General features: G+C 44.5%; 5 protein-coding genes across 6 annotated transcripts; 2 read left to right on the top strand and 3 right to left on the bottom strand.

Moving 5' to 3' along the window:
• Positions 1–4,736: 4,736 nt before the first annotated feature.
• On the bottom strand, positions 4,737–12,628 carry MIIP (migration and invasion inhibitory protein). The gene is made up of 11 exons (XM_058039377.1): positions 12,549–12,628; positions 11,017–11,169; positions 10,730–10,901; positions 9,730–10,191; positions 8,998–9,100; positions 8,460–8,571; positions 8,212–8,270; positions 7,659–7,788; positions 6,796–6,892; positions 5,949–6,056; positions 4,737–4,971 (listed from the first exon to the last, which is right to left on the bottom strand). Exons 3-11 carry the CDS (start codon positions 10,898–10,900, stop codon positions 4,900–4,902), a joined length of 1,314 nt encoding a protein of 437 aa, XP_057895360.1. The 5' UTR covers position 10,901; positions 11,017–11,169; positions 12,549–12,628; the 3' UTR covers positions 4,737–4,899.
• Positions 12,629–13,891: 1,263 nt separating this feature from the next.
• MFN2 (mitofusin 2) lies at positions 13,892–26,400 on the bottom strand. Of its 2 annotated transcripts, none has more exons than XM_058039352.1 (19): positions 26,343–26,400; positions 25,093–25,247; positions 24,417–24,595; positions 23,631–23,766; positions 23,135–23,297; positions 22,506–22,630; positions 22,102–22,210; positions 21,903–22,010; positions 21,397–21,550; positions 21,095–21,162; positions 20,832–20,953; positions 20,373–20,499; positions 20,098–20,202; positions 19,583–19,685; positions 18,689–18,909; positions 18,402–18,551; positions 17,976–18,172; positions 17,496–17,630; positions 13,892–16,842 (listed from the first exon to the last, which is right to left on the bottom strand). In XM_058039352.1, the coding sequence occupies exons 3-19, from the start codon at positions 24,589–24,591 to the stop codon at positions 16,773–16,775; spliced, it is 2,268 nt and encodes a 755-aa protein (XP_057895335.1). In that variant the 5' UTR covers positions 24,592–24,595; positions 25,093–25,247; positions 26,343–26,400; the 3' UTR covers positions 13,892–16,772. The 2 variants fall into 2 exon arrangements, with proteins under 2 accessions (XP_057895335.1, XP_057895336.1); XM_058039353.1 differs by lacking the exon at positions 26,343–26,400 and adding an exon at positions 26,225–26,246.
• Positions 26,401–27,051: 651 nt separating this feature from the next.
• On the bottom strand, positions 27,052–46,740 carry PLOD1 (procollagen-lysine,2-oxoglutarate 5-dioxygenase 1). Its single transcript, XM_058039332.1, has 19 exons — positions 46,641–46,740; positions 41,703–41,794; positions 40,243–40,379; positions 39,434–39,597; positions 39,116–39,228; positions 37,789–37,852; positions 36,619–36,716; positions 36,174–36,275; positions 35,939–36,070; positions 35,536–35,657; positions 34,778–34,882; positions 34,210–34,335; positions 33,247–33,388; positions 32,289–32,402; positions 31,954–32,019; positions 31,543–31,647; positions 31,018–31,164; positions 30,020–30,145; positions 27,052–28,858 (listed from the first exon to the last, which is right to left on the bottom strand). Exons 1-19 carry the CDS (start codon positions 46,723–46,725, stop codon positions 28,703–28,705), a joined length of 2,196 nt encoding a protein of 731 aa, XP_057895315.1. The 5' UTR covers positions 46,726–46,740; the 3' UTR covers positions 27,052–28,702.
• Positions 46,741–51,092: 4,352 nt separating this feature from the next.
• KIAA2013 (KIAA2013 ortholog) lies at positions 51,093–56,342 on the top strand. Its single transcript, XM_058039290.1, has 2 exons — positions 51,093–52,088; positions 53,069–56,342. The coding sequence occupies exons 1-2, from the start codon at positions 51,122–51,124 to the stop codon at positions 53,926–53,928; spliced, it is 1,827 nt and encodes a 608-aa protein (XP_057895273.1). The 5' UTR covers positions 51,093–51,121; the 3' UTR covers positions 53,929–56,342.
• Positions 56,343–59,222: 2,880 nt separating this feature from the next.
• Positions 59,223–65,575, top strand: LOC131092608 (chymotrypsin-like elastase family member 2A). Its single transcript, XM_058039392.1, has 8 exons — positions 59,223–59,265; positions 59,482–59,570; positions 60,504–60,601; positions 61,502–61,630; positions 62,820–62,956; positions 63,641–63,786; positions 64,699–64,851; positions 65,549–65,575. Exons 1-8 carry the CDS (start codon positions 59,223–59,225, stop codon positions 65,564–65,566), a joined length of 813 nt encoding a protein of 270 aa, XP_057895375.1. The 3' UTR covers positions 65,567–65,575.
• Positions 65,576–69,595: the final 4,020 nt, after the last annotated feature.

Below are 69,595 nucleotides of genomic sequence, written 5' to 3'. Positions count from 1 at the left end.
ATATCTAGAAAATATCTGTATTATATCTATAATATATAAAAATATAAGAATATATAATATATAATGTATTATATATTATATAGTATATAGTATATAGTATATAGTATATATATTATTTTAAATTTTTTTTAATACACAATACTGAAATTCTCAGTAAATCTTTCCACAGCCACAGAGGACAGAAGGAGGGAGAGCGGCACTGGTGCAATGAGATCTCACCAAGATCCATCACACAGCCACTCACTGGGGTTTGAACTGGCTGTAGCTGACACAGTATTTGAAATTGCACATGGAAGAAACAGAACCTCATTTATGCCACAGGTTGACAAAATTCTGTCCCTCTCTACCACTCTGGTACTGATATTTATTTGGTGACCCATGCAATTCTCATTCTTAGTATTAAATATTTGTCAATCCATTCAATTATGTGACTTTAATAGATTAAATACACTGCAGGTACTCTTGAGAATATGATCTGAGAGCTGTCTTGGTTAAGCAATGGCTTAAAAAAGGGTACCCTCAGGGAAAAAAAAGGTTACCATATTAATAATAAAGATAACAAGTCTTGATTTCCACTTACACTCCTTTACATGTCATTTAGATAACTTTTATGTGGACAAAAAAATCTTAAACCTTTGTTTTCATTATCTGAACTAGTACTACTGCCTTACATAAAGGGACAAAATAACTAATGTAACAACAAAAAATCTGTATAAAATATCTTTTACTGCCCCATAGTAGCCTCAAAACTAAAGTACATTTTGAGTCAGACTGAAAAATGAGAAGAGCTGACAGAGAATTCAGTTCTCTTAAGAAAGCAGGGGCTTCCATGAAAGAAACCAAAATCATATCACAGAATTACTGTCCACAGGCTGAGAGAGACAGAGAGGGAGAGGGAGGGAGAGAGAAATGACCTCAGATGAGAGATCACACCATGTCTGTACTTTCAGTAATTCTGCCTGCAGCTTCTGGAATGGTGGTACAGTTACACATGGTCACTCTCCATAGCAAAAGCTCTTGGAAGAATAATTTGGAAAAGCACCAAGAGCTCCAATTCTGTGCATTTTAATCCCAAATGAAAAATAAAAAAGTCTGGGGAAAACTCACCAGGGGGTTAAAACAGAGAAGTTGGACTCATCAGTTCCCCACAGTGCCACAGACCTTTTGGGTAGCTCATATCCTTTCTTGGTACTCTGCTTCTCCTCATCTAAACGCTGAGTTTTAAAGTTTACCTAATAACAGAAACCAGATGAACTTTCCTTTGTGTACACAAACAAAAGACACTTGGGAAATTTAAATATTTTCTGCAAAAGTATCAAATGGGAAGATTTTCAGGATGTAGTTTTTCCAAATACTGTAAAACTTCTTTTCTTTGACTTATTGAGCATCTCAGCCCTAAAAATTTAGGGTGTTGTTTTCCTCTTCCTGGCAGTTTTGCTCTGGAAGGGAGAAAACCAAATCCTTAGTTTTGGTCAGCCCTACTGCAGGGAGCTGGTGAAATTGAGGGGTTTGACTCCAAAGAGAAAGGGCAGAACTTCTCTTGTGTTTTCAAATTTAAGACACTCTGAAAACAAACCCTTATGGGCTTTGAAAAGACAAGTTCCAAAGAGATGAAAGCCCCCAAAAATCAAAGTTTGCAAATGATTCAAAAAGCAAGTTCAAGCCACCTGCAGCTGTTTCACCTGGGAGTTCTAGGGAGAGTCACTGCTTGATGTGCTGATAACAAAACAGAACACATAAATCAGAAAACTCTTGATATTAATTCTTACTGGCAGCAAGAAACACCTGATCCTGAGACATCACAAAAATTATCTTAGTAGGAGAAGGCAAACAAACACTAAAGACCATCTAACACTGGTAGTGACAAGTAGGTGGGACCTGTATTTTAACAGCTGAACTACATTACTCTGTTAAAGCAATCACAAACACATCATTTACTGCATCTTATTTGTCTAATTGAGCAAAGCTGGATTTCCCATCTCATGAATCAGTGTCATATATCTGAAACACAATCAGAAAGGGGAACTAAACCACCAGCTTTACTACCAAAACATCAGGCAGAAGAGAACTGACACACAGAGCCAGCCATTAACAGAATACACAGCTGCCCAGAATAAATCAGCATGTTCCTAAGTGCTAAATATGGGAAAAAATATAAATCCAGGTCAAGGCTACCTCCAGGAACAGCAGACAAGCTATCCCGTACTTCTGTGCCTACACAATCAAGTCCAGTTTTGTATTATTTTGAGGCTTAGGAAACTCCTGGCCTCAAAACAATTCAGTAATCCTGAACCCCACAATCTCAACAAACCCCACACATGCTCCCCACTCTCTCTTCTCCCTGGAAATGCAGATCAAACACAGAGTCACTGTCCAAGTGCAGAAGCTGCTTTAACACTGGCTGAAATCAAGTTTCCAAGCAGTAAGCAGATGTTTTCCTTTACAGTGTACCCCCAGGTGCCATCTCAGTCCCCTCCCCTGCATGGAAGGTTCTGCTCTCCAGGATTGTGTAACCTGCTGCAGGACAAAGGCACTGTGCAAACCTCATTACTGCAGAACAAAACATTCCTGTACCCACACTTGTTCCAGATTGCAAGGCAAGATTTATTCTATTGCCATCTGTATGGCAGTTGTCTTTTGTCAAGTGAGCAGCTTTCCTTATCTCTTCCACAATCACTCCTCCCTCAGGGGAGACACCTGCTGATAACAGACTATTAAATGTCACTGCATGACTGATAAGACATCTGCTGATAACAGCTGTTGAATGTCCCTGCATGGCTGATAAGAACTGCAGCATCCCATTGGGAGATGTGAGCCCAGAGGGAGGAGCCAAGCATTCCTACCTGGATATAATCTGGAGATTCTGGAACACCAGCACAGCTTCTCCACTGGATTTCCCAGAGGAACAGCAGCTGCCTCTGCCCCTGGATCTTCAGAGGAAGAGACTGCACCTTTCTCCAGGATCCCTGCTCCAGCAGAGCCACCCCTGACACTGCAGGAGGGCTGAGCCACAATTCCAATGGGACTGCTGCCAACAGCCTGACCCACAGGGTGTCAGGCTGGGTTCTGACTGTCACTGTTGGTTTAGTTTACTGCATTGTGTCTTTTATCCTTTTATTTTCTTCCCTATTAAAGAATTGTTATTCCTGCTCCCATATTTTTTGCCTTAGAGCCCCTTAATTTCAAATTTATAGCAATTCAGAAGAGTTTACATTTTCCATTTCAGGGGAGGCTCCTGCCTTCCTTAGCAGACTTTCCAACACTCCAACTGCCCCTCACAGCAAGTTCACCTGTGCAGGTCTGTCCTTACACCACTCCAGATGCCATGCAGTGGAGATGGGGGGAGAGGACATGAATTAAAAAAAAAAAAAAACTCCACAAACAGGAGCATTTTCAGGCTGTTTGAGCTTGGAAATGAAGGCAGGGTCACACAGACCAGAACCAACAGAGACAAACATCAGTGAGCATGGGCAGCATCACCAACTTCTTTCATCTGTTTCTAATGGAGGGTCTTAATCACACCTCCAACACTCCCACAGGTGTGAAAGACTGAATGTATTCCCATCTATCAAGAGACATTTTGAATTCAGCATTGGTTCCAACCTGCATCCAACAGAGAGATCTAACATAGGTTACTCAATCTACAGCATTACCTTTTCTCTGTTTATATTGTGGATCAGGCTTGCTGTAATTTATTTCAGGATAAATTAAGGAAACGTTTATGATGTCTTGAGTTTGAAGGCAAGGTAGCAAAAATGTTGAATTTGCCCTATTTGGTATAAAATTTAGCACTTAGTGTTCTATAGTCACTGGATTAGTTTATTTTTAAATTAGAATTCTCAATAATGGAAATTATGTGACCAATTCCATTCAGTTGACCCTACAGATACATAAACCAAAGTTAGGCCATGTTAAGTCATGCTTGCAATACTCCTCTCCTTGTTTAAAAAAGCATTTTCATGCATTTGATTTAATAAATAATGTATTTCATATAAAAGTAAGTGAATGCCAAGAAGCTGCACAAATCAATTTCATTCTCTCAAGTTAGCTCCCTAAAATACATCTGAGGCAGGAATTTCTGTTTCAGAAAATTCAAAGCAAAATAAAACATCAGTTTTATTGTTTTCAGACATGGAAAGTAAGATCAGTCTATAAAGTTCAAACAAATCACACTATGTGAAGTAGTTTTGGTACAATTTAAAAATTTTTAAATGGTTTTTTGGTTTATCTCCAGAAAACTTGGAAAAGTGGAGGTAAGCAGAATATGCAACTATTTTAAGGCATTATCTAGCTCATTAATGAATAAAATCTCAATTTAACTTTTTTTTCCACATTCAAAGTTACTCTGATGTACTACACTCTGTAGCTACACACACTTCACTGAGAATAAACTGAATTTTAAAAATTTTTACAAATCATTGAGGAGCTCAAGTTTAGCACACTAGAAAACTGTGTGTCATGTTTCAAATATTTGGAAATAAACATATTTGTGTCACTCCACTGAGCCAGGCCAATTCCTCACCCTGGCATTCAGAGTTAGTGCTATGCTGCTGGTGACTCAGTTGAGGATGCACCAATGATCCAATGATGCACACATGACTTTATCCAGCCCTGGCTGGGACACTTCATGCAGCTCTCAGCAGCTGTAAAAGGCAAAAAATGCAAAGTGAACACAGTGACTGTGCAAACTCAGATCTATGTATTGGCTGCTCACATAAGCACATGACTATGAAAACTGGGGAAAATCTGTCCAAAGATTTATTTTTATCCAAACTGCTTTGTTTCTGAGTTGTTTCCACGTGCTGTGCTCATCCCTTCCACAGGCAGTCATGATCCAGAGTGTTGAGGGGATCTGAGCTGAGGGCTGCTGCCTGCTGTCCTGGTTTGCTCTGCTAAACCTCAGGTGTGCCAAGTGAGGCAGTGCAGGACCTTGTCAGTTCTGGCTTCTCCTGACAATCTGGACACTGGATCCTGAAATCCAAATAAAGAGGATATTAATCAAAGAATGCCAAAGTGACTTTCCCCATTTTGATGAAGACTGGTGAGCTGAACAGGCTTTTGCCTGTTACTGAGCTCCATTTGCATTTTGTCTCTGTGCACACCAGTCAGCAGAAGAAAAACTTTTCCCAGTAGTGATAAGGAGATACTCTTCCAGGCATTTTTGTTTGCTCAGCCCTCAATAATCACACCCTTTAGAGATGGGGCTGCAATTTCCATTTGTGCAACTCCCAACTGTCACCACCGTATTTTCTGAAAAATCCCTTTTTGTATAATTAAATAAATAAATAATTAAAATAAAAAGAAACTGTGTTGAGCTGTCTGGGAAAACTCAGGAGGTTCTTCTGTGTTCAGCCTTGGCTGTGAACTCTGCCCATCTTCAGGATCTGTTCTTCAGCTCAGTCTACAGCCAACATCTGGTGTCACCATTTGTGGTATTTTCAGGGTTCCTCGTGGCAGGAAGGAAATTATGAATCTGACTCCATGTTCTTAAAAGGCTAATTTATTATTATATTATATTATATTATATTATATTATATTATATTATATTATATTATATTATATTATATTATATTATATTATATTATATTATATTATATTATGGAATGCTATACTAAATTATACTAAAGAATAGAGAAAGGATACTGAAGGCTTAATAAGATAATGATGAAAACTCATGACTCGCCAGAGTCCCAACACAGCTGGACTGTGATTGGTCATTAAGTAAAAACAATTCACATGAAACCAATGAAACAATCACATGTTGGATAAACAATCTCCAAACCACATTCCAAAGCAGCAAAACACAGGAGAAGCAATCAGATAATTATTGTTTTCATTTTTCTCTGAGGCTTCTCAGCTTCCCAGGAGAAGAATCCTGGCAAAAGGATTTTTCAGAAAATATGATGGTGACACCCAGCATCTCCTGGGACTCTGGAGGCTGTGCTTACCAGGTGAGGGTAGGGAGAAGGTTTCTCTTCCAGTGAGGCTCTCAGATCCAAACTGCTGAGTAGGGTGCTGCTGGAAGGAACCATGTTTTCCCAGCCAGCCAGGCAATGCTGTGAAAAAAAGTGGGAATTTTTTTCCCTTTTTTATCTATTGTGGCCTGTTATTGCTTAGAAGTAGCTTCTGCATAACTGAGTAATTAATCTATTGTTTTTATATGACTACAGGAAATAAATGAAATCTTAAACAAAAGAGAATTAAACAGTTCTCTTCCACTTTTCTAAACTGATCTTTCACTCTGAGAACTCAAGCACCTGACCCCTCTGAACCTGTCTCAGCTGACTCATCCAGTTCCCTAAACCACAAAACTGAGCTTCCTCCCACCTCTTCCCTGGAAATCTCCAGGCCAGGGTTAGGTTAAACTAACAACACTGCCCGCAGCATTGACTGGAATGGAACACAGGACCAGCAACACAACAGCAGTTTTAAATCCACCCTTGCCACTACTGATTTTGTGAATACTTTATGTAGACACTTGCCTTGCAGACTTATTAATGTCTGTGGAAACAAACACAGGTACTCTTAGCTATGTTGAGAGGTAAGTGCCTGAAACAAGTCAGCCAAATCTCCACATGGCATTTCCTTTTGTGCAGTGTAAAGCACTGGAAATATGTCATACACCAAGGCATTAACTCAGAACACCCCAAAGGATGTTCTGGCTATCTCACTGATGCTTATCAAAAATTTTAATGGAAACTCTGCCAAGGGAATAAATCCCAGATTCTCTTTCCTTCTTGCTATAAAGCAAGGACCAGCTGGGGTTGTGCCTTCAGCAGGGAGGCAGTGACTTACCGAGGACAGTGCAAAGTCATCTGCTGGCTGGAAGCTCCTCCTGCGATGGGCTCGGTACCTGTGGGCTGGCAAAAGGGCCCCCCTGGGAATGCTCACCCTGGAACCACACAAGGGAATCACAGAATCACAGAATCATGAGGTTGGAAGAGATCTTTAAGATCATCGAGTCCAACCCATGCTCCAACACCTCACCTAGACTCTAGCACCAAGTGCCATGTCCAGGCTTTGTTTAAGCACATCCAGAGATGGTGATTCTACCCCTCCCTGGGAAGAGCATTCCAGAACTTTATTATTCTTTTGGTGAAAAATTTCTTCCTAATATCAAACCTGTACCTTCCCTGGTGTAGCTTGAGACTGTGTCCTCTGTCAGAGACCAACCCCACCTGTCCCCAACCTCCCTTCAGGAGAGCAATAAGGTCACCTCTGAGCCTCCTCTTCTCCAGGCTAAAACAGCTCCAGCTCCTTCAAACATTCCTCACAGGGCTTGTGTTCCAAGGAAGTAGGAAGTTGTAGGAAGTAACTGCCCACACCTCTGGCCCAGGGAATCTGCATGCCTTCCCACTCAGAATCCAAGGGTCTAACCCCAAAGTGAACCAAGTGAACCATTTTGGATTAGGGCAGTAGACACTTTACATGTACATTCAGATTCTGGATCAAATTCAGACAAAACATGCATTTCTCATTGATTTCAAGACTTATAGGAAAGATCAGTAAGGAGTTTCTAAGCAAGAGATCTCTGCCTTGAAAACAGCAACCTTCTACAGAACTGTTGGGATGCTCTTTTCTCCTACACCTGATCAGATTTTCTTCCCTATATTTTTTTCTTGATTTGTGCACATTACAAAGCAGGAATTCTTATTTACCTGACATGGGTTGGCTCCTTCAGAGTCCCTGGGGGCTGGTGGCTACGTGGGATCTTACACACAGGGCAGGCAGCTTCTGAATCCACAGGGATGGTGAAGAGACGCTCGTTCAATCCATAGCAGTAAACACCTGCACAGAGCAACAAACTTTCATCAGGTTTCTTGTTTGTCACAAGGTCCCTGAACCCAGCCAAAAAAGCTGTGTTCTATCACAGCACCACATCTGCATTCTATAAAAAGAGCTGCTTTTCCTGAAATATCTTATACATTTCCTGTCCCCAAGTAAGTTCCTAAAAAGCAAAACCAAAACTTCAACCTCTTCAATTTAGAAACAGAACATCAGCCAATTACAAGAAACCCCAACAAATTAAAATGACACTGAGAGTGGATCCCTAGAAGACTCAATTATCTTTGGTATCTTTGATTCTGGTTGAAAAGCTGTAGCTGAAAATAACACATTCTTGCTGGTCTTGCATGACGTGGTGCTCTCTCAGGTACAGACTGCTTAGTTCTTTATTCACAGAAATTGCATTAGGAAGAAATATGATCTTACACTTATGAGAACCAATTATCAAATCCAGTTCTTGTTCAGGACCTGTGTAATCCTCGGGCCTACAGAAACACACAAGAAAATCAGTCAGTGACAGAGGGCTGGCCCTCTGAACAGCACTGCACACATGACTGAGAGGTAAATAAAGACCCTCACAATGTCCTGCTCCAATCAGATTATGCTTATCATTACTACAGGGATTACTAAGGGATTGAACATTGCTGTTTCAGCCCTTCCCCATCCCCACTTACTCCAGGTGCTGCTGGTGAATGCAGGTTTCTCTGTTGGACTGTCGGAACTCCTGCAGCTCAGCAAAGTATTGCTCAGATTTTTCTGTTACTGGAGACTTTGTATCAAGAAGCCCTGAGAATACCAAGGAAAGAGAATGATTTAATGATTTTCAATGATTTACAAAATTTGGGAAAGTACCAAAGCAAGCCTCACAAGATACTGTCCAAACAAAATAATAACAATGAGAAGGGCAGAGCATGTCAAGCCAGAGATTTACTGTATGGTTTGGGTCCTTATTGCATTAATTCATTCCAGGTATTTGCTATCCCTTCTGACCTCACCAGGCTTTGCCATTTGCTGCCTGAATTCCCACATCACTGCCACCTCACCTCTAGTCTGGAGAGGGGCCTCAGACAAAGCTGCAGCCCCTCTGCTGGGACCTGCTCCATTGGCCCTAGGACAGCAGTTCCATCACACCCCAAAGGGATCACAAACTGTGTTTTAACTCTGAATATCACCACACCACTCTGAAAGCTCTGCTTCAGAGTTAGGATTCACCTGCAATCCAGTCATAGCCCAGGAAAGGATGGGCAGACCAGCTGCTGACAGGTATGGCATCTTCTTCATGGTCAGGCTGGAAAGTCACACGGCGAGTTTCCTTCTGAAAGAAAACAATTAATAACAACTTCTAATCACCTGACAGGACATTCAAAAGCACAGCTGAGGAAACAACCAGAAGCTGTTCAGATGGGACAGCTGTGGCTGAGTTTGAGACTGGATTCCATCTATGCCCCTCCCAGTAATTTGCTCACCAGCTCTTTGCCTTGTCAATAAATAAAACAGAAAGAGGAGACAGGGACTTGCCAAATAAAGCAGGATTTTTCAAAGCTTTAAACAAAATGCTGAGCTGCATCACACATCACCAAAGAGAAGGCAACCTGTGCTGCCATGGAGGATGATCACAGCCAGGGCCTGCCCTTCATGCCTAAGGAGACAAACTGTGGAACAGCAGCACTGCAGCTGCCTGCTCTCCCTCAGCATGGGGATGGCATCTGCACAAGCCAGACAACACTTCCCAGTGAAATGTTACAGATTTCTGGTCTTTCAGTTCACTGGCTCAGGAAAGCAGGGCCTGAACAAACTGCCAACAGCTGCTACAGCTGGGAACAGCTCTGACCCCAAATTTCCAACTCATACAGTGGGAACAGGGGAGGTAACATCCACCCAGCCCTTCCTCCTCATCATTCTGCTGACTCAGGAAAATAAGAATAGCATTGGTTTAACATTTACCTTCAAGTCTTTGGACTGAGGCATCAGCAAGACTGATTTAGGGCCGTGGGGCTCTCTGATGACCATGTGCTGCTCACCAGTCTCTTTATTTTGCACTCTGCTCAGCGATAGCCCTGGATGACACTTCTCATGGAAACCATGCAGCAGAGCAGACTGTTTTCTGTTCTCTCCATGCCCCAGGAAGGAGGATTCTTTCTCTGGACTTCCTTGAGCACCACCATCCCCATCCACTCTGGAATCTTCTCTGCCACACATGACTGCAGACATTGGCATAACATTCTTCTCTTTCCCAGGGAAGTTGGAATCAAGACCTGCTCCTTCCTGTGCCTTCACTTGTTGTTGCTGCACCCCTCTGGCACTGCTGCTGTGTTCAGGAGATGAACTGAGGGCTGGGCCAGCTCTGGGCTCCACAGACACCTTTATTCCAGGCTCAGATTTTACTGCATCAGCCTGATTTTCCTCCTGTAAGGACAGACTCTCTTAACACATTATCACCAGTCAGACTACAAACACCTTTTGTAAGAACATTTCACTCACTAAATCAATCTCTCTTTCTAGTCTGTTCACTCCTTTAAATTCCTGCAGGGGAAAAAGAAAAATCCTTATGTTCTGGAGAGTGTAAGAAAGAGATCCAGTGGAAGAGATCCACTTCCAATGGAAGCTTTTCCCTAAATGTAGCTCTTCCCAATTTCAGGAACCATTGAACTTTCAGCCCTTGTGCTTAGAAGAAACAGAAGGATTTTGTTCCACAATGCTCATTCCTATTTTAGAAAAAGAAACTTGCCTTTCTTAGGCAGGAACTAATCTCCAAACCCAGGAGAACAGATTGAGACCACAGAGTAAACAACAACCAAGAGACTTTTCTAACAGACTCCATATTCCACATACCACTTTCTAAGAACTCTTCCATGTCCATATGTCTCCTTGAGCACACCAAACCACAGGCAGAGCTGCTGTCTGTCATAGAGGCCCATCTGCTCCCTGAATTTCTAGCACATACCACTCTCCTGGACAAGGGGATCAATCTCTCAGCAGATGCAATGCCATGATGAGATGCTGGAAGGAGATGCTTTCTGGGAAGTTCTTTTCTCATCTTCTCCTGCTTCATTCTCAGCCTCTGCAGAAGGTCCTGGCTGGCCTGGCGCAGCCTCATCATGAGCTCTACGTCCATCCTACAAAAATATTTTAATGTAAAGCCAGAAGGAGAGTGAACTACATGAATTCACTACATTAAGTGAAGCAGCAGACACACTTTTTTCAGGGGACTTTTCCTAAAAAAATACTTACAGCTGTTGAAATGTTGATTCTTGCTCCTGAGAAATCAGCCAGTCTCAAAACTCCTTATGCTCAGAACCAGCACCACAAGATGCCTCTCTCCCCTTGGATAAACTGCCAAATATTTTCCACTCAGAAACTGGGAACTGACTAAACGAGGAAACACTGACAGAGGAAACAGCAAACATGAAAAATTCACATTAAAAAGCTCAATAAGAGACATTTCGTTTAGAGGCTGTTATTTAGGACATACTTATGCAATTCTGCTGTAATGTTCTTTCGAAGCATTGAAATTTATATTGTGATAATACCAGGATGCTTGTAAATTCGAAGTGTAACTAATTAACATGAATATATCTGCTACATCCAAAAGAAATACAGAGTCAAAGCTGTCCTCCATGTTCCCTGGCTAGGAAGGCTCCAAAAGGCTCAGCTGTGACACAGGACTACAGTTCAGGCAATTCCAATCCCACAAATTAATTAAATTAAATCCCACAAATGGATGCCCTTTTATTAGAAGAGGGAGGTGAAAAGGAGTTAATAATCAGATAAATAAATAAAACCTATTTTGACCGAAAGGCTGTCACGCTGTTCAACATCTTTACAATATCACAAGTGCCTCTAAATTTGCAGAAAGTGGATTTTAAAATAAAACAGCTGCAAGCACTAAACCAAACTCCCACACTGCTTTTGGCTAGACTGATAAATTATGTTCTAAAGAAGACTTTGTGTTTCTCTGGGACTTTTGTTCTAAAGGATCCCCAAAACCTTCTGCAAAGCTCATCTAATTTGTGTTTGCATCTGCTACCTTGGCAACTGGACATGAGGAATCAAATGCACATGTGATACAACAGCAGTGGGAAGAATCAAGAGCACTGCTAACTATCAACAAACTACAACATCTCTTTGTTACAAAAAATAAGGGAGACGTGCATTACATAACATAAAACAGAAATATCAGTGTTGAGGCATTAAATTTGAGACAATTTGGAAAAAACAGTAGTTCTCACAGCCTTCACAGGACAAAGCTAATAGATTTGATGAGCATCCACTCATTATTGCTTATCAGAAAGCAAATACTCGGAAAATAACATCAGTCAGGGGACTTTCTGGAAGGGTTTTACCAGATGAGGTCCGCTCTTGGCATAATCTACAAATCCTTCATGTCCAGCCCCGGGGGCTCAGGTTTATGAAACTGCTGCAAAGTGAAATCTTTCTGAAAAGGAGCTTGGCCTCCCGCAGTTAATAAACAACGGTTGTGTGGGGAGCTGAGAACCCCGCGAGGGGGGTGTTTAAACTGCGCGCTGCTTCTGCACAGATGCGCTGGTTCGGACCGCCAATGCTCACAAGCGAGAGCCCGAGCACTGTAAAATTGTAAAATTGTAAATTTCCCCTTTCCTATCCGAGAGGCCGGTCCGGCAGCGATCGGTGAACTCTTCCTTCCCTCCCTCCCTCCCCGGCAGCCCGCGGGTCCCGCCCGGCCCTGCGGCCCCGGGGCTGAGGCGTTCAAAGTCCCCGCGCCGGCCCCGCGTTCCCCGGCCCACCTGCGCCGCCCCCGCCGCTCCGGGGCTGCCCGCCCGCTCCGGGAGCCGGGGGATGCCCGCCCAGCTCCAGCCGCCGCCGGGATTCCCCCGGGCGGCCCCGGCGCGGCCGTTCGAGCAGGCGGGCCCGCCCCACGGCTCCCGGCATGCGCGGGGCCTGCACGGCCCGTAGGAAGCGGGGTAGGGCTGGGGACAGGGCCCTGGCTCGGCCCGGCCGCGGGTGGAGCTCCGGACAGAGCCCTGGAGCGACCCTGAGGGGCCTGCCCGGCTCGGGACAGAGCCCTGGACCGGCCCGGCTGCTGGAGGCGGGGTAGAGCTCGGGACAGAGCCCTGGTGTGACCATGCAGGACCTGCCCGGCCCGGGACAGAGCCCTGGCACGACCGTGAGGGGCCTGCCCAGCTCGGGACAGAGCCCCAGCACGATCCTGCTCCCAACGCTGTGTCGGAAGGGTTGTGTACCCCCTGCACCTCCACAGACCAAGGAGTTGTTTTTGAAAGGAATAGAGGATTTGTTTTTACAAACCAGCTGTTGTCTACTGGTAGATAAAACCAGCACTGGGACATAAAAGAAACAATGGGAAGGATTCCACTCATTGACTAATGGAAAGAGATATTTGCTTTTATGAATAAACTTTAGTTTTGTTGATAAATGAAATTGGACACTGAGCGATGAAAGAAACAATGGGGAAGAAAAACCCCTAAATTCTGCAAGAATTAAAAATGAAAAGGGAGGGTTGTACAGTAGAGGGGAATCGTTGGTATCAGGTATTCTGGGAAGTCTGAACCTCTCAAGTACCTCAGACAATGGGGAAAGAGAGAAGGGAAATGTGGCTGGAAATTGGGATAAAAAGGAGGGTGAGTCCTCCAAAAATTGGAGAGATCCCAGGGGAATGCCCCATGGCCTCTCCCTTTATTGGAATAAAGCCAAAGGACTCCTCTGTCTCCTTTTTGGACATAAACCTCTGGTGTTTGTGGATTAATTTTCCTGACATTTTGAAACCTCATCATGGGAAATCTGGCCTTCTCTAACTTGCCTGATGTAACTTACCAGCTGATGCATCAGTTTCAGGCCACCAACTCAGTAGTTGCTCACTATTATTTCCAACAATATTCTCAAGAAATCATTGATTCAATACTGACAATTTGAGTGCAACTAAAACTTCCTATCACGCAATTCAGTACCATTGGTCTCCTTGTTAATTTGCAAAGTAAGAACACAGAAAAAGGTCACAAGTGTCAAAGATGCAATTCAGTAACACAAAGCAACAAAGCTAAACATACTGATGTGAGCTGATATGCTTACACTGGGAGATTGTATCACAACATGCAGGACACAGCAGGAGAAATGTTTTTCCAATTAATTTTTATTTTGGTTTCCATTGTTTACAGCACTGTTACAGGACTAACTCATGCAAATTTATCACCTTAAATACAGCAGAGAAAACTCACTGGTAAGAGTATTTCGAAGAGCTCCATCAACATAATACAACAGGAAAAGTAAGTAGCAGCAATAAGATAAAAGTGCATTTAGCTGACCTTCTTTAAATGGGAGTTTGGGGAAGACTGTTTCTAGAATTACCTGTTTTAAGGAATAGTTTAGCATTCTTTATGAAAATCAGAAGAGAACAAACTCATGATAGTGTTCATTCCTCCACCACTCTCAGTTAAAGAAGTACAGCTGTAATTTGTTTCAGAGGAATCCAGCCTGTAGGCCTGTCTGTTAAAAGTTTGATTCTCGATCACTTGGGCTTCCAGGACAAGGTTACACTCACACACGTTAGCAGTTTTGCTTCTGAAAAAGTTCAAGTGGTTCTTTCCCCCATTCTGTAGGTCAGGCTTCACCTCTGCACTGAGAATGCCAACAGCACCTGGGTCTAAGCAGCATCACACACACAGCAGCAAAACACTGGGTTCTAGGAAGCCATCAGTCTCTTTTCCCTTCACAGATAAGACACTGGCTTAAAGATCAGCTCATTTATCAGATTTCCCCTGAAGGCCTGAAGAGATAACACTACCTCGTCAAAATAAAGCAGTCACGAGCTGCTAAGTAGTAGAACATCACCTCTGCCTTGACCTGGAATTGACAATGTCCTTGTGTATGGAGGACTCAATAGAACAGAACATGGCTGTGCATGTGACAGCTTGAGAGACCAAAGATTCAAATTTATTCAACCAAGACCTGCAGCAGAGTAAGACTAGATGATTCCACTTACTCCAATATGCTTCACCACAAGCTCAGAGTACCCACTGCCAAAAGCAAGGAGTTGAATTTCTTTCTTGCTCGTTCTCAGATTTTATCAAATCTATGTTCCCATCCTGGTGGATACCTGAGGAACTCAGTCAAGGTAAAAAAACCTTCTGATAGAAATTCTGAGCTTTTCAGTTTGAGCTGGAGTCAAAGCTTTCTACTGGAAGGGAAAGGTTTGTTTCCTTTCTGCATTCTAGGGATGTCTCACTGCCAGCTCCTACACAATCAAGATACCTCAAGTCTTTCTATAAATCTCAGTACAGCCTTACCTAAGAAGTACTTACTGACATTTCACTATTTTTACTCCCTCAAGCATCAGGCAGCTTCTTTCTGGAAGTTCCATGATATGAAAAACATGTGACTTACCACATGCACATATATTCATACCTGAGCATTAATGAGAAATCCTAATGCCATTTTCAAGGGGAAAAGTCTCTTTGTCAGTATGAAGAACATCCCACTGCTCAGTAGTTCAGAATTCAGCTGGGACCTGCTCAAGGACAGCCCATATTCTGTGTGTGTGTGATGCTGAAGAGATACAGGTTGTCCCTAACCTCAGGACTACAGGATCTGATTCTGGATTCCTCGGATATTTTGTAGGTAACAGAAAGATTATAACCAACACATGGCAAAATACTGACCTACAAGGAGAGAAAGAAGCTTGGAGTAGAGGAACTTAATCCTACTCAAGCTCCTAAAGTCAGCCAGAATTTCTTCTCTGCCCATTTCTACTGGAAGAGACTCAAGTCCTTACAATTCCCAATTATTATATTCCCAATGCATCAGAGCAAAACTCAACAATTAATTTCATGTATTTGCAAATAAAGAATGTATTTTAAAAACTAATTTGCTTTAAGCCATTCTTGCCCTGACATGAACCACAAGAGCCACAACTCCCCCCACCCCAGAGGAGCTGTACTTGCCAGCATGTTCTGATACTTTTAACAGAAGGTAAAAATACCAAATCCTATTGCTGCCCAGACTGTACATCCTGTGGGAACTCTACATGAAGCAACATCTCTTCCAGCGTGTCATCCACATGCTGTTCTTGTGGCCAAACAGTGGTAATGGAATTCCACAGGCCTGCTTCCAGAAAGACAGCTGTGCTTTTCTAAAAAAAACCCCACATTCCTCAACTGAGCTCATCATGCAATGCTTTACATTGTGTCAACTGGCTTCTCTTTCCTAGTTTTCTTCTTCAACAAGCTGCCAAATTATCAGCACTATTTCCTTCACAGGAACTAGCTCTGTCTTTGCAAACTATTTGTCCATGATGGGGAGTGGGCCAGACTGTGTTATTAGAGCTCTTAAGAGGAAGAAACTAACTCCAAATTCACTAAGCTTACCAAACAAAATCTTAATCCCTCCTGCTCCAGAGGAGAACTGGGTTTTGTTCACAGGTTTAAGCATCCTGAGAGCAAAAAACCTTTCTATGCAGTGACACTGTGATTTTGTTATGCTTTAGAATAAGGGAATGTTAACCTCAGACAAGCCTGTGTGGGCTATAAATGCTTTGTGAAACCACCACCATGTCTGTGTGTGTGGGATGTGTTTAATCAAACAGCTGCTTGTCACACATATGTCAACCTGGGGCTTCAAAAGTTCTGTCTTTATGGAGTCATTTGTTTTACTTCATAAAGATGGGTCAGAATAACTTTTAACCTGATAAACATTTGCTTGATTGCTTTAAATTTGTTTAAAGCAAAATAAAGTACAGTAAAAGCCCCCTGTAAATGTATAAAGCACACACTCCTCCTGAAGTAGCCTGGTCTCACAAGGAAAAAGAAGAGTTATTAACAGGTAGTGTTTGGAGGTGGGACACAGAACAGGGAAGCAGAATCCTACTGTTCACACAGCAACTGGAAACACAGCAATTTGCTCTTGCTCATTCCCTTTAGGGAATTCCATCACCCACCATGTTCTCTGCAGTAATTAAGAGAGCACTGAAGGGAAACTGTTGGTTTTCTCTTTTGCTCACACTATCTGCTTTGCTGCAGGTACTGATGTGTGAACATGTTGAGCTCGCTGTCAAGCCAGCCTGCTTTGTTCCTGCAAGGACAGAAAGTTTTGTTAGATGAATGAAACAGTGAAGGAAGTCTTTCTGATTTCTCAAGCCTGTCAGAAAGAACTGCAACAAGAATAAATACACAGCAAGGCATGGAGTGCCAGAGGTTCATCCAAAAGGCTGCTGCCATTCCTTTGCAGGTCAAGAATGCTTGCCTGGTGTCAGCCCCTAAGCTTTGAGGTTTAAACAGAGATTTTGGACACAACTTCACATTGGTCTTACTGGGCAGGCAAGGAATGTTTGAAAAAGTCTTCCCAACATCCTCTGCAGGGTAAAGAAAGCAGCAGAAAACTGAGTACAAAGGTGAAGGCAAGACTTTTTGCATCATTTTATAAGGACCTGAAGGAGCTTGTAGGAGTGGAAGACTGTATGGTTTCATAAATGGGAAGGAACTGTAATTCCAAAAAAAATTAAAAACAGGAAGAAAAAGGTGCTTTGTGGGACAGAAGCTTTAAATGACTGTCAACAGTCCATAGGAAAGTACCTAGTGAAAGGGAACAGGACTTGGTAGGGAAAAGTGCTGACACCTGCACATCAAGTGCTATGACTAAGACAGAATGAACTCTAAGCCACAGCTCATATGAACATCCTGGGGCAATCACATGAAAAACATTTATATGGAATAATCAAATCTCACCTGAGCAGTTTTGCTTTGCTCTGCAGTGAATCCAAAACTTCTATTTTTTTATTCATGGCAGAAATTTCTTGCTCCAGATTGTCCCGTGTGACATCCACTTGCTGACACAAATGAGCAAACGTTCCAGCAAGCTCTCTATGAAACAAGAAGAGTTGTGTATAATGGAAAGTAAGAGCAAGCAGCACATTCAAGGAATAAATCCCTTTGATGTACAGGGATGGTGGTATCGTGATTCAGACACTCATCTTTCCACTTCTGCACAATATGTCAGAGCATTTTGATTTGAGACATGGAAGTATATTAAGACTAATGCCTAACAGCACCCAAACACTACATAATCAAAATAAAGTAATATTATTTTAAAACATGTGTCATTACATTTCTGAAAATCTGGAATTCAGCATGAATAGAAGGAACAGCACTAAAAAACCCCAAACAGCAGAATTTCCATGAGGTGTTAGCTGAATAGAGGGAACTCACTGCTGGACTTGGTGGCTGCAGTTGGAGCCTGTGTAGCTGACAATGAGCTGCAGTTTCTCCCCAGCATATTCCACAAACTGCCTCTTGAAAGCTCTCTCCTTGGCTTTGGTGGTCCAGGTGAGGCGCTCGTACACATAGAGCAGCCCATAAAGGCCAAAAGAGAGAGCAATCAGTCTCCAACCCACAGCCTTCCAGACCTAAAGAAGCACAAGGATAAACAAATTACACAATATTACTGATATTCACTCCCAACAATGGTGCAGACAGCATTGCAAAATCAGCTCACTGTACTCAAGTGGAAGATAAAGGAGAAAACAGAAAATCTTTCTGTCAATAGCAAATATCTACAGGATTTGGCAGTGCAAGTGCTTTTTACATCAGTGCTCCAAGTTAGGTTATAAAATACCACCCAGAATGCACACATACCACACCACCAACCACGATGATCCCCATGGAAGTCCGGGAAGTTAAAGAGGCCAGCCCAGTCACCATGGACACCATGAGTTCCTCCTGGGTCATAGAGCCCTGAGGCAAAGGAGGCAGACTGGGATTTGCTGGTGTTAAAGGGCGCTGAACCTGATTAGAAAAGCAGGGACAAAACAAAATCAAAGAAGAGAATGAAAGGAGGTGAACTGCTGCTCTTCCCACCAAAGGAACTTCAGCAGCCATTGAAATAATGAATATCTACCCCAGTCACTCAGTGAGGTATCTACCTGGTCATTATAGCCCATCAAGGCCCGACGACCATTCTTTGGTCCCAAAAATCTGTTCACCAGCATTGTCCATCCCAGAGAGAAATGGAATTCTATGTCCTCCTGGAAGTCAGCACAGAGCTTGTCACAGTTCAGGTCATAGCTGAGCCTGAAGCACTGCCTGGGAATTAACAGGTCTATCTGGCCCCGCACAGACACTGGGAGGAGGGGTTTTAAACCATCTACACAAAGAGAAAACAAAAACATGCAAAAAACAGCTCATGAGTTCACAAGAATTGACTGGTCTTGTACTCTATAATCAAGGTGCTTATGGCTTGTTTCATCCTCTACACTCAGTTTTCTTAGTATGTTAAATTTTATATGCCAAGCATGTTACAAAGTAAGAGATACATCATCAATTACTATTCAATTCTTGGTTCTTCAGACCAACCAGAAGGAAATCTTTCTATGAACCTTTCAAAATCCTTATAGGCAGCTGGTGAAGTTTACAGATTAGCAAGACCTTGGAAAACAAAATCTGAAATCCAGTACTTTAGGCACCATGGTCCCATATTCAGACAGGCACCTAGTTCCAAGTAATTTGTATTTCATTAGGATTTGGTATGAGAATCTCCCAAATTTCACCAGTTCCATTGTAATGAGCATTACATTGTCATGCCACCCAATGTCATGAGGATTACACTGTGACTGTACATATTCATTAGGAAATCACTGCCTAAGCTCAGACACAGAACTAGTCACTCCACACAACAGCATTACTCATCAAGATGGAAACTAAGATGGTGTCAGCTGCACGTCAGCCACTGGATTAATGAGAAACCCAGAACATGTACCTAGGTATTTCAAAATGCAATTCAAGGGAAGAGAAAGGGCAGTAGTGCCTGTGGAACTGACCTATCATTTCTTGCTGCACTGTCTGCAGGGAAGTTGTGATAGCACTGGAGCAACGATCTGACATGTTACGGCCCAGGCCTTCCTCGATGTGTTTATGCAGCTCCTAACAAACAAAGAAAGGGTTAAGATTAAATTGTTAAGATTAAAATAAACATAGCTAAGATGCAGACTGAAGGTGCTAGAGCTTGCTAGTTAAAAAAGACCCTCCCAAAACAGAAGCACACAATCTGTCTGCCCAGTTTTTTAACATTAATATCATACCTCTCCCCATTTTTCAGTGAAAGGGATGAAAAGGCAAATTTTAAAAAATCTCACATAGACTCTAGTTCAGGAAAAGTTCTGTTCAACCTATATAATATCATATATAACATGTATCAATTTATTACAGAGATTATTAAAAAACTAAATCTTTAACTCATATCCTAGCTGGAAGATTGAAATGCCTAACAATGAGCTGGCATAATTACTCACAGCTAAAAAAGGTCTCTTAAATTGCTTAAGCAGACATCACTTACAGTCTTGTACACTTTAAGAACTACTTGAGATGGGTGGAAATCTGCTTGGTATTCATCTACCAACACTGAGAGCCGTCTGATTTCTTCTGCCATTGCATTTGACACCTAAAGACACAGCACAGGAGAGAAAATGGAGCTTCTGAAAGCTTTTCTCCTCTTCCCATATGTAACTCCCACATTTTTAGTGCTTCAAAGCTTTGTCAGCACTGTGCATTTTCCTCACCATGCTTGCAGCTGTTTCACACAATCAGTTTTCTGCAGACACTCCTCCTTACCTGCCTCTCCACCTCTTCAGTGATTTGTTTGATCTTCCTCTTGTAGTCTTGAGTAAGGAGCTCCAGCTGTTTGTCAATGAAACCCAGACGATCCTGACGGTCCTCTCGCATTTCCAGACAGTAAACTCTGGTGAAAAAAAAAAAACCTGTCCATCAAAATGCCAAATAAATGCAGTTTTGATCTATAAATATATTTGAATTCCAGAAATAAGACAGATTTTCCTGCCCAGTAACAAAACATGTCAATATCTGCAACATATTACACAGTCATGGATGGCACAGGACAAAAATAAGGTCTTTTCTCAATACTTCATCATTCACTAGAAGCAACACCACCAATACAAGTCCTTCCTGCTCTCAAACATGCTGGATTCTGGTGTGCATTTCAGAAATTCATGTTCCCTTACATTTCTCCCAGAATACAAACTGCAGTTATGCAAGCACCAGCAGAGTTCTCACCGCTGTTCCTGGGCAGCAACGTGCACGGAGTCCATGATGAGACGAACATCTTCCGCAATCTGCTTCGCTCTCACCGTGTGCTGCTCGAATTTTGTTTTCACTGCTGACTGTGAGATACATTCCTGTACACAAAAAGCAGCCCATGATTAGCAGATACTAACACAATTTCTCCTTCCTGTACAATCTATTTCCAAAATATGTCCCCACAAGTGCCAGTTTTTCAGGAGTAAAATCTAACCAAAATGTTGGCACATAATACTCACCTCAAACCTTCTCTCGAAGCTTTGAAATTCAAGCATTCTTACTTGAAATCCATCTGCCAATGCTCCACCTGAGAGAAGGAATGCACAAAACAACCACTTAAATCTTGAGAAAGCAATCAGATGTTGGACATCAAGAAATGCTCTTGCTTTACACTGAAGCCAATGTAAAAGTGCTAAGTCACCCCTTCTGTTGCGATTGCCTTATTAATAATTTGGCCTACCCCAATTTCATGCATTTTTTGAAACAAGATACTATTTTCATCTCTGTAAGTCAATGGAAAGTTTCTGCTAGTTTTCCTCACCTCCTTCTGGCATCCCTTGAGCCCTCTGAATCCTGGCATTGAGCACCTCTTTTGCAGACACAAAGAAAATCCGATCCCCTGCCTGGGCTCGGTCCACCACACCCAGCTCATCCACCAGGAAACTGGTGCAGCGCTCCATGTGCTGCCGGCGCACCTGAGTACAGCCAGGAGAGACCACACGTGCAGTTAAATCCACATTATCCATCTCTTAAAGGTTACCCCAATGCCCTCTGCTGGTCTAAGCTACCAAAGAAGCATTGAAGAAAAAAAAAAAAAAAACAAAACTGTTATTTTATGGAATTTTCCAGAGGTTTTCTAAAGTGTTTTAACTTTTGCGAGACTCTTGGTTTCCTGCTCAGGAATATCAAGGGTCATGTCCTCATTACTAGTCTATGTTCCCTTGAGTCTCCACGCTAAGGTGATAATGATTGTATCCCCAAGGACCAGAGTCAAAACAGACTCCATAACATCCATGCAAAGAGAAGTAGTTTAAACACATCACAAACCTCCTCCATGTATTCTGGTTCTGAGGCAGATGCATCCCAACGATTATTTAAAATAAATATATTGGGTCGAGACAGACGCTCATTCACCTTGTGAAAGAACTGCTTCTCCTAAGGAAAATGAAATAAAACCTCTTTAAATTAATATGTCAAATATTTTTAACCTATAGCCAAATTCATTGAACAGGGGACTAGCACATACAGTTTGCATCAATGTTGATTCAGAATTTGCCACCAGAACAAACACATCGGCATCAAGACAGAATTTGTCAATCCAGCTGTCCAACTCGGTGGTTACATCAATGCCAGGGCTGGAAATACAGAGAAATGAGATATTACTGTGCTGTGAATACAGCAAAACCAGAATTTAAAAAGTCAGTAAGAGCTTTTCAAAGCATTAATTTCCCATGCCTGAGCTACACTACCCTGAGGTGACAGAGTACAGGCTAAAAGGAAGTCATGACCAAGAAAATTGCACTGTTAATTACAGCAAGGAACTTTGGTCACTGTCTTAGATTAGAACCCTTGAGGTTTGTTAAATATATTTGAAAACATTTCCATAATTAGCCTGTGATAAGCAGGAAAGGAAAGAAAGCTATTTCTCACCTGTCCATCAGCACCAGGTCATCCTTTAAGAGGGAACACTTGGAATTGGGCCACATTACACTGACCAGGCTGCCAGCATTCAGATGTTCATCCTGGTGAAGGGCATGAGCCAGCTGGTTCACAGTCTAGGAAGAGATGAAATAACATTTCCTGTTTGCCAAGACCCACTAACACAGTTATCTCCCTTCAGGGCCATTCACAGACAATATGAGATAAAGCCCAAGTTCAAATTATTTTCTCTCTGGAAGGTTTTCCATATAAAACCTTCTTGAGTGTCCTAGAAAAAAGGCAACTGCTAGTGAGAATTTATGAGAGATTTTTCCTGTCAGGAAAGGATATTGAGGAATTACCAGGAAGTCTGTGATTCTGTGAGTTATACAAAGCTCAGAACTTCCTGAGTCATTGTCCCCTGCTTACTGTCTTTATCAGTAATAAAGACATGTCATCTCTTCCATAAAATGAGCAAGTCCCCATTCTGCAACTTGCTTCTTACATCTAACAAAGACTCATTCTTCATCTCCACTCCTTTAATGATTAAAATCCTTAACTGTGACTATTTTTTTCCCCTTTCCTCTTCTCACATTTCTGAAGAGCTCTTATCCTTAACCTTATGTTTAAGGAGATTGTACCTTTACACTCTTCTTTTCCTCTGAACCTTCAGTCAGCAGGAAAGCCTCATGTCCATCTGTCCCTTCCACACGCAAGAAGCAATTAGTGGTGTGTCCAATTCCTGAAGGGAGCACCTTGTCCCACAGCATGGCATTTATCACAGTGCTCTTCCCATTGCTTGTCCTGCAGTCACATTAAGCACAGGGTTTCAGGCTTCCAAGAGCCAGGTGAGCTCATTTTGATGTTGCAAAAGCAAGTTCTTTACAGCCAAGTTGTAACAATTTAGGTGCCAGAGGCAACCTGCAAAAAGACTTTTTTATTTCCCTATTTAAAAAATTCTTCAAATTGAAGAATTATGTGATACAATACTTGTTTCCAATTTACAAGAGCACCTATATCAGGGACATTACAAGCAAAAGCTAAAGCATCAGTGTTTATACAAATATTTTTTACTGGCTACAATACTCAAATGCTTTACTGAATGGGGAGCATAGGCAACAAAAGCTTGTGACTCACCTCCCAAAAAAAGCAACTTTCATGTGTCGTCTTGCCAACACTTCACTGATACCACTGACTTTTGACAGGTAGCCTTTGACTTCCAGTACCTGCTCTTCTGTGGTGACAGGATCAAGCTCTGCATTCTTGTGTGTCTCTAAAATCAAAATAGATCATGTCTCTGAATGCCATCTGGGTCAGACTGGGTGAAATCCCTCTCTGTGATGGTACCACTTAACATTTATCTATGTCCCACAGCTTGCATGGGTGTTCCTGACACAGGCAATGACACCCCAAAGCAATTTTACAGTAGCATTTATCAAACTGACTCTTTTTTGCATCTCATAACTGTTCATGGCCTTGAACAGAACAGCCTAGAGTGCAAAGAGGCCAGCACCCTTAGAGGTAAAATCTGTCTGTGCCTTAAGCTGTTAAAGCCAATTACTGGTGTTTGTTACATGTCAGTGGCAATGATGTGTCCAGGCAAGAATAGTGAAAGGATTACAGGCAAAAAATACCTACTGGGGTTGTGTAATTAATTAAAAATCTCCCAAACATAAAAACCAAGCACAGCTCCCTAACTAGCTCAGTTTCTTAGCATGCACCTGAACTTGAACTCCACCCAAATCCAACAAAATAATTTTTGCTTTTTCTTCCAAACATGAATGCACAAACAGACATGCATGTATAAATAAACACAGATTTAGCAGTGCTGTTTAACTGACTGAGGGGGCTGGTGTGTGTTTTGGGGAAATAACAAGTAGGCAGAGCTTTGTCACACACTCACAGTCCAAGAACTCAAATTACCTTCTAGGAATGAGGAGCTCTCGTTGATGTATGCAGCCAACTGTTCAAAGATACCATTGATTTTCTTCTTTGCAGTGACAAAATGTTTAAGTGGAGAAGCATTTACCTCAGCCATGTGTCTTTTATCCTTCTTCACTGCAACTATTGAGTTGGAACGAGTAAACAGCAGGGACATTGCGCTACAGGGAAAATCCAGCAAAGAGCAGTGTCACCAAGTGCCACCACCTGTCCAAAGAGTGACAGGACAAAGGGGAAAGGCTTTCCATGTACAGAGGGCAGGGTTAGGTGGGATATTGGGGAGAAATTCCTCCCTGTGAGGATGGTGAGCCCCTGGCAGAGGTTTCACAGAGAGGCTGTGGCTGCCCCATCCCTGGAAGTGCTCAAGGCCAGGCTGGACAGGACTTGATCCACCCTGTCTGGCAGAAGATGCCCCTGCCCACAGCAGCAGGTGGAACTGGATAATCTTTAAGGTCCCTTCCAACTCAAACCATTCCACGACTCTGTGATGCAACCAAGCATCTTTACAAGAACTAGATAAATATGCATTTTAAGGACTATCTTCTGTCTTTCATAAAGAAATTGTTCCACTTCATCAGGAAAAGAAACCCAAAACTCTTTCTTTCTCCCTTCCAATAAACAGACTCGCAGCGATCACTCCTCCCCATCCTCTGCTTACTTTCAGGGTGAGTTACGTTTTCACAAGTCACACATGGCCAGCCCGAGGCCCTCACGAAGACAAACGGCAGCAGCTTTCCCTGCCTTCTCCCTCGCCCCGGCCGCACTCGGTCCCGCAGCTCCTTCAGCGACGCCGAGTCCAGCCGGTCTCCACCCCTGTGGCAGAGTGACCGACGATGACGGACAGAGGCCACCGAGCTCCGCCATCCCGGTGTGCACGGAGAATGTCCCCGGCTCTGCTCCCCCGCCAGCCCTGTGTACCCAGAGAATGGCCCCGGCTCCATTCCCTCACCATCCCGGTGTGCCCCAGGGATGCTCTGGGCTCTGCTGCTCCGCCATCGCGGTGCCCGGAAAGTGTCCCCGGTTCTGCTCCCCCGCCATCCCGGTGTGCCCGGAAAGTGTCCCTGGTTCTGCTCCCCTGCCATCCCTGTGTGCCTGGAGAATGCCCCCGGTTCTGCTCCCCCGCCATCCCGGTGTGCCCGGAAAGTGTCCCCAATTCTGCTCCCCCGCCATCCCGGTGTGCCTGGAGAATGTCCCTGGTTCTGCTCCCCCGCCATCCCGGTGTGCCTGGAGAATGTCCCTGGTTCTGCTCCCCCGCCATCCCGGTGTGCCTGGAGAATGCCCCTGGCTCTGTTCCCCTGCCAGCCCTGTGTGCCTGGAGAATGTCCCTGGTTCTGCTCCCCCGCCATCCCGGTGTGCCTGGAGAATGTCCCTGGTTCTGCTCCCCCGCCATCCCAGTGTGCCTGGAGAATGTCCCCGGCTCCATTCCCTCACTATCCCGGTGTGCCTCAGGCATGCTCTGGGCCCTGCTCCCCCGCCATCCCGGTGCCCGGAGAATGCCCCGGCTCTGCTCCCCCGCCAGCCCGGTGTGCCTGGAGAACGTCCCTGGTTCTGCTCCCCCGCCATCCCTCTGTGCCTCAGGGATGCCTCCGGCTCCATTCCCTCACCATCCCGATGTGCCTCAGGGATGCTCAGGGCCCTGCTCCCCCGCCATCCCGGTGCCCGCAGAGTGTGCTGGGTTGACGCCCCGGCCGGACGCCGCCTCCCCTCAGCCCTCAGGGGCGGGAGAAACGGGCGGGAAGCGCCCGCCTCGCACCCCCTCAGGACCCTGCCCCAGCGGGTCCGACACTCACCCGTCCCTGCCCTTATCCCTGTCCCTATCCCTGCTTCTCCAGAGACGGCCCTCGGAGAGTCTGGGCCGGCCTGGAGCAGCTGTCGGGTCCCCTCGGTCCGGCCCCGCCCGTGGCTCACCTTCACCGCCTCTCCCGCACGGCCGCCATGTCACCCCGCGGCGCCGTCGCCCGGGCGGTGCGGGGAGGGGTTTGCGTCATCGCGGCGCGCCGGGCGCGGGGCACGCTGGGAGTTGTAGTTCCCGCCCTGATGGCGGGCGGCGGCCCGGGCCCAGCTGAGGAACAGAGCCCACAGACCGGGAAAGGGTCACGGGAAAGGTTTAATGAGAGAACCCGTGCTCAAACCGTACAGCTCGTTATCGCCACCACCGAACCGGCCCGAGGAAACACACAACAAAAGAACAACAACGAAAAAAAACAAACAAACAAAAAAAAAACCACCCAAAAAACCAAAAAAGGCCCCCCCAAAACAAACAAAAAAAGCCCCCAAAACCCCAAAAACCACATCCCAAAAATAAAAATAAAACAAAAAACAACAACAAAAAACACAAACAAAACAAACAAACAAAAAAACCCAAAAGAAACACCCAGGAAAAAAAAAAAAAAACCACAAAAAATCCCCAAAACCAAAGCACTGAACAAAAAAAAAAAAAAAAAAACTACCCCAAAAAACCCAAGAACAACGAAAAAACCCGAAAAAATCAACAAAAAGCAAAACAAAAAACCACCCCCAAAACAAACACCAAACGAACAAACAAACAAAAAAAAAACAAACAAAAAACCACCCCTCAAAAAACCAAACCAAAAAAAAAAAACCCAACAAAAATAAACTACAAAAAAAAACCCCCAAGCTAAACAAAAAAAGCTGCTGCTGAATAAATACATAATACACATTTTGGACATCTCTGACATGCTGATCAATCATTTGGTTACAGGCAGTTCTGCATTTCACATAACACGACTTTAAGTACAATTTTACTTCTCAAATGCTTGCCCCTGCCTGGATTTCTCTCTCCTGGGCACAGGTGAGTGTATGGCCTCAAAACAGACCTAAAAAGCTCAAGGAAAGCAGTTGGGAAATCTGTCTGTCCCCTTCCATGTCTGAAGCTGCTCTGCCCCATTAGAGTGACCCATCCCAGATGAAGGGCTCTACTCTGATAATCAGGCAGCAGAAGCTGGAGACACACAACTAAAAGGCACATAATTATTATTTTTTCCCTAAGGACAATCACTGTATGAATTTATTGCTTGTGAAACACACTATTCTGGCATAATGGTGTCTGATAAGCAGAGCAGGTATCCCACAGGCACATGCAGAAAAGGGTTCTGCCCCTTCACTCTCTAACCACAGGTCTAGTCTACGTATCTCTATATTTTTATAACTACTGGTTCACTCCAATCTCTCAGCACTTCCCAAGCACTCATTTCTATCAGACTTGACCCCATTGGAGAAGCTTCTGCAATGGAGTGTTTTGGTTTTCAATCTCAAATAATAAAAACACTGAATAATTATTTCCTCTAAGAACCAGAGGGCAGCTCTTTCCATCTAAAGTGAATGGACCATCAAAGAAAATTATTAAAACAATCTCTGACAAATGGAATGAGGCCACCAAAGACCTCTGGGTTGTTGGGCAGACATTGATCAGAGTTTTTGGCTATTGTAACATGGTATAGAACAGACAATTCTGAGAGAAGCCCCCCTGACTGATGGAGCTGTTCCCACCCTTCCCTTTCTTAGATTTAATCTACACATTGATATGGCACGAATTTGTGTGGGTATGCCTGCTGCTCTTATCTGGAGAAACAGAAGGTAAGGGAGGTTTTTAATCTCTTCAGTCCAACCCAGAGGTAAAGCACCATCAGAGGACCTTCCCTTAGCTCACCAGAAGCACCTATGTTGCCACATTGAACTTTGTGATTTGCTTGCAAGGACAGCAAAGAGGTAAGAAATCAGATGATCTTCAGGATCTTCCACCTCAGCTTCATTTGGTGTGACACTTAACTGTTATGACTCCTGGAGTCAGCTCCCTGATTGGTTTATATTTGGAAAAATGTCCAGGAATTATTGTGTAACATCCAGTCCTGTGTATGTTGTGGATGAAATGAGGCTTCCAGCTTGTAAGTTGCCTCGAAAAAGCTGGATTTCCATTCCAAAAAACCATTTTTTAAAGCCAATGAATCACTGATGAAAGTTCAAGTAAACAGCACTTTCAAGAAACAGTGGATGAGGAGCAGAATCAAAAATGAAGGCACAAAATCTCCTTTGGACTTCTACAGCAATATTCCTAGGTATTACCTGCAGTATCAGAGAGTGAAGTCCTCCAGCAGCGGAGTCTTAGAATATCATTAAAAATCACATTAAAAATCATACAAAAATCGAATCCAAGTAGCTCTGAACAACACCTCAGGAGCTCTCAGCGACACTCCCTGTTTCTACTCAAAGTCAGGCGTGAGCAGGGCCAGGGGCAGGGCAGCAGGGCCCTAGGGGTCGATGAAGGACACGGCGATGTAGCGGGTGCCCCTGGTGGTGGGCAGCCCCTCGTGGTAGTGCGTCAGGCGGCCGGGGTGCATCAGGCTCCAGCCCTTCCTCGGGGCTCGGATGGAGCAGTTGTAGCGCAGGAAGCGGCAGCCTCCGCCCTGGGGGACACAAGGGACAGTCAGAGACACATCTGCCTCCACAAGGGACACATCAGGGTCCTTCCTGGTGGGACACCAGAGACACATCAGCCTCCACCCTGGGGGACACAAGGGACAGTCAGAGACACATCTGCCTCTGCAAGGGACACAAGGGACACATGAACCTCCACAAGGGACACCAGAGACAGCCTCCGCCCTGGGGGACACAAGGGGCACATCAGAGACACATCAGCCTCCACCAGAGACACATCAGCCTCCGCCCTGGGGGACAAAGGGACAGTCAGAGACACGCCAGCCTCCACCAGGGACACAAGGGACACATGAACCTCCACAAGGGACACCAGAGACACATCAGCCTCCACCAGAGACACAGCCTCCACCCTGGGGTCACAAGGGACAGTCAGAGACACATCTGCCTCCACCAGGGACACATCAGGGTCCTTCCTGGTGGGACACCAGAGACACATCAGCCTCCACAAGAGACATCAGCCTCTGCCCTGGGGGGACACAAGGGACACATGAACCTCTACAAGAGACACATCGGCCTCCATCAGAGACACATCAGCCTTCTCCCTGGTGGGAACATGAGACACATCAGCCTCCTCCCTAGGGGGGACACAGGGGACACATGAACCTCCTCCCTGGTGGTAACACAACTGGACATATCAGCCTCCTTCCTGGGGGAACATGAGACACATCAGCCTCCTCCCTGGTGGGAACATGAGACACATCAGCCTCTTCCCTGGTGGGACACAAGTGCACATCAGTCTCCTCCCTGGTGGGAACATGAGACACATCAGCTTGGAAAAAGCACCTCAGGGAAGGTGCTTAAAAGTCTCCTGCCATGAAGTATCGCCCTCTTTTTTGCAGCTTAGGGGGGGGTCACCTGGATGATCTGCTGTCTCCTCTCAAGGAAATAAAATAGGACTTTGTCCCCACATGGAGAAGAGTGCTTCTTGTGTGGGCTGGGGTCCATAGCAAGCTGGATTGGACCCAAACAGCCTCCCATGTAGTCTTACAGCCATTAATTGTAATACTTAGTGTAAAGAAGGCTGATGTGGATCAGGGCAGGGTTTGTGTGCAGCCTGATGTGGATCAGGGCAGGGCTTTCAGCTGCTGCAGGAGCTGTGCTGCACTCCTGAAGCCCTGGCAGGCACTCACCTCGTAGTCAATGCCCACCCTGTTCAAGGCAATGTTGATGGTGAAGGTGGAGGCGTCGTGGTGAGGCACCAGGGATGGCTGCTCGTCAGGTTTGTAGCGAACCACAAAGGCCAGCTCAAACTGGGTCTGAGAGACAAGGACAAAGAGCTCTCTGTTAGAGGGCTACAGTGGTCTGGGGCTTCTGAGCTGCAGAGCAGGGTGTGACACTGAAATTGCATCCCACTGCTAAAGGAGAAAGGCAAAAATCAGGCAGAAGAATGTCATTGAGAAATTGCCTATCTCCTAATGCACATACTTGGGTCACACTGCAGGGTCAATTCCTCTGTGCTGGGAAATAGTGTGTGTATTGTTGGAGGAGGTGACCATCAGTTTTGCTGTTAAGGTGAAGGTACTGTGGCCTCAGCTCTCTTCACAGAGAGCAGCAAGCACAAGCTTTCCCAAGGATTTTTCCTGGGAAGGCAGTGAGAAGCACAGAGAGAAGAGAATTCTTATCTCTATTCACCGCTCCTGTTGTTTTTGCACATGTGGAATGTGTTAGGAAGATTGTTTACCTGAAGGATCTGGTAATTGGATTCTGGTCATGATTATTTATATTAATTGGCCTATTAGGTCCAAGCTGTGTCCTGATTGTCTGGAGACAGTCACAAGTTTTTCTTTAGTATCCTTTTAGTATCTCTTTAGTATACTATCTCTTTAATACAGTATAGTATATGTATATATTTAATATATATATATACTTAATAGTATATCTATATATACTATTAAATATATATACTAAATATATATAAGTAGAGTGTATATATATTAATACATATATATACTATATATACACATAGTATATGTAAATATTTATATTTAATATGTATACATTTAATATAGTATAGTATAATGTAATATAATATACTTTTAATAAAGCAATTGTTCAGCATTCTGAGTCAATGGAGTCAGATGCCAATCATTCCCAGACTTTGGGGTTGCCCTGCATACAACAGACATACCTTGGTGTAGTATCCTGGGTACAGCTTCTCTGTGATGGGTGCAATATAGTCCAGAAGAAACTTATACCATTCTCTTTCAAAGCCTATTTGGTTCATGTGTATGTCAATAGTTGGGACATTCTCATATCCTCCTTGTATTCTGCTGTCCTGAAATAGAATCAGCACAAATACCCGTAAAGATGGGAACCCTGGAGTTCAGGAATGAAAAGTACTTGTTCCTGGTAACTACAAATAAATATGATGTTTGTTTATCAGAATTTGCAGGATGGAAAGCTCATTTCAAACCATAATTAAACCCTAAGGGAAGCAATATTACCATCAGAGAGGCTGAACACTAGAACTTCAGAGGACACTAAAGAGGATTCAGGGAAAAATCAGAATTAATCAGGAGCAAAATAAAGTATTCTCTCTATTCTCTCTACTTTTTTGATTTAATTTAGGATCTAATGCCTTCCCACAGGATAACCAGCTATGCACAGAAAATGGCGTATCCCAGAAATCAAAAGAGCTCCTGACTTTACTTACTGTGTTGTCACCTGTGGACCACTGGCCATAATGTTCCATTTCTTCCACCAGCTCATCACAGGCAGTGTCAGTGAAGATGGGGAACCAGTAAACATCTGGGCAGGGCTGCAGACAGGTGAGAACAGCAGAAACAAGGACAAAAGAAGTTTGTTTAAGGCAAAAGAAGTAATGCTAAAATGAGTGTAGACTGAGGAAGTGGAAGGAAACTAAAATATTGAGGATAGAAATTTGTCTTATGATTTATGTGCCCCACTCCCACTTAGGAGAGCTGGAATGATTTAGCTCTAAAAGTATTTCAAGGTCATGTTTCCTATGTTCAACTGCTTATTCCTGAGAAGTACAATAATATTGATAAAGCATTGTCCTAAAGTTCATTTCCCATTCTGATGGATAAGAGTGATGTTTTCTTACCATTTCCACCAATTTCCCTTTCAGAGCTGCTGTGTAGTTTTCATGGATGTACTTTTCTCTCCAATCCTGCAATTAGAAGATAAGCAAACCAGTAATTTCTGTGGGGCTCCTGCTTAAAAAGGTAATAAAAGGCCAGGCACTCATAGCAAGCAGTATTTCACAGGCTTTGATCCATGTGTTATAAGTCCCAAAATTTTCTCTTCAAATTTTGTGCCTGTGCTCCTCATCCCACCTGAGAGTCACCATTATTACAAAGCCTGGGCTTCCCACAGTGATGAAACTAATGTCAGATTTTCCCACATTGCTGTGCCTTTTGAGTGTGCAGGTTATCTCACCTCAGGATTGCTGAATATTTGCCAGAGGTCATTGTGGAGGTGACTTGTCTGGTAATTCTCCAGGGACAGTATGTGCCCAAACTGATGCTGGTTTGTCAGGTACATAAAGACTCCCTGCAGGATGGAAAGAAATAATAAAGGCCTCACATTTCTGAGAGCCACTGTGAAACCAAGCACTGGACAGTTCTCCAAGCTGTTCATTTATTCATTCTTTCAGTTTTATTTCCACCCTGGATATGAGAAACTCTGAAGGGTTACAGAGACAGTAATTCTGTGTCCTGTCAGCCAGGCAGCTGTGAGATTAGGGTCTTCTTTCTTACCCTATCAATCCCATTTAGAGCAGTCCTGAAAAGGCCTAAGAACACAAATATTATCCACATTCAGTGGTCCATGGCTACACAAGGTCTCACAGCAAGACAGAAATGCCAAGCTGTTCCAAAGTCTGCACTGTACTGACCAGTAAGAGTTATTTATGCTTAGTGGTCCATGGCTACATATCATTTCACAGCAAGACAGAAACTCCATGCTGTTCTAAAGTCTGCACTGTACTGACTAGTATGAGTTATTTACATTTAGTGGTCCATGGCTACATATCATTTCACAGCAAGACAGAAATGCCAAGCTGTTCTAAAGTCTGCACTGTACTGACTAGTATGAGTTATTTGCATTTAGTGGTCCATGGTTACACATCATTTCACAGCAAGACAGAAATCCCAAACTATTCCAAAATCTGCACTGTACTGACTAGTAAGAGTTATTTACATTTAGTGGCCCAAGGCTACACATCATTTCACAGCAAGACAGAAACGCCATGCTGTTTTAAAGTCTGGACTGTACTGACTGGTACAAGTTCACCCTCTCCCTGCCCTGGCAGAGCTGAATGCCTTGAAACTGCTTAATCCTGTCCCCTTGAGGCTGGCAGGCAGCTCTCCCCTGGCAGGCTCTCTCCTGGACTGACCTGGCTGCGAATGTTGTGGCACAGAGCCATGTCAGCATCCAGCTTGCCACTGTGGAACAGATCCCCCTGCTCCAGCTCCGAGCGCAGAGCCTTGCCTTTAACCATGTAAACACTGCTGATGTAGGGAACGTTCCAGAGCCCACTGAAACACAGCAGAAGAAAAGTGAGATAGCACTAAGGATGACAGGCAGCACTGCAGCATCAGCCAGGCTTGACTAAATGAGCCAGCTCAGAACAGTAGGAAGAAAACCATACCAATAGATTGGCATTCCAGAAAAAATCACTTATATTGCCCACAGCTTTTAAGCTGCACAAATGCTAGTCCACCAGGAAAGCAAATAATTGCTACTGTGTGTTTTTGCTAGGGATGTAATTAGTGGCTTGAATCTCTTCCCAGAGAGATCAACATATTTTTTCCAGTGATTTAAAGAAACTGAAACAGTCAAAAGTGCATAAGCTGATTTCCAGCATTTACTGGCCTATATAAAAGAGGGTCCCTCTTTTTTATAGGCCAGTAAATAAAAAAAAAATTATAGTGGCCTATAAAAAAGAGGGTCCCTCAAGAATATGAATGAATCAACAACTCAATTTTGTGAATTTTCCGTTCAAAGATCACCTGAAAATCGATCTGACAGAGATTAAAACAGCACTTTACAGGACTTTAAGGATCACACTAACCATAAACCCCAGGTGGGAAAACATGACATGAGTAAGATGAGATGATTTCAGCAGTCAGCACTCTCAAACCTTTACTCTGATTATAAGTCTGTCCCAAGTATGTTATTGTCTCTGCTCAGGGGAGAATATAAAACTTCCAAACAGGAGCAGAGATTTATTTTCCTTTCCTATACACAAAGACATTTGTACTCTCTGGTTCTTGGACATCAATTTGATGACAATGTGCTGCAGGAAACTTTACATTTGAGAGATTTCATCAGGAAAAAGCTCTCTTTGCACACTCACACTCTCCTCCTTTGAACAATATCCACATAATCTTCCGAGCGGGCGTAGTATCCATCGGGGCTCAGGGCTCCCCAGAAATTGGACCACAGCTTCTCATGACGGCTTACCAGGGGGGCAATCACCAGCCTGGAGGCATGAAGGAAAAAGGAATTGCAGGACAGGATGTTACCACAGGAAGAAAAGGAAAATATTTACAAACCACAGTACTGTAAGAGCCGTTTCCTCCCTCACTTACAGAGTTGCTGTTTTGTTAACTCTGCTGGAATGAAATGCCACGTAAGAAAGGGTAAATAGGGTCCCAATCTCCTCTCTAACTACACCAGGTCTGTTAGAATCCAATTTGTTCTAGTGACTGTATAAAAACAAAGCTAAGGATGATTTACATCCCCTGCCTAAAATCCAGGGATTACAATTACAGTGAAAAAAACAAACCAAAACAACAACACATAAGAGGTATTTGGCTAACATCTCTGGCACAGCTGTCCTGGTTCCCTAAACATCTCAGGGATGTGCACTGAATTCCTCATGTGAGACGAGCAGTAAGCATTGCTCAGACCAAAGAACTCACTTGTTCTGTTCAATCAGGATCCTCAGAGTCTCTTTGTTCTTCAGAACTACCTCAGCATCCAGGCTAAAGTAATAGTCACAGTCAGGATCCTTCCTGCACAAATCCCTGCAGGCAGAGAAAAGGAAAGTCACATCCTAAACCAGAGGAAGACAAAGGACAGAGCACCAAGAATTCCTTCACCTTGTAGTCTAAATGTCTTCTGGGTGCTCTGAGAAATTTGGTTTAATGTAACAACCTAGAGGGCCAGCATAGTACAAGCACATCAGATTCAGTATCCAATAACTGATAGGAGACACAGCCAAAATCACATTTAGCAAACTAAATGTTTCTTCAGCTCAAACTGAAGAGGTTCCCATCTACAGCTGGCCCAAATCCACACCTCCCGATCACAGACAGGAAGATACCCTCCCACTAGTTCTTAGTTTTGCCACAGCACTCCTCCTCTTCAGAGATTTGGGTGCATATCCTTTGTGCTCTGTGTCTGGGTATATAGATGAGGGCAGGAGATACAGGGCTATCCTTCTGTCAGAGCAAAGGACCAGTGAGAACTTAGTTCCTGAAACTGGACAAGTGAGCTGGTAGGGAAGTTGATTTTTTCCCAATATATAAGGGCATCAGAGTTAATGCTAGAGAAACTGAAAGGGTGACTGAGAAAATAAGAGCAATCACTTGATAGGGATGATCCTGAGAACAAACAGATGCTTTAGTTTGGACACAGGCTGTCTCTGCCAGCTGTCATGTATGGCCTCTTCACTTACATGCCCAAGTTACGTGCCTCAGCATTCTCCACCTCATCATCTGGCCCGATCACTTTGACAGCAAGATATTCTTTGCCATGCTCCTCTACAAAGGAGTCCACCTCCATCAAGTGATGTTCCTCCTATTCCAAAAGTAAGGAAAAACACTTAAGATGGGCTCATCCATGCCACTCAGCCTCTTGCCTTCAAAATGAGTAGCTGGGCAACAGCTCTTAAGCCCATTTTCACAAGTTTACAGCTGGGTGATGTCGCTGCAGACAATTATGCAATCCTGTGGGTGCCATTGCAGATAAATACTGTGATTACACAGCCTGGAAGTCTAGCCAAAGGCTGCAAAAGTGCCTTGAGTAGAGGATGAGGTGTACATTTTCCCCACATTTGCTAAGACCATCACTTCACTTACATGGTTGTGAATGAAGAGCTGGATTCGCTGCTTTGGGTAATGGAGGTTACGAAGCCGCAAGAAGAACTGGGAGAGGAATGGGGTGGGCTGCTCGATGAAAACGCCAATCAGAACCATTGGCAATGCCTCATCCTGCATTCAGGGACAAGAGGAGAGCGTGGTGAGTCATGTTCAACATCAGACACAGAACTGTAAGAATTGTTTTGAGAGTTTGGAATAAACACAGCAGCCTCACCTTAAACCCCGAGAGGCTTCGCAGACCCTCATCACACACCGTGCAGCCAGTCTCAAATGTCCAAACCTGAGGAATGTAGTTTCCCAGGTAGTTCAGCTGCAGCTGCAAAAGGAAGTTTGCCAGATTATGCATTAGAGGGCAGGAGTTTCTTTGAGTGCATCCCCACTGTGGGGTCATATTTGAACTTTGTTTACCTTCTCCATGAACTAAAGAATCTGAAAATCCAACCACATGTGGGTCTTTGAACCAGATCCATCTTGCTGCTATGATTATATTATATTATTGTTATTATATTATTATTATATTATATTATTATTGTTTCTCAAATATAAATCTACACAGGGAAAGTCAGTCTATGTGGAGGCAGCAACCTGATCCACGGAGCCTAAAGGGTCACTTTGCAACAAACACAGAACAAATCTTTCCCTCAGGACAGCCCACTTACCTTGGTGGGTCCATTTCCATGGATCACCACAGGCAGAGTGTCATACAACAAGTTTCTTGCTCTCACTCGTGCGTTTTCAAACTTCAGAACTATCTCATCTGGAAATGACATTACCATCATGTTAAGGATTTTATTGATAATTAGAAGCACGATGCCTCATTTATACAGAAAAACTGCTGAAAGATGAAAGTGTGGACAACGGATAACCGTGCACAAGTAGTTTAAGGCCTACAGACAAAATCTTTAAAGGAGAAAAAAATATCCAGAATGATCCTGTGAAGTAACAGGAGGATGCCTGGGAAGCTGGACAATGACTGGGAATTGGCAGAAGCCATACTGAAAGGTTATTTCAAAACTGGCAGTGAGGAGCAGCTATTGATGACAGGGACAGCTATTGATGGGAGGACTCAGGCCCTTCTCACCTCAGTGTTCTATGCACCTGATGTCTCTCTTTGTCACCCCTCACAAAAGTCCATTTGATCATTGAGGACGTTGAGGACGTTTCCTCAACACAACCACACAAAATCCTTTGGAAAAAGGACTAACACAGATACAAGCTGCAGTCTGATATACTGAGCACAGGAGCCAAACACTACACTGCCATTATCACTTTTTACTTGAGCAAAATAAAGATGGAACGTGCAAGACTGAAAACATTGGGCAGCATTGATAGGAAAGTAAGTGAATCCCTCTTGCCAGGACTAGCAAAATCAATGAGCAGGTCAGGTCAGAAGCCTGGTACAGCCAGGGAGTGCTCACAGGCATATCTGGCTGCTTCTCACCTCCCAGGGCATTCCAGCATGGCTCTGAAGCAGAAAGGCAGGCAGCCCTAGGCAGGCTCTGTGTTATTACTTGCACTGCAAGTCCCTCCCAGTTTCAATCCCCAAGGCTAACGAAATCCGACATGCCTGGAGATCAAAGGGGCTGCGAGGTGTGAGATGAAAAACCTGACCTGCATTCCCTCAAGTGGAGAAGGAATTGCAATGAGAACATAGCTGGTCTCAATGGAATTGCAAACACATCCCAGAACTCTGGCACAGACTTTTACTAAAGTTTTTTCTGTGGGGACAGCCATTTCTGAAATACAATCCCTTCAGCCATAACTTTATTTCTGGTGTCAACATGCAAGTTGCATTCCAAGGAGAAATGAGCTCCTTCCTTCCATCTCACCTAATGCCCCATTTAGGTTTTGGAAGATCCGGCTTCTGTGGTCCAGACTGATGTTGATACTTTCCTTTAAAAGAATTAGATAAACAACCTTAATTAGAACACATTCTTTACATTCAACAGACCCTATGCTCTGTGAAAATATCCCATTCCTATAGTCATTTGTAAACTCTACAAACTCTGAAACCTTGAACATTGCCAGATAATCATAATTTTCATTCAAATCTGGGACAGTTCACCATTTTCAAGAACAAGTTAAATATATTCTATTAGGCAAAACTATGAAAACCCCCTCTCCCCCTTTTTTAAAGCTGTTGTGGGTGTGTCAATAAATCTGCATCATATGAATGAAGTAGACTTGCACACAGTCATATAAACCAGAATACAAAAAATACACAGGAAGGCCAGATAGAAAAAACATCTGCTATGAAAAGTTTCTTGCCTTCCATCCACAGGGCAAGTGTGACCCCCACGTACCAGTGTCAAACCAGAGGAGAGTAAGGTGCAAGATCAGCTTGTGCAATCTTTGTTTTTATCCCCTGCTGCAAGTCACACTCTGACTAAGTGGGACTAAAATGCAGCTCTGACTTTACAGAATTCTGTGTCCCTGCAGGCCTCAGTAAGATGGATTACTGGAAAGGACAGCAGGGTGCTAACATCCCCTGAGTGCCAAGTCAGGGGAATTACTCAGCCCTTGCATGGCACAAGGCCAGAACTGCAGATGAGAAGATTAAAGGGACTGCTCATGTGAAAGTATCAAAGGCCATACTCAGATTTGGGGAACTAAAAACATTCTAAATTTTCTACCAGCCTTGCTGGCAAAAAATTTCAAGTGTCTCTCTAGTCTGATAGCAGTTCCCTATTCCAAATGTTCCCTCTTGATTTAATTGCTGTTACAGTTCGAGTTCCCCAGGGACAGACTGGCCTCTGTAATGCCCAGCTGGGCAGGGACACCAGAACCAGAATGACCTGCATGGTCTGGCCAGTGCACTGCATGGTGCTGGAATCCCAGTGCTGCTTCCAGGGTCCATTCCAGGCTTCTGTAGGATGTTACAGAATGTATTTCAGTGCTAGGCTGGCTGTCTCTAAGGCAGCACTGCACTCTGCAGTTTCACATCCCCTGGGAGGAGGCTGCTTAGTTCCTCCACACTCAATGGCTTTAAACACCAGCACCTACAGATAATGATATGAGCCTCCAGTGAGACTTGTTTTCAGACATCTCTCTTCCCATTCACATTTTATGCTTAAATATAAAAACTGCTAATAACAGAAAATGGGGGTACTGGCTAGAATGCAAATTCTCCCAAACCCAGAATCTCAATACACATACTCTTTTTTGTGGATCCAAGAAGATTCTTGTATAGAAGAGCTGGTCACTGTCATCATCCTCTCCTTTCCAGTCCTCCACAAGCTTCTTCAGGTTTGGAGCATAACCTATGAAACCTGTGGGAATAAGGATGAGGAGGTGTTTCCACCCAGATGACCAAAAAATAGAAGTACTCCTGTATCCATGTACTTTCACTTCTCTCACATGAAATCTCACTACACCCTGTTGCTGCTGAGACTCATCAATTTTCAGTTTGCTTTGCCACTTCTCCCACAGAGGTCAAGCAGGAGGAGAAAGCTGAAAGCAAGCTCTGTGTCTCACCTCCAGAACCCAGGAAGCGCTTTCCATCTCGCACCTGAGGGTACTTGGCTTCCAGCTTTCTGTCAGGATAGATGTAATTCTCTGCTGAGAAAACCACCTTGCTTTTGGCTTGTTTGAACTTCTTCAGCAGTTCTGTGGGGCCTGAAGCAAAGAGCACATCGTAGCTAGAGAGAGACAGACAAAAAAAGGACAAAAGGAAAGGAGTCAGAAAAACAGGTCATTGAGAAAAGTTTCTAGAAACTAATTCTTTGGGAATCCCTTTCTTTTAGTTCTGTTTAACAGTATTACATTTTTGGTAATGCAATTAATTAAAGTGTAGTTTTATTTGTATGCTGGGCATATGAAAAGACACTGAGACTCCAACCCTTCCTTTTCTCTCTTCACCTCTCTGGAGACTAATTCTTGGCTCTCAGGATGTGCTGCAGCCTACTTCACCTTATAAAACAAATAACTCTGGTAAGAAAAGCCTGCCCAGTTCCAAAGGAACTGTCTGCTCATTCTCTGCAGATGGAGGCAGCCAAATTCCACTGTGGCAGAATCAGGTACAACACTATCAACTTCATGCAGGAATTGGCATCAGCCTGTTCTGATCAGCCCTTCCCAACTGCCACGGATGCAGCTCTGAGTAATTCCCAAGAAACCACAGAGAATTCAGGGGAAAAAAAAAAAAAAACCAAAAAACCAAAAAAAACAGATATCTGGACACACTTTCCAAAAGCAACTGATCTCACAGTTCATTTCTTTTCAGTGAGAACCCATCCAAACCACTTTAAGATTCAGTTCATGGCAAATTCTTTGCAAACCATTACCTTTCCACAAAAAGGATGATCAAATCCTTCTTATCCCCGTACTGCTTCAGAGCTGACTTGAGGAGACGAACCTTCTGCCCCCCTCCAGCTGGCTGCTGGTCATCTCCACCCTGCCACTCCTCATCCAGCCCCAGCACCTGCACAGCAACAGGCACAGGGTTATTGTAGTTATTGTATTTGCATTCCCCCTAGATGATAGAAGGAATGATAAATCTGACTCCATGTTCTCAAAAGGCTAACTTATTATTTTATGGTACTATATTATATTAAAGAATTCTGAACTAAACTATACTAAAGAATACAGAAAGGATACTTACAGAAGGCTAAAAAGATAATAATGAAAACTTGTGACTCTTTCCAAAGCCCCAACACAGCTTGGCCCTGATTGGCCAAAGAGTGAAAACAACTCACAGCAGAATCCTGTGAAACAATCACCTGTGAGTAAACAATCTCCAAACACACTCCAAAGCAGCAAAATACAGGAGAATCAAATGAGACAACAACTGTTTTCTTTTTCTCTGAGGCTTCTCAGCTTCCCAGGAGAAAAATCCTGGGAGAAGGGATTTTTCCAGAAAATGTGAACGCCACACAGGGTCACCTCAACAGGGCACTTTCCCAGCAAGGCTCACAGGAAGGAACCAGAACCCACAAACTTAGTGGTTCTGATAACTCCCAGTGCAAATCACAGCAAAAATAACAGCCCCAGGACAAATGGACTAGGCAGCCTTTGATCCAGTCTCTGGGCTGGACAATCAGTGCCACAAGGTAACACAAAGCACTCCTGGCCACAGGGACAGGAGCACACTCTGTACTGTGTGTCCTGGCAGTGCAACGCAAAAGTGCCACGAGGCTCCCTTGAGCAGGAGTTATGGATCTCTCCCCAAGCCAACACTCAGGACACTGCAGAAATGACCCAGTCACAGCACTTTTCAGCCAGCTGAGATGTGTGTCCCCTTTTGAGGTTTCATTTAATCACTGTGGGGCCAAATCTGACCCATTCCACAATTTGAAATTCCCTTTGACCAACTGTCGCCACACTTCTCTTCACAGAGAAAAGCAAGGCACAATTCTTCCCAAGAATATTTCTGGGTTTCACATTCTCTGAACCTCAGAGAAAGGAAAAACAATTCTCATCATCATTTGCTGTGCCAAAGTAGAATGCAAAATGGAGATTGTTTACCCAAAGTGATGGTGTTTTGTTTCCTTGGCCTATCAGGGTGTGTGTGTGTCAGGACTGTTGGCTGGCAGTCACAAAATTCTGTACAGTTGTGTGGAGTTGAGTGCTTGGCAGATTCAGTTTATATATAATACAATATAATGTAATATAATATAGAATAATACAGGATATTAAAGTAATTAATCAGCCTGATAAGATGGAGTCAGATGCATCATTCCTTCCGTCATTGGGGATTTCCCTGCAAATTTGATAATTAACCCCTATGGAAGGTGCTAGAAATCACCTGGATTTTGTAGTTGAAGAATTGGGCTGATCTCCTGAAGCGCTGGAATCCCTCAGTCTGCTTGGTGGCCACAGTCAGAACCAGCAGATTTTCTGCACACAGGGAAAAGCACAAGAGATACTCAATGTGTGTGGTTTTCACAACCTAACTTGATTGTGGGTATAAAATGAGAGATTTTGTAAAGATACAATTTCATTGCCTGAGTTCTGAAATTAAAAAAAAAGAAAATAAAATGTATTTAGTGGGGTTTTTGCCCTACTAGTGAAAGCTACAATTCTCTCACATAGAGTACAAAAGAAATTAAACTTAAAGATAAAAAATAGCACTACTACAAAATGCCCATCTGAAAGTCATCAATTTAATGCAGTTTTGACTTTCTGCTCCCCACAGAGCTGCTTTTTTGTCACTCAGCATTGCCTGGATGTAGGGAAAAGAAAAATTAGACTAAATGTTATTTTTCTCTCTCCATGGCTGCTTCAATTTTCTACTCCATTCCTGAGGCATTTTCCAGTTTTTCATACATATTCAATGTGAATTTAATTGTGCTATAATTTTAATTTACATTCTCCTCCCAAACTTGCTTTTCATTTCCAGGCCCTTAAAAATTATAAAACTTAATCCTGAAGTTTTCTTTCAGAAGTTTCTCTGTGGTACCCTGGAATATGATTTTTACGTGGAATTTCTGCTTTCCTCATTGCAATGATGAAATGTTATACTTCACAGTTTTGCTGAAGCAGGAATTTGTATAGGCTCTGGCAACAGAGCTTAAATGCCAATCCTGGCCATCCGTTTTAAACATCAGAAAATACCAGGAAAAACTGAAAGGACATTTTCTTGGCCTCAGCAGGCATTTTTGGAACAATGATTTTTTCAATGGATGTACCAGATGTATCTCCCTCATGTACCCAAACTGATACTCTCCCTAGTCTTAGAGAGGAAGGATCTAGAAGTTTAGGTGGACCTCACAAAGGGAGCAAAAGTGAAAAATAAGTGTAAGACTCCAAATCAGGAAGAAAGAAGATATCACCAAAGAAATTCCTGAAATCCTTTACCTGCATCAGAATAAAAAAAGAGAAGAGAGATTGAGAACAATCAATAGGTGAGGTCTAATTGTATTTATTAGACAACCCTCAAATTCTAGTACATGAGGGGAGAAAGCATATGATAATAGGAAGGGAAGGGGAAAAGGGAAGGGGAAAAGGGAAGGGGAAAAGGGAAGGGGAAAAGGGAAGGGGAAAAGGGAAGGGGAAAAGGGAAGGGGAAAAGGGAAGGGGAAAAGGAAAGGGGAAAAGGAAAGGGGGAAAGGAAAGGGGGAAAGGAAAGGGGGAAAGGAAAGGGGGAAAGGAAAGGGGGAAAGGAAAGGGGGAAAGGAAAGGGGGAAAGGAAAGGGGGAAAGGAAAGGGGGAAAGGAAAGGGGGAAAGGAAAGGGGGAAAGGAAAGGGGGAAAGGAAAGGGGAAAAGGAAAGGGGAAAAGGAAAGGGGAAAAGGAAAGGGGAAAAGGAAAGGGGAAAAGGAAAGGGGAAAAGGAAAGGGGAAAAGGAAAGGGGAAAAGGAAAGGGGAAAAGGAAAGGGGAAAAGGAAAGGGGAAAAGGAAAGGATCCTGACTGCTCTGCAATTATTTCAGCCCACAATCTCAGGCCTCTCACATTAAATAAATCACTAATTCATTTTTGTTCTGCCATCCCAAAGAAGCCACACGCTGTTTATGACTTGACTGCCAAAAGTTTGCTGGACAGGATGAGTGCTAAAGGCTCACACAGAACAGGAAGTGGTGTCCTGTTTCTACGACAGAAAAGTTCTCCCCATGCAGTTTGTGAGCTCAGAGGAGCACAAAAACCAGTACAAAGACCACTCTCATCCCCAGCAGAATGCCAAGTTTCAGATTCCTGTGGGGCAGGACACAGAGACACCAAGCTCAGTTTCTGTTCTAATAACTCTGTGCAGTAGCCATAGCTTTCCATCCCAGGAGACATTCCTCCAGCCCAGCACTGAAGTTTGTGCTATGTTGCCTCCAACTCCTTCTGCTTTAACTCTTTCCTTTCTTTCCAAAGATTTTGCTGAACACTCACACAGCTGATAGATGCTTTAAAGGACAGAGCAGTAAACTCTCTCACTTTCAACATCACATGCAAACTTTCCAAAACTCCCTAAACAGATTGATCCATCCCAGTTTCCCATATCACAGGGAATTTCCACATGCAGAAATGCAGCTTGTTCTGCTGAGCCAGGCTCCTGGGCCCAGAGGCTCCCTGGGCCACACTAACAACTAGGAATTATAGAAATACATTTAATAATGGCACAGCTGCAAAAAAACAAAGCAAGCACTGGACTCAGAACCAGGGGAGCTGGACTGTATTGCTGGTTCTGCTATTCAACAAGGGGCTAATCCTGCTATCCCTGTTTTTCCATCTGTAGAATGACAGAAGGGGACATTTACCTCACTTGTGGAGGTTTTAGAGCTCTACAGGTGAAAAGGATTCTGTAAGAACAAAGCACTGGATTAGGAACCTTAATACCAGGATCACAATGAAATGATTCAGTAAACCTCTGAGCTTTTTATAAAGAAGAAAAATCAGAGACCAGATGAGTTCAGAAACAAAAAAATTAAAGTTATTTACTTCTGCCCTAAATCTACAGGGAAAGCACAGCTGCAGCTGCATTTCAGGACAAGGAATGAATTTATCCTCAGGCTGTGATTTGGGAAATCTTACTGTGTCACTTCCTGTTAAGACAGTGTCTAAGAAAATAACATTAATATGGGGATCAAATAGAAAGAAAAATCAGTGCACAATTTAACAGTGGATAATATAATATCTGTATTATATTTACAGAAGAATTTTTAAAAATTCTATCAACTACAAATAACTATGTTGAGAGCTTTTGCACAGCTATAAAAGAACATCCAAGAGAGAAGACAGGTATCATTACTCTCATATTACTCTGGGGAAGCTGAGGCACAGGAAAGATGTGGCATTTTCTCTTTGAGCCATGCCAAAAGTGATGGTTCAGAAAACAGGTAATTCCAAATTCCTCTTCCTAACCAATTTACCTCATTCTCTTTCTCAGCCCTCAGTTTTATATCCTCTAGTGCATTCTAAAACCATGAAAAATTTAGGATGTGCAAAGAAGGTAGGATAGCACAGAGATTCTTTGTTTTAATTATGCCACTATAGCCAAGGAACTCCCAACACCCCCATAGATGCACACTAACTGTATTAACTAATGTACATAGTTATACCAGAATCTCACTGTGAAGGGAAATATTACACACAACAAGATGAAATCTCCTCCTAATTGCCACTTCTCTAATGAAGACAGAGATAATTGTCCAAACCTCTTGGCAGAGTGACAGTGTATGAACCACTCTGTCAGTGCAGCTGACATTGTGAAGCTGCCCTAATGCTGTGCTGTTCTACCAACCACTCTAGAGCTTCTACTGAATGTTTACAGAGGGGAGACACTGCCTGATGCTATTTTAGGAGCATCCCTGATCTTGAGTCACAGCGTGGCCAGTCTGGAATCAAACGCTCTCCTACAACCCAATTCTTGAACCACCTAAATTCAAAATTCTTGAATTCTTGAACCGCCTGAGTTCAAAACCAGGCAGCGGCTGACCCAGGTGGGATGAAGGACCGAGAGTCCCTCACGGGGCTGGAATGATGCTGTCTCACCACAGCCAGAAGCTCCAGGTGCTGCTCACGGTGCCGCAGGCTCGGCTGGGGCAGCGTTGGGCAGCCGGGGCAGGACACGGAGGCCACAGCGGCACCGGGGCGGCTGTGCCCGTCCATCAGCCGGCTCCCGGTGCCGCCGGTATCCCCCGTGCTACCAATGCCCCCAGTGCTGCCAATCCCTCCCAGGGCTACCGGTGCTCCCACTGCTGCCAATCCCCCCCAGTGCTGCCAATCCCCCCGGTGCTGCCGGTGCCCCCAGTGCTGCCAGTCCCCCCCAGTGATGCCGGTGCCCCCTGTGCCCCGAGCATCCCCCCCCGAACTGCCGGTCACCCCCCAGTGCTGCCCGTGCCCCTGGTACTGCCAATGCCCCCCGTACCCCGGGCAGCCCCCCGTGCTACCAATCCCCTCCCCGTGCTACCAATGCCCCCCAATGCTGCCGGTGCTCCCCCAGTGCTGCCGGTTCCCCCCGTACTACCGGCTCCCAGTGCTGCCAATCCCCCCAGTGCTGCCGGTGCCCCCCAGTGCTACCAATCCCCCCCAGTGCTACCAATTCCCCTCAGTGCCACCAATTCCCCTCAGTGCTACCAATCTTCCCGGTGCTGCCAATCCCTCGCGTGCCACCAATCCCCCCCAGTGCTACCAATCCCCCACAGTGCTACCAATCTTCCCGGTGCTACCAATCCCCCACAGTGCTACCAATCTTCCCGGTGCTACCAATCCCCCCCAGTGCTACCAATTCCCCTCAGAGCTACCAATCCCCCCCAGTGCTACCAATCTTCCCGGTGCTACCAATCCCCCCCAGTGCTACCAATCCCCCCCAGTGCTACCAATCCCCCACAGTGCTACCAATCCCCCACAGTGCTACCAATCCCCCTCAGTGCTACCAATTCCCCTCAGTGCTACCAATCCCCCCCAGTGCTACCAATCCCCCTCAGTGCTACCAATCCCCCTCAGTGCTACCAATCCCCCTCAGTGCTACCAATCTTCCCGGTGCTGCCAATCCCTCCCGTGCCACCAATCCCCCTCAGTGCTACCAATTCCCCTCAGTGCTACCAATCCCCCCCAGTGCTACCAATCCCCCTCAGTGCTACCAATTCCCCTCAGTGCTACCAATCCCCCACAGTGCTACCAATCTTCCCGGTGCTACCAATTCCCCTCAGTGCTACCAATCCCCCTCAGTGCTACCAATCTTCCCGGTGCTGCCAATCCCTCGCGTGCCACCAATCCCCCTCAGTGCTACCAATCTTTCCGGTACCTTCCCCCGTACCTTCCTGCGGCGAGGCGCGGCCGCCGCCCGGCCCGAGCAGCGCCAGCAGCGCCCCGAGCAGCAGCGGCGCGGCCGGAGGCACCATGGAGGCGGCTTCTGCCCCGCGCACGGAGCGGGAGCGGTGCCCGCGGCACGGAGCGCGGCTGCCGGAGCGGTGCCACGCACCAGACCCGCCCGGGAGGAAGCGGGGAGGAGCCGGCTCCTCCTCCCGGGCAGCCCCCGCAGGAGGCGGGAGGGAGCCGGGGCAGGGCCGGGAGATCCTGGAAAGAGAGGGGGAACAGCGGGGTGAGCTCGTGGGTTTGATCCCGGAGCTGCAGCGGATTAAAAATAGTAATTTTAAAATCATAAAATACTTATTTTTCTACTTATTTATTCATGAAATAATGCTTATTTAATCATAAAATACGTAGTTTATGATTGGCTTTTTGCAAATATTAAACGTGTTCTGTTTAATATTATACGTGTTCTGTTAGAAAGTAATGGTCTATTAATTCTCTTCAGTAGTCTGTTAAATATAGTTTTAGGTTATAACAAAATGTTAAAATAGGAACTATGCTGTGTAGGATACTTTTTTTAAAGAAAAGACTTGCACCGAGATAGCAGCCACAGGACACCTAAATCTTTCAGAGAAAAAGAATTTATTGATCCATTATCAGAAGAAATGAACTTCTTCCTGCCTCGCTCAGCCCTGAAGATGCCGTCAGGATTCAGAGGAAGAAGCTGACACTGCCCAGACAGAATCCTGTGTTTGAATGGAATTTATGCATCCTGTATGAGGTGTATGAATATGCAACGGGCTGTTGCTTTTAAGGGTTAATCCTCTGTTAACGTGGGTCCTTTTTCGGGCTTATTTTGCCCAGAAAGAGGTACCCAGACTGTCTGTAACTCTTTGACTCTATTGTCTCATATTGTCATAATTCAATTTGTCCAAATTATTATCACTCAAATTATATTACTATTTTATAACGATTTTTATACACTATTTTTATAACCATTACTATTAAACTTTTAAAATTTTAGAAACAAGTGATTGGCGTTTTCCACACCAGGGGTGTGGGATCCTGTGGGGCCGGGCAGCAGGCAGTGGATGAGCAGAGGGACAAACAGACATTGAGCTGTGGAAACCCAGGGCACTGGGAATATTTCTGTGTCTGCTCTGGGCTGCCCTGACCCCCACAGGAGCACTGACTTTGACCCTCATTCATGGAGAAAGTTTCCCAGACTTCAAGATTCATTCTGCCCCTGAGAATAAAAATAATCCTGTCTTAATAAGTTAAATATCTTAAAATTAACATTTGCTTTATGGTCACTTCTGCACTGCAGTGAGTGTAAGGTTTAGATGTAGGGAAACCCTTCTGAGCCTGCAGGATGAATTACCACTAACACAGATCCTATGTGAGGCCTGTCAGGAAATCATCTCTTTAAATCAACAGAAATCACAGATATAACAGGGTTCAGGTTAAAAACAAACACAAAACAAGAAGGTATGAGGAGGAAAAAAAAAAAATCAAGCACATTGGAAGGGTTACACTGTATCTAACAGATATTCTCCATGATCCATAACAGCATCATCCCAAAGAATTCCCATTACTGTTTGTTTGTTCAATGAGAATATTCTTGAGTGTGTTCAAAGCACTTTTCCTTCCATTCCTTCTCCCCAGTGCAGGAATTCCCTCATAATTACCAGGCAAAGAGAACAGTTGTCATGCTGAAGCCATGAGCATTCCAGGCAACAACCCTAGTTCTCGCTAAGATGATGATTTCAGCAAACTTCCTTTGCAAAGCTGCCAGTTTCCCTAAATCAAACGAGTAAAAGAACATGCTTTCATTTTAGATTTCTTCAGAACTTTCCAGGCTCAGACAAATCTTGTGATAAATCTGAAGCAGCTTCAATAGTTTAAGGCAGGAGCCACAGCATTAGATGTTCCCTCCTCCACCTTCAGACCTCAGACTGAGATCTGCAACTCAATGTGGATTTTGAAAATTGCAAGTTTCTCATTTTAATGAAGTTAAATCTCTCCAGTCTAAAACCAAAGTGGTTTTGCACACTCCAAACCATGAATGCCTCATTGTTTATGCTGCTGTATACCCTGGCTGTCTCTGTTTGACAGCTTTGTATTCTGCAGCTATGCCAGCCCAGCAAGCACATTTACCCCTCTTTGTGTGCTCTGTGTGAAAAACGCCAATCACTTGTTTTTAAAATTTTAAAAGTTTAATAAAATGGCTATAAAAGTAGTAATATAATTAGAGTAATAATAATTTGGACAATTGGGATTAGGACAATATGAGACAATAAAAACAAAGAGTTAGGGACAGTCTGGGTACCTCTTTCTGGGCAAAATAACCCAGAAAAGGACCCACGTTAACAGAAGATTAACCCTTAAAAGCAACAGCCTGTTGCATAGTCATACACCTCATCCATGATGCATAAATTCCATCAAACACAGGATTCTGTCTGGGCAGTGTCAGCTTCTTCCTCTGAATCCTGACAGCATCTTCAGGGCTGAGCGAGGCAGGAAGAAGTTCATTTCTTCTGATAATGGATCAATAAATTCTCTTTCTCTGAAAGATTCAGGTGTCCTATGGCTGCTATCTCTGTTCAAATCCTTTCTTTAGAAAAAAAAAGTATCCTACGTAGCATAGTTTCTATTTTAACATTATGTTATAACCCAAAACTGTATCTAACACACTACTTAAGAGAATTAACACAGCATAACTTTCTAACACAACACATACAACATTCATTTTAATATTTGCAAAAAGCCAATCATAAAATCTGCGTTTTTCACATCTGTGTGCTGGCTGCAGCCTGCTGCCTGTCTTTTTAAGCAGAGCCAGCTGCCAATGCAGATGTTCCAGTGAGTACGTGCAACACGTGCTTCAGGGGGAGCAGCAGCTTCCTGAAAGCTGGAAGGGCCAGAGCTCTGCTCTCACAGCAGCCTCAAAGCTGACACCACCAGCCTGTTTTGGTTTTTTTTAAGTTCTTCTAAGTCTTCTGATGTTTATATTTTATATATTATGTATTTATATGTTATATATTATATTTTATTTATAATTATATATTTTTATATTTATATATTTCTGTAAATACTTATTGTTTTGCATTCTTTTCTGGAGGAAGAGGAATTTGATGGACTGTTGGTTTGTCCAGTGTCATTGGAGAGGTGGCACTGTCACCCTCCAATCCACTGCCACTTTTCAAAATCTGTAAATGTTAGTCAGAAATTAAACACCCTTCTTTTTACCTTGGAGATTCCAGTGTCTGTGTCATTTTATTTCGTGTCCTGAAGTGACACCAGCCCATTGAAACCTGCAGTGAATGGGGCCTCATCCACTGTTTGGGATTCCAGTGCTCTCCCCACCCACTCCCCAGTCAAACAGCTCATTCGCAGGAAGAAATTAAGAATGTGTCTCCTCTGTTTCCCTTTTTTTTTTTTTTGATCCAGTTCAGTGCCTCAACCTGGTTGAGATTTTCCCATTTGACTTTAACTCACAGTGTTTCTGCCTGACTTTCTTGAAACTCGTTTTGTCTTTCGAGCACTGCTCTGGATACAAAGCCTTCCTGTGCACATCTAAGACACCCGAGGAAGTTTGTTCCTCTATTTACGACACAGTGGGACAGAGTCTGATAGAAAAAACTTCCTTTCCTGCATAGTCTGTGGTGGCAAGCCACTAAACTGCCACGGGAACTACGGAAAACCCCTCCAGGCCTTTTCGATCGGTGCAGTGACCCGGGGAGGAGACAGAGAACCTCAGCCCTGGGCTGCAGCTGCCCGAGGACACCGCAGAGGGAGCTTGACAGGGGTGCCGGGGGGCTCCTGGTGCCGGGGATCCGGAGCTGAGGGGGCTCGGAGCCGAGAGGGGTCCCGGTAACGGGAGGGGCAAAGGGGGACCTGGAGCGGGGGCGTTGGAAACCGGGAGCTTGGAAGCCGGGGCTTTGGCAGCCGGGATTGCTGGCGGTTCCGGGGTTTTGCAGCCGGGATCCCGGCGGTTCCGGGCTTGTTGCCAGCCGGGGTTCGCGGCGGTTCCGGCGTTTGCCAGCCAGGGTTCCCGGCGGTTCCGGGGCCGTTCCCAGCCAGGTTCCCGGCAGTTCCGGGGTTCCCGGCGGTTCCGGGGCCGTTCTCAGCCGGGTTCCCCGCGGTTCCGGGGCCGTTCCCAGCCAGGTTCCCGGCAGTTCCGGGGTTCCCGGCGGTTCCGGGGCCGTTCCCAGCCAGGTTCCCGGCAGTTCCGGGGTTCCCGGCGGTTCCGGGGCCGTTCCCAGCCAGGTTCCCGGCAGTTCCCGGCGTTTCCCTGCGGTTCCGGGGCCGGGCCGCGTCTCCCGGCCAGGCGCCCCCTGAGGGCCGGAGGGCGCGGCTGTCGCAAAGCGCCGCCAAGCGCCGCCAATCGCTGCCTGTGGCGCGGCGGCCATGGCGGCCTAGGGCCGGTGCGGCGGGGCCGGGGCCGGGACGGGCTGGGCCGGGGCTCCCCCGCCGCCGCCGCCCATGTGGCTGCAGCAGCGGCTGAAGGGGCTGCCGGGGCTGCTGTCCAGCAGCTGGGCGCGGCGCCTGCTGCTGCTGCTGGTGCTGCTGCTCGTCGCCTACTGGTACCTGGGCGCGGCGCGGGCGCGGGGCGCGGGGCGCGGGGCCGAGCCCTGGGGCCCCGCCGCGCTCTGCCTGCAGACGGCCTCGGGCGCCTGGCGGGAGCAGACCCAGCGCGGCGATGCGCTGCCGCTGCCTGAGGAGGCGGCCGGCGCCGGCGAGCCCCCGGGGCTGGCGGTGGCCGGGAACGGGTTCCTGCTGCTGGACGTGTCGGCGGGGCGGCTCTGGGTGCGGCCCGCGGGGCCCGCTGCGGGCGCGCCGCTCGCCACGGAGTACCCGGCGCTGGTGCGGCTGAGGGCGCTGGGCGGGCGCGGCGAGGCGCGGGCGGCGCTGGCGGCGCTGCGGGACGGGGCCGTGCGGAGGTTGCGCTGCGTGCAGACCGGGCCCGGCTCCGGGGACTGCGTGACGGTGCGGGAGGAGGTGGTGGCACACCGGAGCCGGCCGCACCTCTACCTGCAGCGCATCCGCATCGCCAACCCCACCGCGCGGGTGGCCGCCTTCGAGGCCTCGGCTCCCGCCGCCGCCTCCGTGCCGGGCGGGCGCTTCACCACCAGCCTGGAGAAGGTGGAGGAGCGGCAGTTCCTGCTCTCCTCCGGCCGCCTGCTGCTGGCCGGCAGCCCCAAGGTGGTGCTGGTGGTGGTGGCTGCCAAGAAACTCGTGAGCCGGGTGCAGGTCGCGCCCGAGTCGCACTTTGACGAGACCCTGCTGTCCGTGGTGTACACGTCGGAGCCCATCGAGGTGTCCAGGCTGGAGGAGACCTTCAGCAAGCTGAGGGAGGCGGCCAAGAAAGAGATGCTGGAGGTGATGCAGATGGGGGTGGAGGATCTTTTCCAGGAGCACCAGCAGACCTGGTCTGACTTGTTCATTTCAGGTAAGGAAAGTGATGCTTAGCTTCCATGGGGTTGCTTTAGAGAGTGTCTGAAAGCTCCTGGTTGCTGTAAGGTCTCCAGAGGCTCTGGTCTTCCTGATGAGTTGTGGGTTAGTGAAACAACATTTCTGGTTTGGAACCCAGCTTATCTTAAACTGGAGTACACCTGACCATGTATAGAAAGTGATAAAAGAACATTTATAATCATTATTCTGTGTGTGCTGCTTTTCGTGGCTTCAGGAACTTCACTGATTTGCCCTACATGTCAGTTGGAAATAAAGTGACCTTTAGTGATAGCGTAAAAGACAGATTCTGCATGGAGGCTAAGGGCTATTCTCCAAAGATGCTTTTTCTTAAGATTTTAATGTCTTACATAAGAGTAGCTGACCAAATAACGTCGAACTTGTTATTTTATAAAAAGATTATGTTCTTTTGACAGATCATTCTTGCAGAGTCATGATGACAGGCCTGTAAGGCATCTGTATATTAAGTTAGCTTTGTCTTTAGTGAGAGCTTGGCTCTCAAACTGCCAAGTAGCAAAGAGAGTATCTTAGACAAACACAAGGAAACATTTCACTTTTGGTACTACAGGACACGAAACAACATGAGTGCACACACTGCTGCTCTCAAGGTGGAGAAGGGAAGTTTATTTTCTGATTCCAACATTTATAGTTTTCTAAAAGTGACAGTGGATTGGAGGGTGACAGTGCCGCCTCTCCAATGACACTGGACGAACCAACAGTTCATCAAATTTCTCTTCCTCTATAAAAGAATGCAAAACAATGAGTTATTTACAGAAAGTGTGTGAGAAAGTTTGTTACAAGAATGTAAACATCAGAAGGCTTAGAAAATCTTGAAAAATCAGTGTGACACACTTTGGTGTTTTATGGATAAAGAACACCATGTTGAACATCAGTGTGCGTGTTTGATCTTCTTTTCCTTCTAGTTAATTCCTGATTATTGGTTGCTTTCTTTTGCTGCAGGGATTGAAATGAGGAAGATCACAGATGCACACACCCCATCCAGTGAGACTGTCAACATGACCCTCTACTACGTGCTGTCAACTGTGCCAGCCCCCCTGCTGGACCCTCTCCTTGCTGGTGAGGACAGGGAGAGGATTGAGGCCAGCCTGAACTATGCTGACCACTGCTTCAGTGGCCACGCCACCATGCACGCCCAGAACCTGTGGCCACCCAGGCTGACCAGTGTCACCCAGATCCTGCAGCTCTCAGACCTGTGGAAGCTGACTCTCCAAAAACGGGGCTGCAAGGGCCTTGTGGCAGCTGGAGTGCACGGGCTGATGCAGGGAATGGTGCTCAGCTTTGGGGGTTTGCAGTTCACAGAAAACCACCTTCAGTTTCAGGCTGACCCTGACGTGCTCCATAACAGCTACTCCTTACGTGGCATCCATTACAACAAGGACTTGATCAGTTTAGCTGTTCTCCTGGATGCTGAGGGGAAGCCCTTCTTGCATGTGTCTGTGAAGTTCCAGGAGAAGCCTGTCAGACTGTATGCCTGTGAGGCAGGCTGTATGAACGAGCCCGTGGAGCTCACCTCAGAGGCACGAGGCCACACCTTCCCTGTCATGGTGACCCAACCCATCACACCACTGCTTTATATCTCAACAGATCTGGTCCACTTGCAGGACCTGAGACACACACTCCACCTAAAAGCTATTCTAGCTCATGAGGAACACATGGCCAAGCAATACCCAGGCTTACCCTTCCTGTTCTGGTTCAGTGTGGCCTCCTTAATTACTTTGTTTCATTTGTTTCTGTTCAAACTCATCTACAACGAGTATTGTGGGCCAGGAGCCAAGCCCCTCTTCAGGAGTAAGGTATAAAACTGCTGCTTTTGGCTGCTGTCCTCTGGGTGTTGTCAGCCTGATGTTGTGTCAGCTGTGCCTGGGCAGGCTCTCTCTTGGACTGTGAGGATTTTCAGTCTTTCTTGAAACAAGCAATCTGTGACCTCTTGCAAGGAGGATTAGGGCAGGGATTGGAGCAGTAGAGCTTAGAATCGTTAGAAAAGATAAAAGATAAACTCATCGTCTGTCCTTAGACATTTGTGAGGCTGCAGGTGGAGGCAGACACAGCTTTCTGTCCTTTTCCCACATCAGTGTAGGACATGGCTTGTTTCTGTGCCAGCAGTTGCAGCTGTCATGAAGTGATGACTCTTGCTGTCCAGAAGGCATGTGAGAGAGCTGCTCTTCTTGTCTGTACTGCTGTGTGGAGACCTGCACACCTGCCTGCCTGCTCTGAATGTGTGAGGTGTCCACAGCAGCACCCAAAGGCAGGCTGGTGTTGGAGGTGAAGCTGCTGACTTGCTGGGACTTGTGGTAGGTGTTCATATTATAAACACTGTGCAGCCCTCCATCACACCACACTTACCACCAACATTTTGGGAGGAAGCTGAATTGGTGTTTCTCCCAGTCAGACAAAATGCAAAGCTGTGTTAAGGAAAGTCCTGAATGCTTTTTACTGTGAGTTGAAGGTTTTGGCTCCAAGCTGATCTTACCTGGGTGTAAAGAATTTCAAGTTGTTCTGAGTTGCCTTGGAAAACTTATTTGCTGTAAAAACTTAGCACAGAATAGACAGTAGATGGTGAGTTCTGTTCTTAGAACTGGGAATTTCTGATTGTGTGTTGATATGAAGTGGAAATGCAAGACCAGACTGGTTTGCTGTGTGAGCTAGTTGTGCTGTTCAGAGGCTTCCCTCCTGAGGGCTGAACTGAGTTAAATGTAGCTTTCATTTAGAAAAAAAAAGGAGCTGATAGTTAAACAGCTGTCAAAGGAAAAGTTCTAGCTATAGATTGTACTGTTATTCCAAATTATAAAATCAAATTTGATTTTGGATAGCTAAGGCTGAACAGAAGGTATTGAACTAATCTTGACAACTGTAAGTGAGCTGGAAGTTTTCCTGTCAGCTCACTGGTTTTGTCATTTTGAGCACTGGAGTTCAAGCCTGATCCCAAGCAGGTCTGAATACTTTTGATCCAATAAAAGATTGAGTAGGAGGTGCTTGTAGCCAGACAAACTAGGAAGAGGTAGGATAGAAATGTAAATCAGACAAGTGCAGTTAGAAGCCTCTGATCATGATCAGCACCTCAGTGCAAAGGGAGGAAGGGGTTAGGAGGTGGTGTCAGTTATTGTGTAACACCCCTGAAATGTGTCCTTGGAATTATGTAATTGTGTCCTCTCACTGTTGTCTATCCAGTTGCCTTTGTCATCTCCAAGATTTGCCTTCTGCCTTTACCAGTGACCTGTTAACCCTTGCTGCAGGTGGCTGTCCCCGACTCTGCCCGCTGAAGTGCCCGGAGGCTGCACAGCCACAGCAGGGCTGACCTGGCTCCTCATCCTCCTGGGCACTGCAGAGCACACAGCTCTGCTGCCTCCTCTCAGCTGGACCTACTTCAAATGAAGGTGATGCAGAACTTCATTCCAGAAACAGGGAAGAGGTGGAAAGCATCTGGAGCTCAGATCTGTAGCAGTAAGCAAGATAGATGGTCTTGAAATAACACCCTGTTCCACTCCTTGTCCAAGTGAACTTAGTCCTGCTTTCAGCCTCCATTTGCACAACACACCTGGCAATATTGCAGCTGAGAACAAGGAGCATTTGAAAGCAACAATCCTTCTGTGCCTTGCTATTACAGGAATCTGAGACTTGGAAGGTGTGGTGATTCAACTGTTTATCCCAGAAGCTTGTGTAACAGATGTGTCCTTTCCCTGTAAGCTGTTCAGTTCCCTAGGAGTAATCTATTTGGTGAAAATACTTGAAGATATACTAAGACCTTGGATATTTTGATCTGTTTGGTTTTGGTTTTTTTTATTTCTACAGAAAAATAAAGGATAATGATTCCCTTCTGAGAGTTAACTAGAAAACTTTGGTGTAACTTTCTTTCTGGTATACAGTTTGTAATTTATTGCCTGGGGGGAGGGGGAGTATGTTAATTTTTCCTCCACTTCAATAACAGTCAATTTAACTGTCAATATCTAACAGTCTTAACTGTCAATAAGTTCTGGTAACAGGATTTTCAGCCTTTATGACTGTAGAGTGCAAAATCAATTTAATGAAATTGTTTTCTGGATATGCACTTGGAAATGCTGACCTACAGGTTTCCTATTCTAAGCCTATTGAGACTTTGTGCATTGATTTGTTTTGGCTATGGGGGAAGACACCCCACTTTCTAGTGACTTACAGGTTGTTTGGTTTTAAAATACCAAAGCTGTTGTTTCTAAATAAATACCTTTCAGTCTAATCTGACTGCTGAAGTGTGGTTGGGTTTTTGTTGGGTTTGTGTCTGTTCTCTCCTGCTGTTGCACCCCACCCAGCTGAGATAAGCAGGGCCTTATGTTACATCTGTGGCCAGTATAGACTTCAAATACAGTGTGGAAAATAATATATAAATGGATATAAGACAATTTGGAAGGCACAACAAGTGACAAAAACACGCTGGGTAAAGCTCATCTCCAATTTCTTGCTCATTATAACCTTGTTCTGTCCTGAGGAATGAAGGCCAAGCTTTACTTTGAAGAACACAGAAACAATCCCAGGGAATCATCAAGCAGCAGTTTAAACAGCCACCCAGCAAGTAATAAATTTGGCACAGTTGGTGGTCCCAAGATAAAACTGGGTCAGGATTTAACTTCAGATTTTCAGAGGGGTTACTGTCTGGTTGCAGATGAAAAACATCCCTCAGGAAATCAGATTTCAATGTCTAAGTTTTCTGCAGAAAATTCAGTTTACAAATTAGTACAGCAGAGTTACTGCCCTTCAAGGGAATAAAGATAAGGAAGCAACAGAGTTCATTTAAGTTGTACACAGGTACATTGTGTATTAAAGGAGATATTTTCTATTTGCTTTAACAGAACATACCAGAATCTCCTTCTCTTTCTCACCAAAGTTCCATGAGCTGCTTAGTTTCTGTGAGATATCTGGCATGAAGATGATAAGAGCTTCCAGGGGGTTCTTTCCAAGCCAACATGGTATCAGCTGGAGGCTGAGCCATTTTGATATTTCCTGGCAGAATTGCCAGAAGCCTGACACCCATGAAAACTGTTCAGGCCTGGAAAAGATGGATAAAGCATGAACAGAACAAAAAACAAAACACAAAACAGCTTTGAGAGTGTCTAATATTAAATATATTAGGATTCCTTGAGAATTTCCTCCGTAACAAAAGAAGTGTTTCAGAATTCCTCCATGAAGAAAGGGGAAAAGAAACAGCATTTCTCTATTTACAGCATGCAAGAGAGCACAAAGTTATATTTGTGTACGTTAAATATTATGATTCCTGAGAGAATTTCCTCCATAACAAAAGAAGAGTTTCAGAATTCCTCCATGAAGAAGGGGAAAAAGAAACAGCATTTCTCTATTTACACTATGCAAGAGAGCAGATTATATTTGTGAAATGCAGAAATGCTGAAAGAACTAAACAAAATTCCACATTTACAAGCACACAACAAACAAAGCAAGTTAAAATAGTTACTGACCATCTGAAATTTATACTTTTAGTTGGAATTCATGAAAATGACAGTGACATGGAAGTTAAACTGAGCAGCATAACATTGTTTAGCTTGTAAATGCAGACACTAAGAAAAGAGCCAACAAATGAATGGAAAAAAACTTCGAATCTCAATTCTGCATGGTTAATCCTGGTTTGTGCTTTTGACAGATAATAAATACAAGATGCCAGAACAGGGTTTGGTTGATGCAATTTGCAATTCAAAATGCAGCTTCCTCAAGTGTTGTTGTCTGGGTAGGAAAATACATTCTTGAGAAGCAGATAAAACAGCAAAGCATTCTGTGTTCCTGCCTTCCACATGTGTGCTCCAGGCATTTTTCATCCAGCACAGTATCTACTGCTGAATGGGAGCTCTGGAAATCAGGTTTTATGCTGCTTATTAATCTTGACATTAAACATTAGATTTATTTCAGCATTTTTGAACCCCTTGTTTGGTGTCTGTGTGCAACACAACTCTGGTTGTAAAACTGGCATTATGATATTTGTTTCCATTCTAGTAAGTTGGTTTTCTATGAGTGTCCTGGTTTATGGGATGGAATTTTTTTTTTCAAATAACCAGAGAATGGTTGGTGGATGGAAAGGTGAGAGAGGATGGAAAATTCCTGTAGTAGAAGTAAAAAGAAATAGAAAAAAGATAAAAAGGGGCAAGTGAAAGCATTGATATCTAGTCACTGATCTCAAATGTCAGTAATGAATTAAGATACTTCTTTTTGTGGCAGCATCTCTGGAGTGGTGTAAATGCTGCTCTTGCCTGTTTTGTCATTTGTGGGTAGAAGTGTTTTGCTCTTCTCATTGACAAGCTCACAGTGTTTTACAGTTCTGCTCTGGGGGTGCACAGGCTCACTTGCAATGCTGCAGGGAACCCTGTTCTCTTCAGGGAACAAAGGGACATAGGAAAGGAATGGAGTCTGACTCACCGCAGCATACCAGGATTTCAGCTTCTTCATGGACAGCTGTTTCTTTGTATGGCTTGAAGTATTGCTTCAAAGCTTGAAGTTCCACTTCAAAGTGGTTGGAGTCTGGTTTGCTGAAGAAGTCTGGTGTGCGGAAGCACGTTGCAACTTGATCTGGAAAGAAAATACAGTTTTCAGTCAGTACAATGTGGTAGATACCATTCAGTTGCACACAAAACAAAAGCAAACCAAGACCCCAAACCAAAATCAAATCCCAAGGAGTTGTATAATTGTACAAAAACTAAGGTAGGAGGGGAGCCTCTAGATATCAACGAATGCAACCCCAACACATCCAAATCAATCACTGTCCCAACAGATCAGTCACTTACTGCTGACATATCACCAAGTGTTAGAATAATTAATTTAACATTATCCTTCTGTGGACACCTTGTGATGAAATTTCAAGGCAATGGAAATGCACACAGCTGCTACAGATAATAAGCATCAAATTTGGAATTATATTTAACCAATTTGTTTGTATAGCCTGTCTCCAAGGTCCACCTAAATGAGGATTTTATGTACATAGATAATTATTCCACACTGATACAAGTTTTCTATTGATATTGGAATAGCTCTGCATTTAAAGTCATGTGTTCCAGAGATAAAGGACACTGTATAAAATGGCATGGAGCTGAGCCTTCAGCCTCCATCACCAGCAACTGGCACCATGCTTGGAATCCTCTTTGCTCTGTTAGCTCTGGCCTCTGCAGGTACGTGCCCAGCTTCTGCTTTAATTTTAAATGATCAAGTTAATTAAAATCTAAAACCAGCTTTCCTTTTCTAGACAAATTCTGCTTCAAAGGAAAAAATACAGCAGAGGATGTTCATTACAAGGGTCTCTTGAAAGAATAACTGGATGCTGTGCTATTGGATATGATACAGATATTTTTCTAAACCTTCTTTCATCCTATTTGTGTGTCTTCTAGCCTTTGGCTGCGGGGTTCCTTCCTACCCACCTCTTGTGACCAGAGTTGTTGGAGGGGAAAATGCAAGGCCATACAGCTGGCCCTGGCAGGTTGGTGATTCTGTGCTTTCTCTGCAACTGCTGGGGCTGTGCTGCCTCTGCACAGCACAACTGAACTGAGCAAAACCACCTCTTAAATTCCACTTGATGCATCTTGCCTGACACCTTTTGTCTCTTCTGTTCTGATCAAGCCTGAACTTTCCAATCTTCTTTAAAAAGCTCTGAATGTGCTGCATTTTGCTGGTAATGTTTAGGTGCTCAGTTTGTGGTCACTGGGAGTGGGGCTGCTGCAGAGCCTCATCCCTCATGGGCACAGCTCTGAAAACAGGTGAGCAGCAGTGAAGGCAGTGAGCCATGGAGTGCCCAGGCACTGACAAACCACCAAAGGGACCAGAGGGGTGCAATGCATGGACATGAGGGGGGTAAAATGTTGGGCTAAAGAGCAAGAAGCTTGAAGCTCTCTGATGTGATATGGTGTTACTCTGTATGGGCAGATGCTTGAAGCCTTCTGATGTGGAATGATGTTACTGTGTGTGGGAGAATGCTTAAATCTTCTGAAATTCTGTGTTGTGGCTGTCCTGACATGGGAGAATGCTTAAATCTTCTGAAATTCTGTGTTGTGGCCCTACTGACATGGGAGAATGCTTAAATCTTCTGAAATTCTGTGTTGTGGCCCTACTGACATGGGAGAATGCTTAAATCTCCTGAAATTCTGTATTTTGGCCCTACTGACGGCAGCATGTGCTGTGACACTCCTGCAGGCTCTCATTTTAAGTCAAGTAGACTCGGGCTATTTAAGCAAGATGTATTTTAAAAATCAAGCTTTGGATGACAGGGAATGAGGAAAAACCTTTCTGTGGCCAGGAGTTGGGAACTCCAAAGCCTTCCACTATCAGCAAGTTGTGTTCTGGGTGCAGGAACAAAGCACAGTGATGAAAAATGAGTAAGTAAAAGCCTGAACCTTACCTGTTTCCTTGATCCCAGGTCTCCCTTCAATACTATGCCAATGGCAAGTGGAGCCACACCTGTGGGGGAACCCTGATTGCCACCAACTGGGTGATGACAGCTGCCCACTGCATCAGGTGAGTAAAATGAAGGTAAATCTGACCCAGGAAGCAGCACTTGAGCAGAAAGAAATGAGAAAACCATATCAATGCCAGTTCTCCCTTTCCCAGTTGAAAGCTCTGAGTTTTGCATCATATCTTTTGATTAATAGTCAGGAGAATGACATCTCTTTATTTTCCTAATGTAAAAGGGGAAAACCCCCAGTTACCTGAATTATATATTCTTAATTTCCATAAACAAACCACAAACATCTTTCTGTTTTCAAGCTGCTATTAAAATTCAGCTGTGTTGTCTGTTTCTGTAATTTATGCCAGTGAGATCCACAAGTTAACTAATCAATCCACTCCCTGAAGAAATAATCACAAATATGTTGAATATATACCAATATTTTTCAGTAAACTCTTCATATTGTGTGGAAAACAAATGATCAGGTACAGCAATGTCATTGCATCATCAAAGCTGCTTCCACAAACACAACCCCATTTTGCTCTGGGGTTATTGTAACATTAATTCGTAGCAAATATTATAAATATGTAATATGAAACATGAAGGATTGACTGCATGTTATTATTATAAATCCTGCGTATTCTATCTGTCACACAGTTATTTATTATTGAAGTTATTAAAAAGAAAGTCCAAATTGTTACTGCATTGAAGAATGTGAGCTGAATATTGCAAAGATTAGAGGCACCTTGAGTTTATTAAAGAAGCCTTGAGCAGGAGTTGAGAGGACAGCTCAGAGATTAAATAATTATCAAGTCCAGAACAAAATCTTTGCCCATAGCAAATCACTGGCTCGATCCAGACAAACCTGCCTGTGAAGAGAGATTGCAGTCAGGGGTGTTCTCATTGAATCTCCCAGGAGCCAAAGGTGCAGCTGCATAACACAACTGAGTGTTCATCCTTTTCTTGCCCAGCTCTACTATGACCTACAAAGTGCTGATTGGAAAATACGACCTGTCAGCTACGGAAGCAGGATCAGTTGCAGTTTCTCCATCAAAGATCATTGTCCATAGGAACTGGAATTCAAATAATGTTGCCAATGGGTAAGCTGGTGGAAGGTATTTTTTCAGTTTTTAGGTGGAGGGTAAAAATCAAACTGCCTGAATCCCAACCATCTGGAGTTATGGTAATTAAATTCATGTTTAGAGCCTCCTGTTCGTGTCCAGTTTCTACCTTCCCCCTCAGAGAATACAAAGCAATTAACAATATTGATTTTTTACTAATTAATAATGTTTCCAGAAGCCGTTTTCATGTTCATGCTTGGGTCAGAAGCTGTTACATGCAGTGATATCTCTTGTACAATGAAAGGGAAAGAAGGATTTTATACAGCATTCTTTGAAGCCCTCCTACCAGCAGCAGATACACAGAATTATGAAAATTAATATCCCTGTGGCTGAAGGACCCCTGTGTCCTGCTGCAGGCTAAGGGCAGTAACAAAGAAATCCTCCTTGGACTGAGTCCTAACATATGCTTGGTTTTGGTGGGAAAAAAAACTATAAAAGACAGCTCTCTTCCATCAGGAGTACAGGCAGTTCTGCAGGGAACAGCCTCCCAGTCCATGAATTTCCCATTAATTGCTTTGGGGTGCAGGAATATTTGCTGTTCGTGCACTGCCCCCTTTGCTCCCTTGCTTCTCTTTGGAATAGGCCTGTGGTGTTTGTGAGGTCCCCATGAGAATCTGACTCTATGTTCTCAGAAGGCAGATATTATATCATATTAATATAATATATATTAATATTATATATTATTAATATATAATATATAAATATATTATATTATATTTATACTAAAATTATACTAAAGAAAGGGAAGGATACATCAGAATTATCATCCTTGTTAATAGTCATTCCCATTATTAACAAGAATGATAATGAAAGCTCGTGACTGACTCCTCAGAGTCTGACACAGCTGGACTGTGATTGGTCATTAATTAAAAACAATTTACATGGAACCAATCAAATATTCACCTGTTGGTAAAGAACCCCCAGCACCATTCCAAAGCAGCCAAACACAGCAGCAGCAATCAGACAATTATTATTTACATTTTTCTCTGAGGCATCTCAGCTTCCCAGGAGAAGCAATTCTGGCAAAGGGATTTTTCAGAAAATACCACGGTGACATAGGCCAGGTGCTGTGTGACTGCTGAGTACACAACTCAGGTTGTGTTTTAATCCATTTTTGAAACCTTTTCACCTTCCCTTTCTCTCCCCCACCGTGCGCGTGTGACCACAGGTACGACATTGCTCTGATCAAGCTCTCTCAGCACGTCACCCTGAGCGACAAGATCCAGCTGGCCTGCCTGCCCGCTGCCCAGACCATCCTGTCCGCCAACACTCCCTGCTATGTCACTGGCTGGGGAAGACTGCAGAGTGAGTATTTGGCCATTTGCAAAACCATGAAATAACAAAAAACACCTTTCAGAAGCTCCTTCTCCTCTGAGGTTGATGGCAAAGATTGTTAATGGCGCTCAACGTCCCCTCGAAACTCAGTGTAGTGAGGTAGTTTATTATATTAGGCCCCACTTCACTCACACATTATGATTTTTCTTTTTGAAATTTATTTTCCTTGTAACAGAGCTGGTAATGCACCTGAGGGGCCTTTATTGAGCTTTTAGGAGCTATTGTAATGCAAATGTTAGTAGTGTGCAGACAGGTGCATTTGCTAATCCCAACACACCTGATGAATGCCTGAAGGCACACAAGGGAATAGATGTGAAGTGAAGGAAATCCCAGAGTTGAGCAGAGGTGTCAGCTTGGCTCAAGAGGGAATTCCTTGAGGGATAAGTAAATTGCAAACTCCTGAAAATAGAGCAGCTCTTTGTTTCTCTAACAATGAGACGGTTTTTAATGGAATGCAAATTTTTAGTGAGTGAAGGCATATATGAAAGAATGGAACTAAGGGACACTCATACCTATAACAGCTTCTCCTTTGATATAGCCCCTGTGGAGTGCCTCACCTGGAGTGATGGTACCCAGACACCATTTAGCAGAGCACTTTTATTCTCCCTTCAGTGCCAGCTGCCCCCATGACTCTGTGTTTCTGCTCTCTCTCAGCTAATGGACCCCTTCCTGACAAGCTGCAGCAAGGCCGTCTGCTGGTGGTGAATTATGCCACCTGCTCCAGCTCTTCCTGGTGGGGAACCACTGTGAAATCCACCATGGTTTGTGCTGGTGGGGATGGAGTCATCTCCAGCTGCAGCGTGAGTCCACTCTCAGGGCTTGGGTTTAGATTATTGAGTTTTGGATCTGTCACAGACATCTTTTCATTAAAATCCTTTCGTTAGGATTTTTCCTGCTGAAGCTGAGAAGTTTCAGCAACAAAGTGTAAACAATGGTTATCTGCTGCTGTGGAATGCAACAGGTAGATCCACGATTAATCTCTTGTAGATGTTTGGATTTACTGATCACTCATGGCAGAGCTGCTCTCGCTTTCTGCCGGGACACAGATCTTTGTTTTTCATTCTTTTCTATTCTTAGCTTAGCTAGCCTTCTGAGAACTTTTCTTTCTATTCTTTTTAATATAGTTATAGTGTAGAATATATATCCTAAAATAATAGATCAAGCCTTCTGAACACGAAGTCAACATTCTCGTCTCTTCTCTCACCCTGAAAACCCCTGTGACCACCGTCACAGGGATCCCTGATGAGGGGAGAGAATGATGCATCTGACTCCATCTTATCAGAAGGCTAATTAATTACTTTATTACACTATATTATTCTATATTATATTACATTAAATCTAAACTGAATTTGCCAAGCACTTAACTCTGCACACACTGCACAGAATCTCGTCAGCGACAGTCCTGACACACACACACACACCTGGCCCTGATAGGCCAAGGAAACAAAGCACCATCACTTTGGGTAAACAATCTCCATATTGCATCCTACTTTTGCACAAGCACAGGCACAGCAAACGATACGAATTGCTTTTCCATTCTCTGAGGTTCAGAGAATGTGAAACCCAGAAATGTCCTGGGGAAGAATCGCGCCTTGCTTTTCTCTGCGAGGAGAAATGTGCTGACACTGAGCAAACAGTCCTGATGGGAAGGAAAGGTTACAAACCCCACAGAGGAGCTGCTGACACTCTGACTCTGTTCCCCTTCCTGCCAGGGTGACTCTGGTGGCCCGCTGAACTGCCAGAGGGCTGATGGCACCTGGGAAGTGCACGGCATTGTCAGCTTCGGCTCCTCCATCAGCTGCAACTACTACCACAAACCCTCTGTGTTCACCAGGGTCTCTGCCTACAACAGCTGGATCCAGCAGGTGAGCAGCTGCTGCACAAAAACTTAAAAAACAGGGTGACATCCACACACCTGGCTGGGCAGAAATCCTCACTGGGACTTCTGCCCCCGGCAAAGGGAGCTGAGTCACTCCTGATTCAACCACTACCAATTCAAAGTATCTTCCTCTTAAACAGATATAAATTTTTTTTTTCGTTTATTCAAATAAGTTTTAGTAGTAGGAATGCATTCTCCCTTTATCCTAGAGCTATATTGTAGTCAAAAAAAATTACCATATATTTCAGACACCTGGCTGTGCTGGGGCTCTCTCACTGAGATTTCTGCCCCCTGCTAAGGGAGCTGTGTCACTCCTGATTCAATCATTACCAATTCAAAGTATCCTCCTCTGAAACAGATATCAAATTATAAGTTTTGATAGTAGGGATGGATTCTCCCTTTATCCTAGAGCTTTGTTGCAGTCATAAAGATTGACCATATATTTCAGAAGTGATTGCTCAAATTTGCATTCATCAATGCACTGATTGTTGCAATTGCATCCTAAAGGGTAGAACATGCAGCTCAAGTCTGGAATGTCAAACATCTTTTAATTTAATATGAACTTTAAGGAGCAAAAAATCTTATTTCACTTATTTAAATCCTGTGACTTGGACACAGCACATACTGTTCACGAATTCCTGCAGCTCATGATCTGATTTTTCAATTGTTTTACATTTTTATAGGTTATGGCAAGCTACTAATCCACTGAGACCTGGATGAGAGATACCAAATGACCTGTGATCAAAAAATCCTGTGAAATTACACTTTTACCAATACAGTTATTAAACCAAATGCTAGTTAAATAAACTGCATTTTTCGCATGATAAATCAAATGTGTCTCTCATTTTTTCCTGACTGTTGGCAAGCCCAGAGCCCGTATCTGGGGATAACACTGGGTATTTTCCTTGTCCTGCTGAGATCTGTCTGGCACGTTTGTTTGTGGCACAGTCCCTGCCCTTGGGGTGGTGTTAGCTTTTCATACTCAAAACTACGTGTACTTCATTTACAATAATTTTCCAATACCTATAAGAGGAATTGTGGATTTGTCTTTACAAACCAGCTGTGGGTCTGCTGGTAGATAAAACCATCATCTGGAAGCTAAAGGAAACAATGGGAAGGATTCCACTGATTGATGAATGGAAAAAGATATTTGCTTTTACAAATGAACTTTAGGTTTGCTGATAAATGAAATGAGACATTGAGAGATGAAAGAAACAGTGGGGAAGAAAAATCCCTAAATTCAGTTAGAATTAAAAATGAAAAGGGAGGGTTGTACATTAGAGGGAAATCTTTGGGATCAGGCATTTTGGGAAGTCTGAACCTCTCAAGTACCTCAGCCAATGGGGAAGAGAGAAGGGAAATGTGGCTGGGAAATTGGGAGAAAAAGGAGGCTGCATCCTCCAAAAATTGGAGAGATCCCAGGGGAATGCCCCATGGCCTCTCCCTTGATTGAAATAAGGCCAGAAAGGGACTCCTCTGCCTCCTTTTTGGACATAAACCTCTGGTGTTGGTGGATTAATTTTCCTAACACCTATCACCTATGTTAGACACTCTGCCTCTGCTCTAAACCAATCCAAAAGTGCCACCATCACAGCAGAAGAGGGAGGACAAGAAGAAGAAGAAGGAGAAGGAGGACAGGACACACCCAGATCCCTCCATCTTGCCTCCTGAACCCCCATCCTAAAACCCCAAAATTCTACTTTTTCACCCTGTGACAAATTAACTGTCACTCTTCTCAAACTCCTGTGGCTTGTAACTCCTCACACAAAGCTGGGAATTGTTTCCATGGGTTAAAACCAAAGGCACAGGTGTCTGTGACTCCATGCCAAGGTCTCTGAGCCCCCTGCCAGGGTCTGGACTCCCCCAGGGCAGCCAGAGGGATGTCCTGGGCTCTGACACCCCTCTGCAGAGCGTGGGCAGGGGGAAGGGTCAGAGCATCACCAAAAGCACCTGCAGGGGCTCGGGAGGAGGTGCAGGGAGGCAGCAGCAGGAGCCTGAGGCTGGGGTGGCGCTGCTGGAGCTGGGGATGCCCGCAGGGAAGGCAGCAGAGCAGCCCGCGGGTCCCTACAGGTGAGTGTGATGCTTTTACAGAGAGCTTTTACACCCGGCATCTCGGATCTAGCAAGGGCTAGCTGTTGAATTTCTATGGCACTAAATAGTAATTTAGTTGTTCGCGCTGGGTGTTTGGTGATTTGCGCTGTTCACATTATTGGCATCCTATCACCACACGTTCTTCCCCTTTTCCCCCCAAACAGCCCCTCCAGATGTGGATTCTTACAGCAAGAGCCAGCTCTGAGGGCAGACCTGTCTCCCCCATGGCCCTGCTGTGCCTTTTTTAGTCATTCAGGTGAAGAACTCAGCTCCTTTTTTAGTCATTCGGCTCAGAGTGGGCACTGTCAGCTGCCACGCTGGCACAAACCTTTTGCTTTGTTTCAGAATGCATTGAAATTGTTAAATATCACTGTTAGTGATATATAAAATAACACAGTTGTGGTTACAGGAACTGGAAGAAACATTCTTAAGATCAGACAATGCCACTGGTTTCTTTAAATATTTTTTTAAATTATTTTTTTTCAGGTGTTTTCCCTCTTCCAGTGCTGGTGGTAGAAGAACAGTTCAAAGGATTTTGACAGCATGCATGGTCTCCCTCTGCAGCCTCCTTGGGGCCATTTCTTTCGATTTGAGCAACAGCTTGGAAATGTGGAAAGACACAGGCAAAGCCCTTGAGGAGCTTTCCTCCTGTGAAAAGCTTTGGGCTGCTCACCTCATCTCTGTCCTGCAGCAGGAGAGGCACAGCTGGCTGCTCCCAGCAGCAGATCATCCCATCCCAGCCAGGAACACATCATCCCATCCTCACCTTTTGGGCAATTTAAACTCCCTCTGCATGGCAAGTGAAGCACAGCTGTACTGTGAGGATTGCCAGTGCAAGGAGGAGAAAATCTCCATCTGTAGGTTTTACACAGCTGACCTGAGACACAAATTGAACGTCTCAGGGGGTGCTGAGGCCAGGCAGGTGCTGTCCAGAGCCATCTCTGAGCTGCTGGAGCGTTTCAGGAGTCCCCATGAGGATGTCCAAGCCATGAGACACAATCCTGACTGGGCAGACACGGTGGCTTTCAAACTCTTGCTCCAAATCAGAGAAGCTGTGCTCAAATCCCAGCCAGTGCCAAGCCCTGTGAGCCTCCAAACCACTCTGCACCAGCACTTTGCCACTCTGAGCTATGCTCTCTTCTCCTCAGAGACTGCACATAAGTGCTGGACAGACAACATCAATCTGTCCCTGCATTTCACCCATTTTGAAGGAATCCCTCTCTTCACCCCATCCCTGGGTGATTTTGTGTCCCTGGAAGCCGCGGCGAGGGGATTGCATCGCGCACAGAGCTGCGTGCTGCAGGAGGGGCAGGGAAAGCTGCTCAGGAAATCCAGGGAAATCCTGTCCACAACCAGCCTCAAGATCAGTCTGCTGGTGGTTGCCTGCCTCATTTACCCCATTGTGCTGGTGTCCTTCAAGCAGATGACAGATTGGATCCACAATTATGCCAGGAACCTCAAGGAAAAGACAGAGGACCTGAAAAGGGAGAGGCGCCTGGCTGAGGACCTCCTGCACCAGATGCTGCCAAAGTCTGTGGCCAAGCAGCTCAGGAAATGCCAAAAAGTTGAGGCAGAAAACTATGACCAGGTGAGAAAATGCAAAGGATGTTGCCACCAAGGGTATAAAAGTAATTATTCCCCTAAAACAGCACCTACCTTGTCACAGTTCTGAGCATCCTGGGGCTGCAGCCGGAGTCGGGCGTGGAAGGAAATCCAAATATTCCCATTGGCTTTTGGAAAGAGCTGTGCAGCGTGCCATGGAGCACCCAGGCTGGTGGGGAAGGAAGAAGAGCTGAGATTTCCAAATTCATAGCTTTGGACACCAAATATCCTATACTGGCAAATTGTCTTGGTGTTTAGGAGCCTCCCACAACAGTCAGCACCACTGGATCGTGAGTTCATAGGAGAAAGAAATTAATCTCCTCCTTATAAAATATCAAGAATAAAAGAATTGCTGCTGCCAGTGTTGAATTTAGCACCTGTGCCCTGAATCCTCCTGCTACAATAATTGCAATACTATTCTCTCTTTTTCCCTAGACACCCCCTTACTTTCAGCTGTGAAACACAGTACAAAATGTCTGCATTTAATCTGTAGGTGTCTTTATCAAAACAACAACCTGTAATTGCACAATTAATTATAATCCACAATAGTCATGACATCAAAAGTGCTGAACCAAGGCAGAGTGACAAGGTGGCCCCTCCAGATTAATTGGTATTAGCAAGGATGATTTGAGTTTAAACACTGACACAATTCAGACGGCACAGAGAAGAAAATTCTTTGCCAACAGCTGCAGCACACATTTCCTCAATTCTATTCTTTCTTTTATGTTTTATTTTTTTAAGTTATTTTTTTCTGTGAATTACTTGATCATGACAAACACCATTTGAAAATGAAACAAAACCCAGTTAATATTTTCTAATTCAAGAAGAGAGAAGCCAGCAACTGAGATTTAATTTCACAGGGTTCTTTGGTGTTTAGTTTTATCCCTATCACAGTTTAAATCGTTTTAAAAGGAAAATGAGACCCTACTTCTACAAGAAGTCTCTTGATCGCTACTCACAAGATTCAAAGCATTTGACTTTTAGTCAAATGAGGTATTCACAGAAGTGCAGGTGCTAAGCTTTGGAGATAAGAATAA

This window comes from Melospiza georgiana, chromosome 22 (assembly GCF_028018845.1).
Source record: "Melospiza georgiana isolate bMelGeo1 chromosome 22, bMelGeo1.pri, whole genome shotgun sequence".
Classification (NCBI taxonomy): Eukaryota; Metazoa; Chordata; class Aves; order Passeriformes; family Passerellidae; genus Melospiza; species Melospiza georgiana.
The sequence above is the reverse complement of the archived record's forward strand: the minus strand, read 5'-3'. Positions and strand labels throughout refer to the sequence as shown.

Bases quoted from the DNA above. Each gene is read 5' to 3' on its own strand.
- MIIP (XM_058039377.1), bottom strand. From the start codon at position 10,900: ATGGACGTAGAGCTCATGATGAGGCTGCGCCAGGCCAGCCAGGACCTT. The intron at 10,192-10,729 runs GTATGTGCTAGA...CTGTCCTTACAG, and splicing joins TCCCCTTGTCCAGGAGAGTG to GAGGAAAATCAGGCTGATGC. The intron at 6,893-7,658 runs GTAAATAAGAAT...GTGTGGTTCCAG, and splicing joins AAGGAGCCAACCCATGTCAG to GGTGAGCATTCCCAGGGGGG.
- MFN2 (XM_058039352.1), bottom strand. From the start codon at position 24,591: ATGTCCCTGCTGTTTACTCGTTCCAACTCAATAGTTGCAGTGAAGAAG. The intron at 22,211-22,505 runs GTGAGAAATAGC...CTGTATTTCCAG, and splicing joins GACCTGGTGCTGATGGACAG to CCCTGGCATTGATGTAACCA. The intron at 17,631-17,975 runs GTGAGTTCCCTC...CTTGTTTCATAG, and splicing joins TGCAGCCACCAAGTCCAGCA to AGAGCTTGCTGGAACGTTTG.
- PLOD1 (XM_058039332.1), bottom strand. From the start codon at position 46,725: ATGGTGCCTCCGGCCGCGCCGCTGCTGCTCGGGGCGCTGCTGGCGCTG. The intron at 39,229-39,433 runs GTGAGACACAGA...TTATTCCCACAG, and splicing joins GCGCTTCCTGGGTTCTGGAG to GTTTCATAGGTTATGCTCCA. The intron at 31,648-31,953 runs GTAAGAAAACAT...ACCTGTCTGCAG, and splicing joins AAGGGAAATTGGTGGAAATG to CCCTGCCCAGATGTTTACTG.
- KIAA2013 (XM_058039290.1), top strand. From the start codon at position 51,122: ATGTGGCTGCAGCAGCGGCTGAAGGGGCTGCCGGGGCTGCTGTCCAGC. The intron at 52,089-53,068 runs GTAAGGAAAGTG...CTTTTGCTGCAG, and splicing joins GTCTGACTTGTTCATTTCAG to GGATTGAAATGAGGAAGATC.
- LOC131092608 (XM_058039392.1), top strand. From the start codon at position 59,223: ATGCTTGGAATCCTCTTTGCTCTGTTAGCTCTGGCCTCTGCAG. The intron at 60,602-61,501 runs GTGAGTAAAATG...TTTCTTGCCCAG, and splicing joins ACAGCTGCCCACTGCATCAG to CTCTACTATGACCTACAAAG. The intron at 63,787-64,698 runs GTGAGTCCACTC...CCTTCCTGCCAG, and splicing joins GAGTCATCTCCAGCTGCAGC to GGTGACTCTGGTGGCCCGCT.